Source organism: Anser brachyrhynchus, assembly GCF_964034855.1.
Source record: "Anser brachyrhynchus genome assembly, chromosome: 2".
NCBI lineage: Eukaryota > Metazoa > Chordata > Aves > Anseriformes > Anatidae > Anser > Anser brachyrhynchus.
Genome location: NC_137695.1, coordinates 33,041,314 through 33,113,402, shown reverse-complemented (window position 1 = coordinate 33,113,402; position 72,089 = coordinate 33,041,314). Strand labels below are relative to the sequence as shown.

General features: G+C 38.1%; 1 long non-coding RNA gene across 1 annotated transcript; it reads left to right on the top strand.

The window, feature by feature from the left end:
• Nucleotides 1-20,010: 20,010 nt before the first annotated feature.
• Nucleotides 20,011-50,983, top strand: LOC308190404. Its single transcript, XR_013947157.1, has 3 exons — nt 20,011-20,052; nt 22,240-22,429; nt 50,503-50,983. It is a non-coding gene; the product is annotated as an uncharacterized lncRNA (long non-coding RNA).
• The last annotated feature ends 21,106 nt before the right edge of the window (nt 50,984-72,089 follow it).

Below are 72,089 nucleotides of genomic sequence, written 5' to 3'. Positions count from 1 at the left end.
AAGTAGGGCACACAGGTTCATGTGTCTATTCTACTTCATTTAAGGTGCAGGTTTTTGGCTTCCCTCATCCTCATTGAGAAAATTGAAAGATTTTTTTTTCCTGGGTACACTGCAAAGAGCAACACTGCATAGTTGTCCAGCTATACGATATGAGTGTGGCAGCTGCGTGTGCTTCTCTTTATCTCCTGGCTGAAAACCAACCAGCATTTCTGACGAAGTCTCTCCTCAGACATGAAATGTTTCTGCAAAAAGTTTTGATTTCTACAAAACATATTTTGCCAAGGTTAGATTTAATCAAATCTGTTTTGACTGATTGCATTTAGCATTCTAAAGAAGTGCCGAGCACCTTGCCGTGTCTACTGCAGGTTTTTCTGTGATTAAAGTGTATAAGGGCCCCTGGAAGAACTGGGCAAAGCTTCCTCTGGAATATCTGATTTCAAATATAGGAAGTCCAGATTGTACTATTGATGTGTGGAAAGTAAGGTTCAATATTTTAGTGCACAACATTTTTACATCAGCTTGGCTTTGAGCAGGGTGGTTAATACAAGGTGTTTTTTGTTGTTGCAGTTGTTGTTTTTTTCCTTAATGTGCAAATACATATGTTTGATTCTATCTTAAAAATTTAGAAAACTAAACTAAAATATGTTTTCTGATCTGAGTGGTAAAAATTTGCTCCATCTTTTTTCTCAAAGTGGATGGATAACATAAAATTCATTTTGTGCCTTGGCCATTGAGTCAGCCAACTATTAAGATTTTTAATATGAGAAGATTATTATATGGTCATCCACATGGCTCTATGTTCCTTCATCTATCTTGAAGTACACACTTCAAATCCTAATTCTTTAAAAGCTTATGTGTATGAATAGTCCCACTGAGGTTAACAGAGTTGATTTGTATGATGTTAACTGAGTACATAGAATTCTTTGCAGACTCATTGCTTTAGTCAGTGTTGCATAGGGAACATAACTCTTAAGTAATCAGAGACTGAAAGAAAAAGTAGTGTGATCTAGACACATATATTAAAATACTTCTAGGGCCTTTGAATGAAAGAATACTATTCCTGTCTGTATTTTCACTGTATTTTCACAACAGATGAACTTTACATAGCAAGCCCATTGGAAACACTTTGTAACTGACCTTCATCTTCAGTGGTTTTTGTAGAAAGTGAAGAATCAGAGAACTGGAATTGCAGGGGTGGTGCAGCAGAAGTGGAAATAAATAAATAAATAAATAAATAAATAAATAAATAAAAATTGCTAGAAATGCTGAGAATGGCATGTTGATTTTTTTTTATTTTTTTTTTTTTCTGGACATGTCTAAGCATAATATTACAGCACATTTCACAGCCAAGCAGTGATTGCATGCACTAGTGGTAGTCTCTGGGCAGGGACTACTCATTTCATACATCATTTAGAATTAATTGTAGTGATTCTGCAAAGTCAGTGCATACCCTGTATGCAAGATTAGGAGAAACTGTTTTTGTTTCAAAGTCATTTGATGTTTCTGTTTTGAAGTAATTCATTTTTCCTTAGACAGCACCCAGATTGGCCAACGATATGCAATACACTCTCTTCTCTTTTGGAAAACAGAACTTCATCAAATGGAATTAAATCTTTGACAGTCTCATGACAATACACACACATGCCTATCCCCTTCATACTGGAAAGTTAAATGAAGTTCAAGGTTTGTAGGCATCATTAAGTCAGACTTGTAGAGGACGGCAAGCATTTACATTTGAAATATGAGAGTCTATATTCAGAACACACAGAAATACAACAGCCACTTACTTTTAGAGGGGTTACATATATGTATGTGTGTCCTCACAGAGCAGTTCTTCTGCTCTCCTGGGTAGTGAGAAACACTGAATATTCCTTGATGATAAAATAGTAATTGAAAGTCTTCTGTGCATCCCTCTCAAGGTGAGCATGCCATGCTCATACCATGCAATCCCACAGGGGACTAGCATGGTGTTAGGGTCTGGTGTCTGGGTGCTCAGAATATAGCTAAAAAGTGAAGTTCTGATACTATTTACAGTATTTTGGAGGAGTTGTAGCATGAGTTGTAGCATACTATTGTAGAGAAATTATATTGCTTGTAGGTCAACTTTGACTAACTGCTTGTGACTATTCAAAACATTTATGAGTAAGCAAATGTTATTTTCAATAAAATTATCAGTATTATGATTCAGAGTCATTAAGTTATTTTTTATTATTGTGTGTTCATAGTCATGGTATTTCAGTACAGGGGAAAGGTTTTTAAAGTGTTTCATCAGGATTTAGCTGAACTAAATTAATCCTGTGCTTTCTATTTGCCTCTCAACACTTTTCAGACTTTTGGTAATTCCATATCACATTAAACTGTTCATTAAAAACTCTAATATAATTTTGAAGGATCTGATTACAATAATTTTCCATTTGTTTCTGGCATGCTCTGGGCTCATACTTGGAAATGCTAACAGATGGATAGTCCTTAAAATGTGGTTTATGCTTCATAGTTCATGATTTATTAAGTGTACCAGCCAGAATATTTTGATAACATTCATTTGTCAAGGCTAGTGGAAAATCACAGTAGAAAATTTTGAAATTTAGCAAAAATGTTATTTAAATTACAGAGAGTTTTCTCAGTTTGTGTATGAATTTCTTTTGTTACTTTGTTTACATCGTTGTCATGTGTTTAAACAGTCCATCAATTAATACCATTGTTGCTTAAAACCACATCATTTCAGCCTTCCTTTCTGTATTTAGTTCATTAAAGCCAGACATGGTTATGTGACATTTAAAGTATCTTCTCCTATTATGAGTATGTATAAGGAGCTATGAAGGCAGTATATTACTGTCCTCCAGTAAGAAATGGGAAAACTAAGGCAATGAGAAATGAAACTACATGTTCAGAAACATCCATCAGACTGAGGGAAGAACTAGCAGTGGACCTTAGGCCTCTTGCACATGCTCACATCAGTGCTGTGGCACTAGACTAAACTCTCGGCACTTTAGTATGCTGGGCAGTGCATGTAAAGCCTTTGTCAAATAATAATAATGATGATGGCGATGATGGTGATGATGATGATGATAATGATAATGATAAAAGAAAAAAAAGAAAAAAAAAGTCTACTGTCAAAAGTCTCTGGGCTATGAAGAAATGGACCAAGTATGAGCATACACTGTGACACCCACCAGAGTTAAAGGGTGAGCTTGACTACACACTTCTCAAGTTACATTTAGGTCTATTCTACCTTTATCAGTGAGGTTGGGACTCAGAAAGAGACAAATGTCAATACTTTAATTGATGACCCCTAGGCCCCACTTTCATCATTTTTATGTATGTGATGGGAAATTTTCTTCTAAGGTACAATTATTCCTTTTGCATTAAAACCATTCTCTTCGCACTACAGAATACGAATGGTGTTCAGGAAACCAGTCATTGGCTTTCTGATTAATACAGATCCTTGCAAGACCTTCCTTTCTGTCTTGTGAAGGTGAAAATGAAGCAGTTGATTAAAGGAAAGTGCCAACGGAAGCAGATCGATATGTCTTTTAGTAGCTGCAAGGGTAAGATGCAAGCAGGAGTGAAGGAAGGATCTTTTTTCTCTGCATCTGATGTGAAAAGACAACATGTGTGGGTTGCTGATGGAAAATTTGGAGAAGACTGCTGGGTGTACAGGTAATGTAGGGTTATTTGAGCATAATGTGAAGTGCAAGGGAGATTACCAGTGCACAGAATTTAACTCAGCCTAGCAATTCATGGCAATTCATGCAGTAGCAGACGGCAGGCTCCAACTCCAAAACCAGCACTGCCAAATTTCAAAGACCAGATGTAAATTACTGAAACGTGGGAATACTTTAAAATTTGACTAGATCCTTCCTCATTACCTATGTTCATATAGCGATCCAGCTAAAACCTTCCAGCCTTCAAAGGAATCCTAGTGTGTAATCTGAGGTCCTGCCTTATGGGCAGTATTTAATTGTTGTGTTTGCACTCAGTGCATATTCCACTGAAGATAGAGAACTTCTTTCTTTGTTTTGTGTGCCATATTTCCATTGTGATTGCAATAGCAGATATTTCTGAAGGGTTTTTCTAAATTTACTTCTCCTAGGATCTTAAGCTTCAGCATCTTTTGCTATTAATATGAGGGAGGGAGATACAAAAGGTAAAAATTTGTGTGTGTGTGAGCAGGGAGGATGAGATAAACTTTACTGACAGTTAACAAGGAAAACGGATATAGTAATCTGTACTTACTAGTTTCTGGCTATATCTGTCCTTATGGCTTATTAAAACATATATCTTTCAAACTTTGGCATACACTTTTCTATGTGATAACTGTTGGAAGGACTGGATAAAAATGTCAAATATGTTTTGTGTGATTCCTGTAGTAGCTGTACAGGCAGGTACCTGAGCCACAAACAAAATCTGTGAGAAAATCCTGATGAATATGCTTTGTCTCCTCTTACATCCTTCATTTGTCAACCACTTTTGACCACTGTGAAAGACTGGACAGTGAACTAAATGGACCTGTAGTCTCATCAAATATTATTGGTCTTGTATTCTTATGAACACATGGCAAAAGAGCTTGAAGTTTCTGTTTAAAGGTTTTGAAGTGTACTGCCCATAAATGACAAACAGCCCAAGAACTGTGTAAATTGTTCAGCAAAAAGCTCCCAACAACCACATTAAGAAATCTGTGATCTGCTCACACAGACAATTTGTGGGAATCTAGATAAAGTGTTATCCAAAATGTAAATTATTTACTATAAATTGTACACTTAAGCTACGCATTTTACATCTTGAGAACAGTGTAAGAAATTGTCGAGCTCCTTGCAAACCAATCATACTCTGAAGAGCAAAGAAGTTGTTCTTTGATCTTCTATTGTCATAAGTTTGCTGCAAAATATGAAAGACAGCTTGCTTTCTGTTTCTAATAGTTGTACAATGAATATCAAAAGTAGATTAAAAAGAAACATGAGAAATGCTACTTATAATTCTCTTAACTACATATATTATCTAATAGAGGACCACCAAACTCTTGAAGAGAGGAGAGGTAATATCAATTTAATTTTATCAAAGCAAACCTCTCTTCCAAGACCACCCAGCAAGCCAGTGGCAGATCTGACACAGTCTGTGTTGGCTCCTAGCTGTGTTCAGGCTAAGGTGTTTGACTTCCCTTTACCCCAGCAGTGGCAGGACATCACTGTCCCAGTCACAAAGAGCTATCCCATCTTCTCTACAGGATTCCAGTGTATTTTTCTCACCTTTGGCACTACAGCAACAAACAGATTTGTTAAAATGAACACAGCAAAGTTCAACGGCGAACAGAGTTCCTGGCAGAAGATCACAATGTAAGCTTTTGATTTATAAATAGCTGAGAAAGTTTATCTCTTTGGATTTACAAAAACATGCTGTCATGAAAACAGATTGCTGCTATTGTAAATATCATGGAGCACAACATACGTGAAGCTAAAGCTGAATTTGTCTTGTGATTATCTATCTGCTTGCAGGCTCCCCTCTCCAAAGCCTCTGTGTCTGAACAGCACCCAGGATTTATAAAACAAAATATCAAAAGGTCCTGAGAACAATTGTGCAGAGATGCACTGTAGGCATTCACTAGCCCCAGTGGAGTAACAAACATCTGCATTCTGCTTTATTGTCATGAATCCTTTGGTATCTATTTTCCTTCCCCTCTGGCTGTTGCATGCAATTAGTTCATCTGAAAATGCATGCCAAAAGGCCTTGTTTAATGGCTTGCAGTATATAATCTTGGTCTGGCTTTGAAATTTCTCCTTCACATATGCAGTATAGGGTGATGAAGACTGTATTATTCTTTGTCATCTGATAAATCTCTGAGTCTCTATCTAAGAATTTTTAAGTCATAAACATAACTCTATTTAGAGAAATGCAATCTAAAAGCTGTCTTTCAGTTTTCCTATGCAGAAAACATACATTTTCTTTAAGGAATCACTAGCTACATTAACAAGAGTTCGTTTTCCTGGTATCCAGCTGTTCACCTTTAATTAACAGGACAAAGAGGACTGAGAATTTGCACTCTCATTTCCAACAAGCTAAGAAACATGGAGATTATTAAATCCAGTCTGTTGAATGTTTTTTTTTTTTTCCAAATATTCCAGACAAAATGACCATGTGACAAAAATCAAAATGCTGAATGACAAAGGAAAAGAGAACAGTGGCACTTTCCCCTGCTCCCTTTCCCCTGCTACATGCCATTTCTGTTCCCCAAAATTTTCAGTCCCAAATTCTGATATGCCTTGGCTCAGATATAAGGTAAGAACTTCGTGCCATATTTTAAAACTCAGACTTCTTTATTGTTTCAGAAGGACTCAGGAAAACTGTCTAATATCTTTTTTTCTTTGATCACTGCCATGCCCAGGAAAAAGACAAGACCAGAAGGTTTTCTCTTCTTCTTGAGCCCAAGGCAAGAGCAAATAGTTATGCTGTACTAGTAACAGATATTCTGATTGGACAGCTATTTCAGGACTTCACATCTTTTTGTTAGTTTATTTGCTGATTAAAGAGTTTTAGAATGTGGTTTAGTCTCTTCTGTTATCTAACAGGTGCTGGCTAGAATTCAAATTTTAAAAAAGCAAAAATTACTGAGAGCCTTTGGCCAAAATCAGAGCTTAATCAGAACCAGAATCCCTTCTGACTTCTCCACTGCTGATTCATACAGTAGTAAAGGATACTGCCTTCAATTAACTGCAATCATCATTTATATCGTATCATTTACAATTGAGTTAACTCATTAGAAGTAATGGATTACAGCATGAACTTCACAACAGGATAAATATCTCATCACATGTGAAAATGCAGAGGTGCAGTCATAGCCTTCAGTTCAACAATGCAGATGCCAAACTACTAACTGTGTTTGGAAGAGATGTGTGCCACATATGCCCACTCATGGTCTCTGTGAAACTTGTTTCTCTAGGAGTGATTATAGCATGGTGATGCCCGAGAGGATGTCTTTTTGTAACTGTGGCACCTTGTGTGTCTCTGCTTTCCATGTTGCCCAACATCATCTCAGGGAAGGAAGTTGCCTGAACTTTTTTCAGTCTGTTGATTGAGCTGTTTATTTCCTAAACATTATCAGATTTTGGAAGATTTGTTTTGGCAAATAATGACTTTTCCTGTTTTCCTATTGAGTAAAATTACACTGGCTCAAATTACTCGTCAAAGATTTATTTTTCAGTAGACGGTAACTATCAAGTGCTTTTTTCTTCTTTCTTTCACTAGGCATGCAAGAAAATCAGCTGACACTGAAGGTTTACACCAGTTCTGTGCACTGAAGTATCATGTTTCTAATTTATTTTCAAAACTGCTTTAGGCAGGTCTTACTGAAGAATAGAGACACTCTTCTTTGGAACAGGCATCCTGGCAGGCAGCACTCAATCCCCTTCCCTGGAGTAAGCCCACCCCAGTACCTAGCTTCAACCTCCATCTGACCTTCCCTCTGCGTCCTTCCATTCTTCTTCCTGCAGACCAGACCTTCCAGGGGTAAGGCTTGCAAGGGCTTCTGTGACTTGTGTGGATTAGGTAGGATGCAAAATCACCAGCTTTGGTAGTTTGGCTAACTTTTGGTGAAGACATACAACGACAGACTTTCAGAACATGTGCAAACATAATTTTTTACTGCTAAATTTAAGCCATGGCCTCTTTACACTGTCCTGGTAGAAAGCTGCATCTCACTTGTACCAAACGGTGCTTCCCATAAAGCTCTGACTTCCCACTGGTGCAGGGATGCAGCGCTGGCTGCCTCTGCTCTGTGTGTGGAACTAGAGAGTGAGACCACAGCCCTGAGGGACTCTGGGCCAGAAGAGACCTGAAGTTGTGCTTGCCTCAATATTGGCACCCATTGCACATGGGATGGATAGAGCCCTGAAGTGCCACAGATGAGTGTGGTCTGCAGAGCTTAAGGTGGTCCCTCAGCCAGCAGCAAGGGCACTTTTACAGAACAAGAACTGCAACTCTTTTAGCTTCAGGTTTTCAGAATTATCCTGCCACATCCAGTGGCACAGATAATGGATAGTCACTTTTATTTATTTTTTTCTCCCTAATTCTTTTTTTTAAATGATCCTGATACACATCTTCTACTAAATGAATGTAGATGAGTTTGGTGGTCATGAAGAAATCCGTCATGTGAATTTAGCCCTTCAAAAATAAAATGCATTGTTTAACAGTGAATGTGTTTACTCCTACAGTTTATAATCCTTACTCTGTCTCACTAACAAATCATTCCCATCTTAACTCAGCAGCTGTTAGCTTGGCACTTGTATTTTAGGGAATATTAACACTACGAAACTCTGGCCACATGACTCAAGAAGTTCAAGACACGAGAAATGTTTTGACAGGATTTACCAGGGAGTTTTGACAGGCAGTGTTTGCCAACCTTAGAAAGTGCTTGAACCACTAAATATGTTTGTGAGATTAATGCACAACCTTTCTCTTTACATTTACTAAGTTTACTAACTTGACTAGTTGAGCTAGGTTGTAGCTAAAAGCCATATCATGAAATCTTTCACCATGCCTTAGTCTGTGCTGTTGATGATGTTAAGTGAGTGAATCATAGAGGTAAATACCAGGATGGCTGTGCCCAAAGGAAGAACCTCGCAGCAGGGAGGGATTTCACTGTGATACCGGGATAAGAACAGGAAAGCATAGGCTGCCCAGAGACTTCTAGAAGTATGGCAATAGTCTAGACTGAGAGGGCCAATGGAACAGAGCCAATAGATTACTTAACCGAGTCATCTAAGCAGTTAAAGGATAATCAGATAACTCCACAAGCCACAGTGTTTCTTCTGAAGATAGGGACAAACAGAATTATAGTGTAGCTGCTGTCCCACCACACATTCTAGGGGGTGATGATTGTGATGAGCATTGCAATAATCAGATATGTTTCACCTCTTTCAGACCTATCTGTAGGGGGAGGAAGAAGCTACTTTATTTTTCCTTGGTTACATCATATTGTGTGATCTTGTTTGAACTGCACTAGTGTTGACTGTTGGAAGCACTGCAGTGATGATCATTGTCCTGGTACATTGCTTCTTAGAAGTTCTTGCTCATTAGATGGAGAGTGTATAGCAAGAAACATATCTACTGTTGAATACAATGACTTTTCACATCTATGTCATGCTAAGTGATATTGAGTTTACTATCAGTTCCTAGAAGTACTGGAAGCATGTGTTTGTTTCCACCTGAGACTGGGAGACATTTCAGGGACTCCTAAACAAACAATTCAACAACTGTAAGCTAATAAGCACTATTTGATACTAATTTTCTATTTCTAATTTTTATCTGAATGAAGCATCAGATTCTCCATTTACATTAGCTTCTCAAGCATATGTACCAGAGAAGAGGGTTATGAAATAAGAAGTTTTCTTATTTTGTAGTTATTAGTCACTTCTAATCTATGTGACTTGATAAAAATCCAAAGGATGGATTCTATAACTGCATCTTGTGCCAGCAATGGTGGTAGAGAAAGCAATACTCTTCCAAAGTCCAGGCAGTTGAATTCCAAAAAACAGACTTAGTGAGAAATGAAAAACAGCATAGCTGACATATTTATTCTGGGATCATGAAGTTAAATTTGTCCACTTATAGGAAAAAGAAACAACAGGCAGTGTATTTACATAAAATAACAAAAACCTGTGTGCAATTAACATTTGTTTCTGTGTGTGCATTTGAGCAAAGTATGTACAAGTCTGTAACTGTACAAGAACACAAACTAGAGACCACTTCCTTAATCCGTTTTTTTAAATGTATTATTTCTCTATGGCCACCGCTATTGTCCAATGCTATCTGAAGCACATGCTGAGTGGTCCCCGATTCATTAATCTGAGGGAATTAGTCACCGTGTTCCACTGAGGTTGTGTATGGTTAGCATGTCAGTCGTCTCTCTTCAATTCAGCATACCTTTCTGAAAAGGCATTTCCTAATCCCCAGGCTATAATCTCATTAGCACTGCCTGATTCTAACCAAATAAATAGAAGTAAAGACTGATTGCCTGGTCAAAGCACTGTAGCTCAACTCATAAGCCAAGGGTTTCAGTTATTAATTTACCTCAGTGTAACTGTACTGATTTACATCAGCTGGAAGCAGGTTGCGGAAGCTGTCATTATCTGAGGTCCATATTACATTACACCAGAACTGGCTCGAATACCAGTCAGTAGCAGCGGAACACAGCATGGGCTAATTTTATGCAGGAAAAGCCAGGTCTGATAATTAAGGGGCACCAAGTTCTGTTTATGTACCCAAGCAAGCTCATTAAAATTAGCTCATGTACTTTGGTGCAACTCTGCAGTGAAGTATAAAGTCCAATTTTACTTTGGTAAGTGTGAATATAGTCCTCCTGAAAGCAAGAAGTTAATCACACTGGCAGGAGAACCATGTAATACCCAACCTCCCTAACATCTAGACTTCCTGTCTGAATCTCAAGTACACTGAGGCACCTTTGTGCTTCTCTGTACTCGCAGAGCCATGCTAATTCCTGCTTGGCAAGCCACTGGAAGAGTGGGTAGAGGAATCCTCAATTTTTAAATCATTATGGAAGAAGCCGTTCCAAATGCTACACTGCTACTGTTCTCATGATGTAATAGAGTGGTTTTAAAGCTACCCCTTGCAACCGAAGCACAATGTGCTGAGGTATTCTCGTGCACAACTCTTCCCTGGGATCTGGCTTGCAGACTTAGATCTGTTGATCCCTGTGAGTATTTTAAGTTGCCAAGGGACAAATCTGAAGAGTGGTCTCCAAAGTATAAGCGGAAGGTGAGTACAAACTTGACTTAAATCTGCCTTTGTGCCTTGCAGCTAGAACAGCAGAGTGCTTCTGGGCTATTGCCAATTATCTGGCCCTCAAATCAGTACTGATATGTAATATGCCTAACAGTCTCAAAAGCAGAACTGCTCATTTTGTTGAGCTGTGTAGTGGCTTTGTGAGGAATCCTTTTTCATTTATTTATTTATTTATTTATTTATTTACTTATCCTTCAGGGATTGTGATTGGGCCACCAGACTTATTTATACTTGTAATCTATTCAACACTGGAAGTTGTGTCACTGGAACTGAATAGCTTTCACGCTATGTTTGCTGTATGATGAAACTGTAGTAAACAAACAAAGAAATTGTGTGAAGATCAGGGAAATGAGTTAATTTCTTTTGTAAAGAATACATATTGCAGCATATCTTGGATCAGATCCTCATTCACCCTCTTACATCACTCTAACAACATGAAACAATCTTTATACAAAGGATTCTAGTGCCATTACAGATGTATTTGCCCTCACTATGAGACTCTATTACAAGTTTTTTGTTTACGATAAAATATGGAACCACATTTTTTACCATATCTCCTCTTTAAGTTGCCTGTTTTCTCCCAAAGTTCTTCATCTGAAGCTGTATCACCAATTCCACTACAATGACCCATTGTAAATAGAGAAATTTACACAAACCAAACCTTTCTATTAATAAGAATTTAAAATAAAATGTAAATTTGTGTCTCTGTACTTGTTTTTGATAAGGGCATTCTAAAACCCACCAGCACAGAGTGTTTTTGTAATAATTATTTAAAATAGGAAGCAGTTAAACGAATGTAATCCACCCCTTCCAGTTAACATTATACCATTTCATTTATTAAACAGGCCAGGTTTGTTATATTTATTCTCCATTACTACATGGAAGTTGTGGTTTTAACATTTACACATTTCAGAATATTATTTTTTAATGTTTAAACATGTCAAGTGATTTTGACCAGACCAAAATCCCAAATTCTCTAACAGGTACAGATTTGCATTTTCTGGATGCTTAAACTAAGTGTTGAAAAGAGCAGGTAATCAATGGTACAGAGTGCTGATGTTTTATTCTAGCATTTTATTGCAGAATTAGGTAATAAATCTCTCAAAAGTGGATATTTCCATTACTTAAAGCTAACCTGAGGCAAACCAAGGTCTGCATTTAACAGAATGGTCTCCACTGAAAGAGTGGTAGGAGATGCATACTAGTCATCAGTATATTCTTCATCTAATGCTATGTTTCCTTTAGGAGTACCTGTGTGTCCTCCATTGCTTCCTCTGCTTCTACACAAAGATGATAGATGGAATTTCTCAAACATCCCCTAGAGAGAACTCAACACAGTACTAGTTAATTGCTGTACAAGGAGAACAGACTGCCTGGAAAGTTGCAAGCATTACCCTTGTACATGAGTATAGTTGAGAAGTAAGTCCACTGCAGCCATCAGTGGAGTAGAAGTACGCAACAGAAAGATTAATCACATCCTGAGGGTGCGCCCTTAGTCAGAGACTGTGCCTCCAAAGGTGTGAAGATCTAAACCTGAAAGCACAGACTGTCTACTCTACCAGGGCACAGGACAGTGAAAGTTCAGTACATTTCTTTTTTCTTCCTTCTCTCCTATTTTGCTTCTTTACTTCCTTCTTTCCTAGTGATTCTGCGACCTCTAAGTGCCTATTTTTTAAGTGTCATCTTTTTAGCATCTGCAGTTCTATTAGAAATGTTGACATTGACTTCCTTTTTTATTTTTTTTTAAACTTGGGAACTATTTGATCTATTAATTAATAGGTCTTTAACCAAACACTGTAGAAAAGGGAACAATTGGACTAGCTTTTGCATTTGGCAGGAATCTTTAAGACTCACTTTGAACAGCTGGACTCTTTACAGTCCTTGTGATGCAGATTAAATGAAAATAATACATGGCAGAAAACGGCTAAATCATTTGAACTTCGCAAGTTATAGCCTAGAGCCATTTCACTACAGCTCATTAGGGAGTTTATGTTTATAGTGTAATGCCTTTAAATAGATTTGATTTTTCTAAACAGGGTTTTGTAAATTAGAACTTTCCCAGGGGGCTAACACAATGCAAGCTGTTCCAGTTGTGGGGCACATCCTGACTGAAGAGGCAGGACTACAGCAGAAACAGCTTGCTTAAAAATGTAGTCCTGTGCTTTGTAATTACATGAGGGTTTAGCAATGTCACAGTCATCTGATGTATGAATAATGCCCATCACTTCTGGGACACATTTACAGGGTTGCCAACCTCTCCTACTTGGAAACAAGAATTGTGCTCCCCTCAGAACTGAGATGGTTTTAAAAATCATGAGATATTAAGGATAAATACGGTATTGTTGTAATTTGCTTTTCAGCCAGGAAGTCATTAGTTGTTATGCTTTTCAGTCTTTTATTTTGGTAATAAGAAAAGTTTGTAATTTTTTTTCCTCATAATAAAGACTAGAGATTTCCCTGTATTCTCCTGAATCCAATTAGCAGGGCCTAAAGAAACAGTGAAGTTTTAACTATGATAAAATTGCAGGAGTTGGTTACATGGTGTTAACACTGAAACCACTGTAAAATAAATTAATAAAAATGATCATTTGTTCAATACTCCTTAATAAAAGTCAGGAGTTGAGCTTTTGGAAACAGGAGCTGAATTTGATGTGAAATGTCAATATTAGAAACATAGGAGTTGTTTCAGTCTTCCCTCTACTTAGATTCTAGGAACACGTTTCAGAAACTTATTCTATACTGATTTTGATGTAATCACAGACTTTTCCTAGTGTTATTTTTTTCTTTCTTTTAACTAACTTTCTTTTATTCCTTCCTTCCTTCCTTCCTTCCTTCCTTCCTTCCTTCCTTCCTTCCTTCCTTCCTTCCTTCCTTCCTTCCTTCCTTCCTTCCTTCCTTCCTTCCTTCCTTCCTTCCTTCCTTCCTTCCTTCCTTCCTTCCTTCCTCATATATACTTCAAGCTGTGAACAAAACACAGGTCCAGCCCTGTTCCCCTTCAGTATCAATTGATATTGAAGAATATGTATCATTTTTGGAATATTTTCACAGTACTTGATGCACATTACAGTATTTGCATTGCTTTCACTGATAATTAGTTTTCCTGGATTTTTTTTCTGTTTCATCAGCTGTAGCTAGATAGGTCTTTATTTTTCTTTGTTGATAATTTCATGTTAAGTTTTAGCAAATAAAAAATATGTCTTTAATACAAAATTACACAAAAATAAAGTGAGAAAGACACCACCAACACCAACAATGAACTTCACACCTGGGGAGATCCATGTCCAGGATCCTGTACCTGTTTCCTTTTATATAGTGAAGTATGGCCTTGATGAGCAGTTCCTTCCAATACCTTTCCAAGATTTTGAAAGAGAAACCCATGCAAGCACAGAAAATGAAGCTAATTCACTCTGAAAGGAGATGGACAGAGTGACCCACAGAGCAACAGCTCTTCTGTCTCATGATCAGAAGCATTCCCAAAGGGACTTCCACATTCTACTGACTTTATTCCCAAAGCACTTTTCTAGGAAAGTCAGCTACAGAATAGAGCAAAATACTAGGTTTCCCTATGCAAAAGATCTTCGTCTGCTGCATCAAGAATGTTTGAAGTTTTAAAATGGGTAAATTGTGGGCTCGTACTACATGCACATTTTATACAGCCCCCTAAATTATACCCCTCTCTGAGACCTATTGCATCACAGGTAAGGCTTTTTACATCCAGATTCTGCAGAAATCAGACAGGTTCTGAAGTACTTGATAAATATGCCATACTTAGAGATGCGATGAAAAGGATACTTTCAGCTGTTAAAATCTCCACAGGCAAATTGCTAAGCAGAAAACTTTTTAAATGCACTTCTTGAAGAACTGCAATTGTCTTCTATATCATAGGAGTTTTATCTCTTCTTTCTGCCCCTTTGGCATCCACGGCTTCTCTTAGGAGAAGCAACATCATTGTTGGAAAGTCATTGTGGAGTCTGCTGGAGCACAGAATGCTGAATACATACGTGGCAACTTACTCTCTGTATCTCACCACTGCCCAAGATGCTGCTCACAAGCCCTTGCACCAAGTTAAAGTTAGTACTATACACTATCATTCAAACTTGTTTAGACTTTTTCTTTTGATTCATGCCGTTGCTGTATTTTGTACATCCTCCTGACCACTCTTAGCAGCTGTAACAACACTTGTGGTATTACCAGTAATTTGCAACTTATCAAACATGATTGAACCTTGTTCTTTTGTGTAAACGAAACAGAACTCTCTGGTTAGCTTTCTTTATACTTTGGAAATAGTGCAAAGGAAACCAAGTCTATATTTGCATGCCAGACAATGAAACATAACACACAGTGTATACATGCCTTTGACACTGTAATTACTAGCTGTTGTTTAGATTCCATGTATGGTCACTGGCTTTGGCTGTGTTGGAATCAGCTGTATCAACATTTAATCAAAGTCTTATAGATTTTGGTTGTATATTTTTCTAATGTCAAAATGGAAATGCTGAGACTAAAAAATAAGTTCTTGAGGAAGAAAATGCATGCCCGCTGCACTGCAAAAATAATGAACCTTTGTGGCACAATGAACAAAGCCCATTGGAGGTTTTGTCTACAATGAAGCACAACAGAACAGGCAATTTTCAATTTGATTTACTTCTTTAGGATTTCAGCAACTTTTGATGAATGCTTCTGGAAGTTGTACTTCCAATACTGCTCTCTTGTTTATCAGGCTTAGCTTGCTTATCTCTTCTTAGAATTGAATCCCGCTACAGCCCATCGAACTCCTGCCACACCTTGATCTGAACCATATTGGTAACTGAAAAATATGTTGGTAATGCAGACTCAGCATCCACCACCTCGGATTGCCATACAGAGTCTCAGTAAAGGGCACAGAGCATGAATGAATCATAAAACTATTGCTTGTGCTACACAGTACTCACAAACAACATAGCTGAACTCTGGGAGCCAAGTAACCAGCAGTGAACCCCTCTGAGAATATTCCCTGTGTGGTCCATGCAGCTCTGTACCATGCTCAGTAAGGTGAAAGAACACACTGTGCACTTAAGAGGAACAGTTAAAGTGAAAATCATAAAAAAGAATGTGCATTTTGAGTAAGTCCTTGCTATGTTAGACTTACAGTCCAGCTTGCTTTGAAAAACGTTTGAATTAAATGAAGCAGTAGATGCTTTGCCAAACACATTTCAGTTAAATTCAAGGTCCCACTGAAATGCTCTCTCTGTGAAACAGTCTCCTTAAAGGTGTCAGTATCCTATCTGATTTTCTGATTTTTATGTAGAAATAATTCCTTTTGAAATCCAGTGAGGGTGTGTGTGTGTGTGTGTGTGTGTTTTTTCCTTTTTATTCTTTTGTGTGTGTGTGTGTGTCTTTATTGTTGTTGTTTTTATTTCTGTTTTTGTTTTGTTTTACTTTTTTATTTTTTTGTGATCACTGTAGGACTGGAAAAGCAGTGGGAATTACTGCATGTCAAGGATGTGGTGGAAAAAAGGATTCTCAGTTAATATTTCTTAAGCAAATACTTTATTTAAATCCAAATCAGCAGATATAAAGTCTTTTTTTCCAAATTTTTCAATACATCCAACACCACAGTAGAAAAATGAGAAATCTCTCAGTTGTTAGCTGTTAGAGAAGTTTTTCATCATTCCCAAGGAAAAGAGAGCATAGGAGTCATGAAACAACAAAGATGAAAAAGCAAGCAGAAAATGTTTTATGAAAAAGTGAAGGTGCTGGTAGAAATAAAATAATGAGTAAATACAAACTGTTCCAGGCCTTCAGGCCATATAAGTGGGTAAACTTTTTATTGCTCACAGTAGAAGTGGTAAACTCTTAACCTGCCTTTCCGCTTAAATTTACCAGTGAAAAATTTACCTTTTTTTCAAAGGGAAAGGAAGGGGAAGGGGAAGGGGAAGGGGAAGGGGAAGGGGAAGGGGAAGGGGAAGGGGAAGGGGAAGGGGAAGGGGAAGGGGAAGGGGAAGGGGAAGGGGAAGGGGAAGGGGAAGGGGAAGGGGAAGGGGAAGGGGAAGGGGAAGGAGAAGGGAAATCCTGATTTGATCCAGCTAGCCCTAGCTTCTGTTGAATGAGATGAATTGCTGTGAGCATGTAGGATGAGAAAGTAGTCAGCCACAAAAACACAGAAGAGCTTTGGGGAAAGAGCAGCATTTTATCAGTATAAAAACACTGCAATGTAATTAAAGGAATAGTGACTACAATCAACATAATAAAGGTAATAAATCCATTCATAAATGTCTAAACAGTAACAAGAGAAAAAACTCTTGTGATAGATTGGTGTTAAATGTTGAAAGATCCTTCACCTATCCCTCCTGGAGAGTTTTCTGTAGTCTCTGGCTTTCATGTGGCTGATATCAATACAATAATTCTGGATTCAAAACTTCATGACTGAGAGCAACATTTGGCCTGATAGCATGTAGAGAGAACAAACGAAAAAGTAAAAAGTTTAAATAAACAACCAAAAACATTTCTAAGACATTTCCTTGTGGGCAGATTTAATTATACAAAACCAGTTGGGGGTAAAAGAAATCTCAGTAAAATGAGATTTTCTCTTAGCTAAAACATTTTTATGTTTGAACATTGTTAAGTACTCCTTAAGGATTTTATTAGGGGAGCAACGTAAGTAACAGCTGCTGCTATTGTTATTTACAAAATTATTTCCATTATAAAATACTATTTTCCCATGGAAAAAAATTGCTAGAAATTCACTCTTTGGACTACAGTGTTCTATTCTGACTATCTATAAGTCTGGATGCATATGATTTGGGCATTTTTGTATATGAGAAATCCGTATTAGAAAAGAACTTGTGCAATTTTTTCCCCTGCAGACTAACTAGCTCCTGAATGGCTGTAGATTGTGCTTTTCAACTGGAATTGCTTCTCATTGAGAGGCCCTGTGCAACTTTGCTCCGAATAAAGCAGAGTTTGGGTTGGGCAAGTTTTAAGCATTCAGAAATTGAAATATGAGTAGATGAGAAGAAAAGACTTTTCCTCTGACTGTTAAGGGGCTAGTCAAAAACCCATTTGAGAAAATACAAAGCCTTTAGCTGATTTTGGTAGACATTGGCTTGAGGTTTAAAAGCTCCACTCAGAAATAACAAGCAGTGTGTGAGTTTAACAGGGACCTAGGTAATCCTTAGAAAAACTCCAAGTTGTTATAAGCAACTAAGGTGCTGGGGAGAAAAGCCCATCCTTTCCTGGCTCTAATACTTTTCTCTCCAAAGCAATCAATTCCTAAACCCAAAATATAATGCAAAAAAGCCTGAGGTCTTCATTTTTCTACACAAGTTTTCCACTAACTGTCCTTAGCTGCTTTCTCATCATAATCCATGAGTAGCTGAAACAGTTGAAGTTGGAAACCTGTAATATAAGGTATTTGTTAATGGCCAAACCCATTCCCATAAAGGGTTTTCTTACAGAAAAATTAATGGCCTGTTGAATGAAGGGGAAGTCCAGGATTTGGAGAGGAGCACCATTTTGTGGGGGTTCCTCACATACCAGAACACAGGATGTAGTTAGGGCTACGTTTTTGTGGGAGGATCAGCCACCCACAGAAGCTCCGCATTTTGCCTGAGAGAAAGATGTGCTAAAAATAAGCTGAAAGAAGCAGCTCCCTGGAACAGCTATGCAGCTGGACTCAGGAAGTTTCACCTACACAGCTCCCATCTCTGTATGCCCATTCAGTGCCCTGCCCAACTTTTTATTTTGGACAGTATTTACCTGAGACAGGCTGTGTTGCATATGGGCTTGTACATTTATGTGAATGGTGAACTTCCCAGTGCCCCCAGATAGCAGATATATTCGGAAAATATTCTGAAACATTTTTGAAATACTTTGAGAGCTTAAGGGTATGGTAAAATGCCACTTCTGCTCTGAAAGCCACAGGATTATAGCAGCTTCTACTAAGGAACAGGACCTCCAGATGGTGTCTGGACAATTAGTTCCAGATTGTGGAACTTGCACGTTTTTATCTGGAAGAGGGCCGGGAGGGTGTTTCAGTCCAAAAGAGCTTCAAAGACTGAGCTTCAAAATAAAATAAGACAATTACATGTAAAAAATGTTCAGTAATGCACTCAAGCCCTCAAAAGTGAGGGAATAACCTGATTACAGTTAACATATAATTTAATAGTCATATACCTGATTTTGAGCTACATTGCAAAGAGTAACTTGCAGCTATAAATGATTCCCTTGGTCTTTTAGACACGTGTATCATATTTAAGGCTAAAAAAGACAGATTCCATGAGTGTCATTGATATGAGTAGAGGCAACAAAAGCTCTACTTAGGCAACATGCTATAGCTCTAACAGAGGAAGGAAAAATAACAAAAATGTTGGTTTAGTCAAGAATTTAAAATTGTTTCCTTCAATAATTATTGATGTAACACTTATGTTTAATTATTATTTTTTTAATAAGATTTAGTAATGTTACTAATTAATACAGTTGAAAATTTCATACTTGTACACATACATGGCATTACAGCAGCATATGGAAAGTATCAATTTTCAATATATTCCTGTTGTGAAAATTTAGAAAACTAATGACAATACACTATTAAGTTACCTTAAAACACAGAACAAAACTGTGATAAAAAAATAAAAATATTTTTTATTGCTATTCAACTTCCTCCAAAGTATATTTAAGTAGAAACAAGGAAGGATAAAATATTATATGTATGTCCATCTTTTGAGGTCCCCAAAAAACTTGACTGTTCTATACATTAGATGGGTGTGTTTGGCATCTGTATGTTTATGTATATAAAGTAAGAATATAAAGCTTGATTCTTTGAGATGCTGGCAAAAAAATCCTGGAAAAAGTAATTAAATACATACTTGAGTGGCGTGTTTAAAGTAAAGCTGTAGACTTGCTTTTAAACAGTTTTGGCTATATTTTTCAGTACTCCAAGCCAAATTATTCAACACTTCGTGTGATCCAGGTTTATTGAGCAAAACTATATCACACACACACACAAACATACGTAATATATATATATATAATTTTGTTCTGAATTGTCCTTTTTTTTATTTTTTTTCCTTAACGTTTTCATTTAAACACCACTCTGAAATGTGGACAATTTAATTCTACCAGAAAAACATAGCTGTTAGTGGGAAGCCTTGTTCCCATGGGAACTGTTGATTTGTCATCTGGCTGTAGCCAAATTCGTCCTGGGCTTTGAATATCAGTATAGTATCATTGATCTGGACATTGTATTCAGCAGGGAAGCCAGTGAATGGAGGGGGCAGGGTAAGCCACCTGTGTTACTAAGCTCTTGACATGCTGCATTTTCAAATATCTAAAGGTGCTGTTGTTTTTTTTTTTTTCCAGTTTGACTGACTTTCTGAATGTATTAATATATAGAACAGCTGTATATAAAAAAAAAAAAAAAAAGAGTACTTATGAATGAATGAGGATGTCTAGATCAGTCCTGTGTTCATTTAAATAGGATAGATATTCCAGTAGAAATAAATGAGAAATTTAGCCCAAGTGCTATTTAGGCTAAAGAGACATGAAAGTTGTTCCTCTTAAAATGTCCCCCAAAGCAGAGAGATTTTAAGTGACGAAGATCACAACACAAAGGACCTCAGTCTTTCTACTGGTATTCGTCTTTATTCTTGTACACTTCTAAGTGAGGAGTCAATGGTTTGCACTAGACACAATGGAAATCTAAACCAAGATATGTGAGCACTATCTCTTGTGAACAAGCTTGTGCTTATTCAATATTTTGCCCATGGTTTGTGTGGCCTAAAAGGTATATCTATTACAGAGTTTTTTGGAATGTGTTTCAATACTTCCTTTACTCTAAACAGACACTTTATATCTAGAAATATAATATATACCCTGGTTGCCAGCAAATTCAGCTTAATGTCTATGAATTTTGTTAATTAGTAAAGAAATTGGGAAGTAGCCTATGTAAAACTAAAGAGAATAAGGTGCAGCATATTTTGCAGGCTTTCTATCTCTGCCTATTACTCCAGTGGCTGTTAGGAGATGAAGACCAAAAGTTGCTAGAAAATTAAATGTTATAGAACTTGTACATAGTGATAGTTTTAGTTAGGGTTGAAAATACTAGAAAACTTGACAAAAATATTTCATATCTACCAATATTGAAAAGTAATGTTCAAAGTAATTGAACTTTTATAGGCTTTACTTCTTTCCCACAAATAAATCAAGAATAAGTGAAATCTGATTTGCAGGAGTCGCAGCTAGTATAAATATGAGGAGAACCAGTTGCTCAGAATGAAAAATAAAATTGAATGTAATGCATCTGGCTTAATGATCGAATCTGGTATGGACGACAATATTGTCAGTGCCAATGATCATAGAAAAGTGGGTTTCTCTGAAAAAAATTGTGAATAATCCATTGAAAAATTTTGCTGTGTGAAATACCTGTACACCAAGTACTCAGAACTGTGTATAAGGCATCTCTTAGACGTGGCAGAATGATGGGTCAATCCATCAGCATAAAACAGTTTTGCTCTTTCTTGTTGCTTTTCTTATATTTTTTTTTCTTTTCATTTTCTCTCCCCCACCTTCCCCAACCCCCAATATCCCACTGAATTCAATTAAGATTCAGAAACATGCCAAACTTTATAATTTCTTTTTTTTTAAATAAAGAAGTTTTCTGGCCTGGCAGCTCTTCCTAAGCTTGCCCCTTTCTGCTATACTTTTAGTTCTGTCTTTCAGCAAATCAAACGGTTGACATGAAAAGACATCAATCACAGATATTTCTTGGGATGTATAAAATATGTACATTCCAAGCCTCTTGAACAGCATTAAGCAGCTGTGGTTAATGTTTAAACTACAAATATGTTAAATATATTTTGAATTTTGCAACATTTGCTATTCCAGTCATTAAATGAACTTTGCAGGTGTTCAAATACACAGTAATCCTGGATTTTTTACCAAGACTGTTAACAATATTAAACTGAAACTCTGAAACCCAGGAACACTAAATAAGCTAAAAAAAATAAGTGTTGATAAGTGAGTTGAGTTATGCTACAACTGGAATATTTGCTGAAGAGGGAAAAATAAAGTTGCTTAAAAAAAATCTCAGCAGCTTCATTTTAAGCATGGTACCAGATTCAACCTCTTTATATGCCTTCCTGTTTCCCTTTCATGTAAAAACATTTCTTAAAGAAACAAGTCCCTGAATGTTTCTAATCACCATGCTTTGTATTGAAGCTGTTTTTATTAATGTTTATCTCTAAACTTGTCATTGTCATAATCTATGTGCAATGGAAAAGTGACAGGGGAAAGTGTTGGATCCCATCAATGGAAATGCCAGGGTTTCATTCATCATCAGGAGTATGTGACAGAATCATTCTCAATGCTAAAAATGGTCTGCACTTACACATGCAATTCTCCCATGGAATTCCCTTGTTTCTGGTTTGTTTGCTCAGGCTTGTGCTGCTGTCTCTGTCTGTGTAATAGGTAGAGAACTGGTGTCAGAGCAGGGGGATTGCACCCATCCCAGGAAGGCACATCCACCCAATGGAAAGCACAAGAAGAAAGGGAGAAATTTAGCAGCCAGATGGACAAGAAATCCCCTTGTACCAGGCCAACCCAGCCAAACAACCACTGCTATCCATGGTAGATTCCTTCTGCCTTCTCCGGTTAGATGGTAAGATCCCTGTTCCTGGGATTATTTGTCCATCCTACAGTGGGTTGCCGGGTCTTTTCTAAAGTTCTTGTTTACCACTGTGGTGCAATTGGGCACTAGAGCACATATGAGCGTGAAGGTTTTGCATTGCGATTTTGCTCCATCACATTAGCCTCTTCAAGTTCTGGCGTGACCCAGACATTGCTTATCTTGTGAGTGCATATCATTTCTTTTAAATATGTTTTTAAATGATTTTAAAAATCACTTAAAAGAAAAGTTAGAGGAGTGTTAAAATGTATGGAAACATCCTTTTAACCAATCCAGTGTTAAAGGCATAATTTTGTACCCAGAACAGCCTTCCTAGATTTTTTTCTCTTTTTAGTGCAAAGAACAGAACAGTACTACAATAAATTTAAGATTTATAGCTGTTCCTCTAAAACCAGCCTTTAAGTACCATTTTTGTTTATGCTTTTAATAAGGTCATCTAGTTGAAAAAGAAGTTCAAGCTTGTATGCAGTAGCCATGTGACTTGTTTAGTCAATCACAGCACAGGATATTTTAAACCCATTTTACAATGGTGTATAAAAGCTTGTCTCAATAACCATCTGGAGAATATTGAGTTTCATAACTGGTAGGAATTATTCAATATCCTTCTCCCCACAGGAATAACAATTTCAAAATCTTCAAAGACTGATATCTAACTGGAGAAAAGGTATTTAATGTTGTTAAAACTGGAAATTGTGTAGAACTAAATAACTCTTTTTGATCTACCTGAAAAATGACTTTGTAGGCCAGGGAAATAGTTTCCCCTACTGTCAAGTTTTATATATAATCAACATTTCTTTCCCTTTTCATCATTGAATTATTTATTCCACAGTGAACCCAAAAATGTTCTTTTCTGACTGGGGCTTAGGATACCAAGCTGATTAAATTAAGGGGAAAGCTTTTGTTTTCCTTTTCATAACTCGTAAAAACTATTTACCTTTTTTGTTCTTAAATTTGGGACTAGCTTCCTGGCATGTTCACAGGATCACAGTGGTGAAAAAAAAAAAAAAAAAAAAAAAAAGCCTTCCTCCTAATGCTAAGGACCACTGCAGAGTCAGGAGGTAGAACTGTGTTTTTGAAGTCAGGAGGTGCAGTGCTAGTAAAGTCAGTGAAGTTGTCTGGATCCCCACCAAAGGATGCTGCAGGCAGCTAGAAGTTAGGGCAGCAGCCACAGATACCCCAGTACTGGTGGATGTCTCCTCTTCCAGCACCAGTGAGGGCTACAAGTTTTGGACTACTGAATCCTGCACTGCCCTGTGTGTAGAAATGGTTTCTCTGTGCTCCTCAAAAACAACAGAAATCACTATTTTGTACATACAAAAGAGGCCTTTTCTGTCTACTGGTGCATGGCCACGTGCAAACACGCCCATAGTTTATTCCTTTACCGCCTTGCTTGGTGCAGAGTAACCACAAAGTCCTGTTGTGCTGAACTCAGCTGGTAAAGCATCACATAGAAGTCTGTGTTTCTGAAACAACAACAACAAATAAATAAATAAATAAATAAATAAAATAAAACCTGCTACAACAAACAATGCAATAGAGAGGTAAATGACATTTTCCCCACCTATGATGGGTAACAGAATATTAAAATTTCAAAAAAAAATAACCAACCCTTAAAAAGAGAGATTCCTGAAACAGAATATGATGCAAAGATTACACCTTGAAGAGGGGTTTAAAAATGACATGACGTGTTAGTAGCTGGGCCACACAAAAAAAAAGCCTAAGATTTGCACACCTCACTGCAACCCCCTCTCTTTCTCAAACCAATTACCAGTTACTTGGCATCTAGAGCAAAACCAATGTCATTGAAAACACACTAGTGCATGAACTTTTTTTTTATTAATTTGAATGAGGACTTTTTATCAATATGAAAGGATGGTTACCCCCAGAGTAAACACTTATCTGTAAAATAGAGATTATGCGCTTAATAACATTTAATATTTTGGCATCTCAAACCTCCTGTGTAGATCAGTCTGGGAGAGTGGTGTTTATTTTCTTGCTACATGTGAAAGTTCATTCCCAGTATCAAGTTTGTTTGGTCCACTAACTTTGTTAACCTTTGCATTTACTTCTGTATTTGATGGCCTTTCATGAGCAGCCACTTTAGTAGCTAGGATAGAAACAGTTACATCAGGGTTAGAGGTCATAGCCATTATGGGATTTCAACTTAAAACAGTCACTGCTTTAGGGGGATCACAGTGTGTTTGTGATTAATTATTTTCTTTGAGAGAGTTTCTATGAACAAGATTATTATAGTAATATATAAACCATCTGGGTAACCTTTAATATCTACCTACTTTCTTGATGAAATAATAATCAAGACTTTGTGAAAAATACCTCCCTACCTAACCAGAAGCTACCAGAGCAACAGTGCTTTCCTCTGCCTCTTTCAAGGAATTCCAAGGAAGGATAATTGGGCAAAAATCCACACCAAGTGCAAGTATGTTTTTTGACAGAATACAGTTCCTTACATTTTGATGCAAATTTAAGAGCTTTATAATTTTTTTAGTGGCATACTTTTAGCCTTTTACATATTTTACAAACACACGTGTGGGTGAAAATGTCTGCATAAGCTTATTTTTATACACCACTCCAGAATGTCTTTACTGAAGTCAAAACACCAAATAACATTTTCAAAAACTAATAAAATTATATTTATATCTTTAAGAAATACATTCCCAATCACATAGTTCAGATTCACAGTGCTCCAGAGACACTGAAATCATTGCTTAGAAACAGTATTTGCTGACTTCACCAGGGTAACAGTTTAATCCTTAAAGTAATCAACTTTCGCCCTCTTCTTGGGTCTTTCAACTTTTAAGTTCTCGCTGGTCTTTTTGAGAAAAACAGCACTAGGAGACAGCTATTATTCTCCTCCATGGGATAGTCCACTTCATTCCAACAAGTAATATCATCTTCTGTTTACACTCATCTGAAACAAGTGCACAGGGTCACCCTCTACACTCTGATGTTTTAGCAAAGCAAAAGGAAAGACTCTGCAGCAGGACATAACAGAACTCTGAAACACGAATAACCTGGCAAGCAGACTTTGCATGCTTATTTATTTCTTGCATTTGCTTGTCTTGGGAAAATAAATAAATAAATCCCGATATCATTATTTCTAACAGGCTGAAGCACTGTAATAGAGAAGTCAGCTTTGGACAGTATTTCCTTTTGTCTGTTTTTATGTCAGGGACCAGATATTCAGCTGCTGCAAACTCCATTGACCTCAGCTTATCCTTTCACTTGAGGAGGTGAACGTCATATTTAGCAAGTAGGTATTAACATTTTCAGGAAGAAAAATTACTGAAGCAGTTTAGATGGAAAAAAAAAATACACAATGTTTTTCTTAGCATAGTCCTAGCAGAATGGCAACCAAATTATAGGAATAAACCACAATACATACACAAACAGAAGTCCACCACAATTAAATCACTAGCTCTAAGATCTACTAGCTAAACAGTAAGGAAACCAAGAAAGCTACACAAATTATTCTGACTGGGTCTGAAGCAATAATTCTTTTTGCAGTCTGCAACTCAGGGAAAAAAACAAACAAACAAACAAAAAAAACTATGAAAACTCCTTATTATGCCCTGCTGCTTTCTAAAGTCTGCCTTTGCCTTTGGTGAAAAAGCATCTATGCAAAGAATTGCTTGAGCTCCCATAACTCTCCAGGCCCAAAATAGCAGTAGTACTCCAATGTTTTGTAACAACTAAAATCCTCTGCCTTAGAGGAAGAAATGTACATTTTGATTCGTTGTAACCCACTCACTAACTGACTTGTCTGCTCTCTTCAGCCTCTGCTGAGTGATGCGGTCATTTGAAATAAGCAGGGAGCTGGCTGCTGGGGCCAGCAGCCCGAAAGGAAACCTCTGAAAGCAAGAAAGAGAATCACAATTTGGTTACAAACCCCTAGGCACATGGCTAACCCTGAAAGATATATTGAGGAGCACATACTGCAAAACAAAAGCCCGCAGTAATTTAATCACTGGACCTAAATCTGCTGGCTACACAGTAGATGACCAAAAAGTTTCCAAAATAGTGTGTCTAGAGGATCATCTTACCGGTCACTCACCCCGACTACAACCAATAAGGCTATTAAAAGATTTTAGCTGTATGATGTCACATCACCTTCCCTTTTTGTTGATTCTTTACAGAAAACCTTGAAAATACGTGTAGAGAGCTTTTCTTTTTGATAACTGTAAATCCTTCTTGGACATCAATATGATATTTGTGGACACATTTCCACAAAGTAGCTACTCCAGATAGTTTGCTATGTTGAAAGAGAGCACAGCTTCTTCACCCAGCTAGGCAGGTGCCTTTTGCTAACCTACTTAAGACTCCTCTCCTTGGCTGGATAGTGCAAAAGCTGCCTATGTGACTGTGCTCTGACTCATGCATGGGCTACGTCCAACAGCTCCCAGAATCATTCTGCAGCTTCTAGAACAACACCCAGAGGGAAGCACCCCCCTTTTTTCTTCCAAAGTCATGTTTGAATTAGGATTGCTGTTAATCACTGCTTCTCTAAATTGGTTTTAAATATTTGAATTCATTCAAATGCAGGCGTCAAATCCCCAGCTGCGAGTTTCCTCTATGTGATGTGGCGGTATTTTCCTAAACTCCTTTGATGTGGTAATTTAACCATAGGAACTGTCCGCTCATTGGTTTGGGTGCTTTAGTAGCACACTGCAGTCTGGCTACTCAATCTAAACTGTATATTGTTTGGTAGCTCTGAGTTTGCCTTAAATACTTGGTAGGGATGTATATCACTGATTTACATCACTGCATCACTGATTTAGCATTCTTGCTCAGTTTCTCTCTCTCTCTTTTTTTTTTTTTTCCTTTCTTAGATTGCCTTTTAATGTATTTAGAGCAAATAAAGTTTTGAGCAGGGGTGCAATGTTAGGAATAAGATATCTGCCCTGAGTGTACTCATCACAGTCTCAACACAAGCACTGGCACAGTGCTGTTGGGTCACAGTTAATGTACTTTTTCCCTGGAGTCTTCTCTTTAGGCATGCTCTGTGGTGACCAGCATCATCTCTGCCATCACTCCTCTGGTTGCTGCATGCCAGTCTGGCATGGAGATATCAAAATTGAGGGCAGAGTAGTTCTCCTGATCATTTCTACAAAAATGGTGTCTATACTTGAGGTGTAGATGTGGAAGAAAAAAGTAACTTTCTTCTTGTGAAGACAGGTGTCACCATTCTTTTCTTACCTCTGATGGGTAAATTGAGACAGCTTAGCTAGAATCAGTGAGATTCCAACCACCTGCACCAGCTGAAGGTTTTTCTCAGCCTGTGAGGGGTCTCCATCCTATTTGTCTGGTTCTAAATTAAAGGATGAAGCTTGGGAATCACACTTTTTGTTTGTAATGAGATTTGCCAGGGGCAGGGGAGGCTGTGTTCCTCCTCCGCAAGAGGAGTCCTTCCTCCTGCAGGAAGCCATGGGACAGGGGAGGCACAAAACTGCATTCAGGTCTTGCATCCCCCAGGGAGTGCAGCCAGGAGTCACATCACCCTTCTGAACATGTCTTAAAACTGCCACACAACTAGCTGCTTGGCACAGGAGTGAAATTTACTTCTGTGCCTTACACAGGACTGGGCACATTACAGGGAATTAAAACATAATCTATTACTATGATAATACATTCATACAAATCCAGCAGCAGTATCAGAAGACCTCCTAAACAAACACCCCTCAAAGTGCTACTTTAAATACTGCTGCTCTGCATCAAGTGCTCATGGTTTTTCTCTTCCTACTCCTCTACAGAGCCTTCTACCTCACCGCCCCACACCTCTCCAGTCACATCCACCCTCTTGCTCATATCCCGGTTGTGAGGCACTCTACCTTGTTTCTGCAAAGCTTATTTTAGAAATCCTGTCACATCTTGCCCACTCTATTTTTTATCCAGTAGAGGAAGACTTGACACTCCAGTTTCTAGTAAAGCAGCGGGGGAGACCATTTGTTTCTTACCACTATATTTATTATGTTCTGTCTGCCAAGGGAGGGAAGAGGAATGAGCAAAAGCAATATTTGTGCCCATTTCCAAGCAATGTCAACTGCTTCTACTTGGCAGCTGCTAAGACATCTTCTCCACTGGATATTAAAATATTCTGCCACTTTTCTGCTCTCTTAGAAACCCCGATGAGGACTTTAAAAGGTGAACATGTGTTCCTGCCCTGAAGTCAGACAGTTTCTTGTGGTGGCAACACTAATATGAACCTCAAAGAAACTTTCCCAGATGTAAAACGAGAGCTGTGTTCAGAGGTTTCCCCAGAGGTCGAGCCAGTCACCTCCTAACACAAAGCAGGCCCAACCACGCTGGGTTGTCACCAGAGAAATAGCTTCTCAGGCGGTGCAAATTTGATAGATCTCTGCTGACTTGGCTGCGACAAGGCTGACAATATACACCAGATGAGGACCTGCCCTGAAGCCTCTTAAGACACAGCCCAAAAGCATATCCTGGAAAACCTCAACTGCTGGGAGAGCTCCTCCTGTGCTGGGTGATGGTGAGGTAGCTTCCTTTCTCCACTGCTGTTTGAAGGAAACAGTGAATCTGCAAGCCCAAATGCAGTCACACCTCATAAAAAGGCAGGAACAGCAGGGCCTGTGGGCAGGTAGGAGGGAACAGTGCTCTCCATTGGCACCCAGATGGAAAGATCCACTTCCCAGAGATAAGGAACCCCATCCTGATGCTGCCACATCAATTTGGCCCAGGGTTGGGCTTGTGCTGTTTCATGGGGTGCTGTACAAGGTGCAGAGCCAGCCCTCTGGCAACCCAAGAATGATCCATTGCTTTTCTGGCTCAGATGACAAGAGATGGTTCTTGCTGGGTACTGGTAGAATAACCTGATGGGGTGAGCCAGGTATTTATTTGGCATTTTTCTCTTCCATCACAGAAAATGGACAATTCTCTGTCTCTCTGCTCTCCACAGAAACTAATAGAAGCAACCTGTTTCCTTGCCCATAAATTCACCTCTTGCTGGACAAAAAATGCTGTGTCCAAAAGAACTCAACTCTCTTGACTTTGTTCTAATTAAATGTTCATTGCTGCTTCCTTTGCCTGTTTCTGGCTTTCTGCACCTTACAAATATACACATATCCTTCAACCAGGTACAGTTTATAGTCCACCTGTTGTGTACCTTGTGCTTTGGATGGAGACTTCCCATTGTTTCTTGGCTACTACACAGGTATTTAACTGGAGTTTCAAAACTACCTGGAAGTAGACTGGAAATTGACATTGCTTCACTTTAGCAATGTTTGTCTGCAAACCTGGGTCCTGAAGCATGACATAGCACTATGCTTTTTCATCTGGAGCAAACTGGGAGAAGAGGCTGCTTTTGTTTCTTTCAGTTTCTTCTGTTTGCATAATATAAATTAACTACAACCATCAAGAAAAAAAAAAAAAAGGAACAAGCGAGGAGAAAGATCTCCTAGATTTTTATTGATCATGGAGTGGAGATTAATTTGCATGTTGAAACTGATTTGACAGCATTTTTATATGAGAAATAAAAGACTTACATTTTTCAATTATCAAAGCACTTCCTAGGTACTGATAGATGTCTATTTTAATTTTTGCACTCTATCAGTCATTCTTCAATAATTTCTTTTCTAAAAAAGGGGGTTTATTCTGCTTCAGATTTTCAAAGTGGTTTCTCTTGCTTGCAGAGATAAAATAATGTTTTTTTCTGTTGTGAACCTGAACATCCTGAACTTCCTTCTGTTATGAATTCTTGCCCTACAGCTTTTTCCATTGTAGTAAAAGTGATCTAATTGACTCCACTGCAGCTCGTCTGATCTTTCAGCTCTATGTTTTCTTTTTAAGTTCTGTATTTCAGTAAGAGTTAACATATAGCCTAGGAAGATATTTACTTGATGATCAACAAGGGCTCCCTGTTTATTCTTTATGGGTCAGATAGTCTTACTATTCATACTCTGAATTGTTTAAGGAGACTCCATGGCCTGAGAAGGTGTGTTACCTGCTCTGAGACAGACAAGGTATCTGTATCATAAATAGGTGGTGCTCCAGAAAGAAAATTCTACAATGCACCATAGATTAAATGACATAATAAATTATCTATTAGAAAAGTATCATAGTTTGAAGGGTTTTTTTTGTTTGTTTGTTTTTTAAGAGTTCTTAAACATATATATCTGCTCCAGCAGATTGTGCTATGAAACGTGCAAATAGAAATGTAGGCTCTGTTCTTCCAAGACTGTGGGTTAAGGGACGTTCAAGATATATTAATTAATGTTAAAACCAGCTGCCTGATAACTTTACTCTCACTTAGGCTACTAACCACAGCAGCAACCAGCAGGGAGTGGCAGCTTTCCAGGCACTGACTAGAGGCAGCTAAAGTACACAGCAGCAATGTTAGGTTTCTCTTGCTCAAGAACTAGAAAACTTCATAAAGGATGCATTCATTCTACTAAACCACAGTTTATGATCATTTGCTTGTCAAAATCTGTAGCATCTTTCACTTGAATAAATAACAAAAAAAGAAAACATTGAAAAAAAAAAGAGAAAGAAATGGTTCTAAAAAATGCTAAGATTACTTCTTCAGGCTGGCTTTGTATTGTTCTAAAAAATAAATAAGTTAATGAATATCTAATCTAAAAAAGTAGAGCATGGGGATAACAAGATCTGTCATCTCATTCAATATTGTATGTTCACAGTAATGAAACTGCCTACCCAAGATATATAATATGTATCGAATTCCTCTAGACTTTTTTTGTTGTTTTGTTTTGTTTTGTTTTCTGTCCCATTTAGAAACACATCTAATGTTTCTCTCAGAAGCCACTTACACCTTTGTCAGAGTTCAGCCCATTAGGCTGAAATTCTCTGTGCCAGGACTCTGCCTCAGGTTGAATTTATTTTGAAGGTTTCTGCTAAAATGGGTTGGTGGTTTGTTTGAACAAGCTTATTGAAAATATAACTCAGTCAGGAGGCAGGGTAATGATCCAACTCTTTCCTCTCCCTGCCCGCAGAGGCTGACAAATGGTGAGTGGAAGCTGGCGGAAGGGCTTGGACCACAGCTCAATAGCATTCAGTTTCCCCAGGATAGTGCACCACTCCACTGCTCCTCCCAAATGAGGAAAATTAAAGTTACCATCGAGTTTGTACACCATAAAGTATGCATCCATATATTTATTTATTTAATGCAAAATGCACTTGGAGTTTTGCTTGGAAACATGGTTAATTCTAATGGCCATTCTAGAGCAAGATCTGGTCATAGGCCTCATGAAAAAGCAAAATGTATCACAGGTTTCTGGATTAGCTAAACAATAGTTCATGAAAAATGTGCAGTTATAGGAGCTGTTAGTGTGGAAACAGACAGGCTGGAGCAAGACACCAAAGTTTGTTAGCATCAGTCTTTACAGATGGAGAACTGGACAAAATCTGACAAGGTAACGAAAATTGTATAAATGTTAGTGTAATTTATAAAATCTTTTGTATTATGTTCACATCTTGTTTTTATACTTTTTCTATATAAGCACATTTTACAAGCTCAATATGTGTAATTTATCCCTTGCAAGTAGATATAAAATCTATAAAATGTAAAAGTTTCTAAAATATAACATGAAGCTAATCTAAAATTTAGCTTTTGTATTCATTTATATTAGTAAACCAGTAAAAGTTCAATTTTTTCTATGTAAAACAAAGAAAAGTATCATGTACCAGACCAATATAGATAATGGCAAATGGAACCATAAAGTGAAAGAAATCTACAAAATCTTTAGTGGACACAGGTAAATATGCATATATATTTAATAGTAATATTGCTATAAAAGCAAATGCTATCTTATTATTAAATTATTACAATGTATTTACAGATGAATGTTAGGTATGTTAATTATTATCTGATGGCTTTTTATAACAAGTCATAATAAGCTTCTTAATGAATTTAATCTAAGTCTAGCCATACTAGTCAAACATAACAAATAACATAAAGAATGGAAAGAAATGGTCACCATTCATAAAACTATAACCATTGTAGTAATTTTTCTTCCTACTCAGAAGTGCCTGACATTTAGCACAAAAAGTATTAAGTAGAAGACTTTTGTTTTGAAAATTCCAAATATAAAAAGCAATATGACTCTTGTGGTCTATCTGTTTAAAGCAAAATTGCAATGTGATTATCATGGTATGTCCAAAATTACAAAGTAAAATCCTGACATTTCTCCAGACTTTTTCCCTGTGAATCAATTTTGGATCTTGTATTTACCCAGTATAACCTTTCAACCCATTAGTTCAGCTGCAAAAGTCACATAAGAGCTAATTGAATTCCAGCACAGTCTCTAACAGGTGCATTTTATAACATGTCAGATCCCACAGTTAAATGATTAAAGGACAGCTCTCCACTGGGTTTCCAAGTAATAAACACCTATTTTCAATGCAGAAAGCATAGAGAGGCTATACCAGCTGAAACAACCTACAACCCAACTCTACTTATGCCTACATATCTCAGTGGAAAGTGCACAAAAAAACCTGTTCACCTCTTCCTACTGGTAGGATTTCAGTGAAAAGGAGACCAAAAGCCTCTTTTCTAAGGTGTTACACCAAAAACGTGAAAGAATGGTCTGCAAATCAGATTAGTCTATTGTCAAGACAAAAAGTAGCTTATGCAGTCTTCCACACCTTTGAAACATTATCTCTCACTGTGTTATGGCTAAACTGCTGTAATCTGTTGTGGGCAAAGCTATGATCAATATATATTTGACCCTTTTATTTCCATGTTTATTGAATGCCCTTTCTTAAAAGTAAAACAGGTGGAAGTACAAGCTCTTTCACAATGATCTCATCAGATACTACAATCACAAAGGTTTGTTCAATGCTAAATAGAAACATTAAACAAAGACCAATAATAAACACAGAGTGAAATTATACTGATTTTCCAAGGATTAAGAAAACTTTGTGGAAGAAAAACAAACAAACAAACAACAAACACAAAACAGCCTCGTAAAATATAAGCAACTGTATCTTATCTTGACCAGTTTTCTTGTATTTCTGCTTGTCTGAAATTTTGCTCTTTTTATGACTGTATCTGATCTGACCTTCCTTTACTAGCAATGCCAACTCAGCATCCTCATCACTTACTTAGCTTGGGAAGAACTTTAATTTTCCCCATAAAATATGTTTTGCTTACCTAGATTTATCATTACATTTTGTCTCTTATTCTGTAGTCTACCCTTATTTGTTCCATTTTTTCCAACAGCATTGTCCAGAAATACATTCATATTTACTTGAACTCCTTCTCAGATGTGAAGTAATTACATGTATATATTATCCTGCCAATGGAAAAATAATTTTAGGAAAACGAGAAATACATGAAAGCTGTCTCTGAGTTAGGGCACTGGCAACTAATTCTAGTTTAATTATACTAGTTTAAGGTGGTACTGTTGCCCGCTGTCCAACCCAGTATCAATCAGCATATAGTTATACAAATGTAAACACATAGATCTGTGCTTTAGCTTTTCCTAGTACCTTAATCTTAACTGATAGTGAAGGTGGAGTTATTCTGAGACACTAGACTGATCTGGAGCAACAGTGACCCATCTATGTCCACCCAGTAGCTGTCCTGTGTCACCACAGAGGTGCAACCTCTGACAGTAAGGCAAGATAGACATGTGGATGAGAAAGAACATCCTGAATAGAGCAGCATTATTTACCAGGCCTGGTTGGTACATTTTGTGAAACTGGGAGAAGTGACTGCTCTCTTTTGGGTTCAGTACCACTTGCGGGGAAGAAAAAAAAATCTTTAAGAAAAGCACTGCTACAAAGTACACAGAGATGATAGGTAATAAAGAGGTAAATAGGAAATACACAGGGATAATCTGACTGATTTCAAGACAGACTGAGCACTCAGATTGAATTGAGATCTCACAGGATTGCTGAAAGTCCCGGGTATTTTATCCTAATGCACCTACTGATGACATTCTGGCCATCTTCATGTCCATAACAGGAGTCAGCACAGTCACAGCCACAGCTACGCTCGCAGTGCATTTGCATTTTTATTTTCACACTGCTAACTAGATTGTAGTGATGTTTCTTCTCTGAATTTAGTAGGTGACACCTGTAGATTTTATAAAAACATCGCAGCTTAAGACAAGGAATACAAAATTTCCCATGTGTGAGCAGTGTGACCAAGAATTTTCTCTATAAATGCCATGAATCATGTCTCAAAGTATCCAACAGATTGTATGGGTACACATGTCCACAACTGGAACTCACTCGTTGTGCTAGGGTGTCCTGACAGAATGATCCTCCTACATCCCTCACAGTACAGGGATCTGACTTTCACATTTGCCTTCTACAGCATTCAGGACAGGCATTTGCATTGATGAAAGGAAGGTAGGAACTAATATCTTTTCACAGTGCAATTGATTTCTACTAAGGTATATTGGTGTATGGCTCACTAAAGCTATTTCAAGTCCTATTCATTCTTCATTGAGAATAATGTTTCTTCATTGTTTGCCCCAGTCTGATGGTTTCTATCCTGGTTTCTCTCAGGTGCCTGCCATTGTCCTCCATCCCATGTTTTAATAAAGAATATGCACCTAATCAAGCCAATATGCCCAAGGAGTTATAAACCACAAACAAATACTATATTAAGAAAAAAGTATATTGCAGTCATTCCTGGGCTGATCAGATTCCAGAAAAACTGCTTATTAATTGGGGTGTACGCAGCATGAATTTTTATAGCTCCTGATCCTGTAGTATATCATGAAGCCTCCTTGTGTGCCAGGCTTTTGGTGTGACTCATAGCCCAGTCCTCCATGGTCTTTCTGATTTGCAATAAAAATCACACGTTTTACAGGGAAAAAAAGCACACACACACACAAAAAAAAAAACCTCCTTTCTCTCTGTTGAAGGTATACAATGAGTTCCTTTGAAGAAAAAGAAAGAACTTATCCTCATTGAATTTGGGGGCGGTTTGATGCTGTGGTTAGGAAATTAAATAATGAAAATTATGGTTACTGTTGCCAGAAATATAAGACACCCCCCCCCCTTTTTTTTTTTTAATACTGGAAAAAATCAGCTTTTTGCATGAAAGAATGGGAAAGCCTATATTTCTTTGTCAAGCAGGGCAGCTTTTTTTACTTTTTCTCTCTCCCCCCTACATCCTTTGAGGTTCTTCCAGCAAGTTTGCTGTTATCCTTCACACAAAACAGCATCAAAAGTAACATTCAAAGAAAGGAAGCGGCAAAAGATAAATTGCTGAAAATAAAGCCTGTTACTGGAAAATGTTCTTTCAAAGTTTCTGCAAGGGTGTAAAGTCTATTTTTCTCCAGTGATGCTAGATTGTGAGAAAAATGGTATGGACAAACCTGTTAATCTTTTTCAAAGCTATTGCATACAAAGGTATTTTAAAGTAAGTGTCATGCATTCTTAAAAAGGCAATCCTTTTAGAATCACTATGTATCTGAGAATGGAATATTCTTAATTAATATTTCTTTGCAATATCATATATATATATGAGTATTCAATTAATTTGATCATTAAAAATTGTCCTAATTTTATTTATTTCCTTCAAAAAATAATATATTTTTTTTTCCCACAGGAACAGCAATACTCCATGAACTCCTTTCTTCTTCCTTTTTTTTTTTTTCCTCCTCTTTTGTATGGTACAGTATCCTTGAATTTCATTCTGATGTTAATTTTTTCTTTATGAATACTGAAATGGCACTGCCACCCTTGCACTCTTTGTATACACCCTGTCACTACTAATAAGGCACATCTGGAAGTATCACTGTGTTCCAGCAGAATTACACTGTCATTTAAGGTGGATGGTGATACCATTTATGTTGCAAACACTGTCTGTGGATATGAAGGAACAGGGATCTGAGCCTGATATTTTCCGCAGAGGAAACCAAATTAACAATAGATTTTCAAACAATCATATTTTCTCTTTGGGAATATGCTTTGTGTGTGTGTGTTTGTTTTGTTTTGTTGCTTTTAAAAAAAGGACAAAGACTGAAAATCAACTTCCTCCTCATGTCAGCTAAAGTGTCTGTATTTTTTACTTAAATCTCATGGTTGAACTGAAGGAAAAGTGCTTGCATCATCCGAAGGTTTTGTCCCAGCACTTTGTCTGGTGCAGCGTTAATTGCACTGTTTGGCAGGCTGTGTTTGCAGGGTCCACTGCATCTGTGTTTACACATCGCCTGCAATCCGCCGGGGGCCTGAGCTGGGGCCTTTCAGCCCCTTTCAAAACCTGTCCTCGAGGAGTTTAACCAAACCCCGTGCTGCTGAGATCAGTTACTCCCAGGAGCCGATCCTGCTAAATATCTGCCTTCCACCGACATTTTGACATAAATAGGCAGGCAACCATTCACTGGTCTGGAGATACGATGGCTGAAAGAAGTGTGAATTCAAACGGCTGTTGATAAATTACTCTATGAGGCCTTCACTATTAATTTCTGTCAGTAGACAGTAAAATGGCAATGGCTGCTCTATGTTGTTCCAAAAACAACACTTCCTGGTAGAGGATAGACCACACTACACTGACAGATTGGGATTGGTCTTGCTCAATTGGCTATTGAGTGCTATCTGAAGTTATACAGCTGGTGTTGAACAGGGTTATTGTTCTCACTCCACGTTACGAAGCTAAGCCCCACATAAATAACAAAGAGGGGATCATGCCCACATATCAGCTCACCAGAGCAGATGGGCTTTTGTAGCCTGCCTGTGACAGAATTTGTCTTTTGTGAAAGAATTTCCATACATTTCCTTCTCTCAGCCCTTCCCATTGGTTTCGGCTCTCGGAGTGGGTGACGTGACCTATAGATCTGATTTTGTAGTTGAGATTGACTTCAAAGCTGACAAATAGAGGCAGCTGGAAATGCTTTTAGGATACAAGTGCCAAATTATTTTCATAATTTTCTGCTGTCTTTGGATTCTCAAAAAGATGTTATATGAGGTATGGCCTGAGGACAGAAAATAGCTTGGTTTGGAAAGCAACGGACAGAGGCCATTCCCATAGCTGGTCGATGCAGACAAGCTGTCATCCTTCACACCACATATATTAAACAGAAAACAAGATAATGTAGAAAATATTGTAGTCTTCCTAGTCAAGTTTTATGTAGAGAGAAGAGCCACCTTGCAAACTGACAAACAGAGATGACTGGCAGTATTTTCTGGATACATACTGAAAAGTTCAAGATTAATGTTGTATAGCTGCAATAAGATCTAATTCACTGAACTACTAAAGTAGTGCTTATCATCAAAATACTTATTAAATAGACAGGATAACAACAGTTAAGGACCAAAGTAAAAGTGATCAAAAGCTCACTTTGTAAGTTCAAGGAAGACTACCAGACAAAATGTCTACTTTTATCTGCAACGTGGCACTTTAGCTTGGGATCATGAAGAAATCCACTAAGTGTCCAAATTAAGCTACCTGTACATTAATTAGAGTAAGGTAGTGTAATCCGTCATTAGTGTTTGCAAAATAAGCCTTCGGAATGAATGTGGTAGATACTAGTGACTATCAAATATAACATTAATTCACACCCTTCTTTCACTGGGGTTGCTTAAAGTCTATGAATAAGGGCCAAGATGTCTGTGAAGCTCTAGGTGCCAGAAACAGCCCCACCACACAAGTGTTGTACTCTGCCTCGGGAAATCCACCCTGCTGAGGAGTCATGTGTTAACACAACATCTCAGCAGGATTAATCCCTTGATTAACTTGGGAGCAGCAGTCCTATGTTGACTTCTTTGGGTCTATTCTGCAGCATGTTTATAGGCTTACCTGCTCATGTGACACTAGATTGAGGAGCTCTCTCTTGTGCTGCACTTGATGGTGTAGACACTCTCTTAGTAATCTGCATCTAAGGATAAGTTAGCATCATGCATCATTTTAAAGCAATAGGCTGTGAATTAGATCATTATTTTGGACTCTTACCCATCCAGACTATGAAACTGGGTGTTTTATAAAGGCTTGTTCTTTCTAAAATTCCAGCAGTCAGTAACAGGTTGCTAATCATAAACGAAGCAAAAGACCTTCCCTCTCAGAGTAAGAGTTTAAGATTGCTTTGTGGGAGTGTAAAAGGAAAAAAGAATTTGTGCCAGAGATGGTGAAAGTACAATCAGTCAATTAAACAGACTGCTTTCTGTGAAGCAGCTGGCTTACCCTTGGTGATGGCCAAAGCCAGGTGATGCAAGTGAAGAAATACAATGGCTGGAAATTTTTGGTAAATTAAAACATCAGATTAATAGTTGGAAAATGGAACTGACATTCACATGCCTTCCTTTTAAAATATATGTTTTTTTAACAGGTATTCTTGCAAAGGCTATTTCATGCTGATTCCTGCAGCAGTGCCATTTGCCAATTGCTGCATAAAAAATGTTGTGACACTATGTGAAAATCTTCCAATAGCATTCCTGGGAGACATAATTTTGTTTCTTTTCCATATACCTCTCCCAACTTGTTTCAGCGTTAGAGACATTTGTATGGAAACAAGACTTACTCCCTAGGGCTCTATTTTCTTAAACATTTTGCCCCACAATCAAGTGGGGAAAATTTAAAAATGCAGAGGCCACTATCACACATGCAAATAAGATGACTTCACATGCAAATAGCTAGGCCAATTGCCAGCATGTACAATTAGGTAAGTTGCACCTACAATTGTAGTGATTATACAGCTCAGATGGGCATATAATTGTTCACATACAGTGAACAGGCAAACGCATACCTGAGTGATATAGGATTCTCCCTTTAGATTTGATCTTTTCCTGCTGCTTATTGTGCATATAAATTAGTACAGGTATACTTAGGTGAAAAAAAAAATGTGGTGACTACTTCTATCCTCATGGTCATTTCTTATAAAAATTATGAAGTGGTTAAAAATCATATATGAGCCAAACTTATCATATCTGGCATCGTCTGAGTTCTGTGATTTCACATGAAAACCAACTATTGGTAATTTAGAAACTCAAATAATAATTACCTTAACTTCATATATGAGGAACGGGAAGGGAAGGGAAGGGAAGGGAAGGGAAGGGAAGGGAAGGGAAGGGAAGGGAAGGGAAGGGAAGGGAAGGGAAGGGAAGGGAAGGGAAGGGAAGGGAAGGGAAGGGAAGGGAAGGGAAGGGAAGGGAAGGGAAGGGAAGGGAAGGGAAGGGAAGGGAAGGGAAGGGAAGGGAAGGGAAGGGAAGGGAAGGGAAGGGAAGGGAAGGGAAGGGAAGGGAAGGGAAGGGAAGGGAAGGGAAGGGAAGGGAAGGGAAGGGAAGGGAAGGGAAGGGAAGGGAAGGGAAGGGAAGGGAAGGGAAGGGAAGGGAAGGGAAGGGAAGGGAAGGGAAGGGAAGGGAAGGGAAGGGAAGGGAAGGGAAGGGAAGGGAAGGGAAGGGAAGGGAAGGGAAGGGAAGGGAAGGGAAGGGAAGGGAAGGGAAGGGAAGGGAAGGGAAGGGAAGGGAAGGGAAGGGAAGGGAAGGGAAGGGAAGGGAAGGGAAGGGAAGGGAAGGGAAGGGAAGGGAAGGGAAGGGAAGGGAAGGGAAGGGAAGGGAAGGGAAAAAATATACCAATGTTTTTCTTTTTTTTTTAAATCACACTGTAGGCCAAACTCAAGCTTTGGGATCCTTAGCTAGAAATTCTTATGTTACAAGTTGACTAGACAGAATATGAATTAGATGCAAGAAACTGAAAAGAGCTTAGTTTGAAGTCATAAAGAGATTCAGTCTTGCAGTTTATTCCTGCTTCTGAAAGACAGAGCAGAATGATAGCATGGCAGTTTCTCATTCTCTCTGTAAATAAAAGTATGATGTTACCTTTGGATCTAAGAATTAGAGTGGATATGCTGAGATCTTTAAATATCCAGTCTGAATTTGTACCTCTGTAGTATATAAAGACATCCATGTGAGCAGATGAAATTTCTGCAAACTTTTGAAAGGAAATTGAATAAAAAAATGGTCATTGTGCCCATAATATAGCTAGCTCATTTCTTTAGTTCAGAAATGTTAAAAGAAGAAAATAAAGCTAAGACCAATAAATCACCAAGATCCACTCTTGTGTAGATTGACATGTATTCACATCATCTGTCCAGAAGTTTGGTCCTAACTTGCAGCTCCCGGTTAAAAATTCTTGGTTTTAATTAACTCTCAGGAAGACAGTTACCTTGCTGGACCTGGAGACTGACATTGTATTTTGCTTATTGTGTAAATTTTCTCACTATATTGCTCCTCTCAACCTTTCTGGAGGATGTGGAACCACTCAGTTTTGCTGATGTCTGCTTTTTCTTCTGCAGTACTCTCTGTGAGATACGAAATAAAAAGAGTTTCTGCCCTAAAAAACAATCTCATAGGAGAAAAGAATATGTGGACAGCCAACAAGACCATGCATTCTTAATTCAAGTTTTTGATTGCTGTGCTCTTAGTAATTCTTAATGGTATGCGAAGCTGTGTTACTTTCCCCTTCTAAAGATATGTATGTCCCTTCAGAGCACCCATGTTCATTGTGAAATTTGCCCGAGGGACTGCACTGAGTTAGGTCTTACTTTTGAAACATCTCCGTCCAAAGCCAATAGTCACAATACCTGAATACAAATTGATGTTCAGTTGATGAGTGGTGTTCTGCAAGGGTCAATATTGGGACCAAAACTATTTAACATCTTTTTTAGTGATATGGACAGTGAGATTGAGTGCACCCTCAATAAGTCTGCCAATGACACCAAGCTGTGTGGTGCAGAAGAGAAGGGATGCCATCCAGAGAGTCACTAAAAGGCTTGAAAGTCGGGCTTATGTGGACCTAATAAAGTTCAACAAGAGAAGTGCAAGGTACTGCATGTGGGTTGGGGCAATCCCAAGCTCAAATACAGGTTGGGGGGAGAATAGATTGAAAGCAGCCTTGAGGAGAAGAACCTGGGGGTGTTCGTTGATGAAAAATGCAACATGAGCCAGCATGGTGTGCATGCAGCCCAGAAAGCCAGCTGCATCCTGAGTTGCACCAAAAGAATTGTGGCCAGCAGGTCAAGGGAGGTGATTCCCCCCTGTACTCTGCTGTCATGAGACCCCACCTGGAGTACTGCGTTCAGCTCTATGGCCCCCAGCACAAGAAGGGCATGGATGTATTAGAATGAGTCCCGGGCAGGGCCACAAAGATGGTCATGGGAGGGAGCACCTGTCCTATGAAGACAGGCTGAGGGAGTTGGGGTTGTTCAGCCTGTAGAAGAGAAGGCTCTGGGGAGACCTTATAGTGCCCTTCCAGTACCTAAAGGGGACCTACAGAAAAGTTGGAGAGAGTCTCTTTATCAGGGGGTAGAGTGATAGGACAAGGAGTAATGGCGTTAAACTAAAAAAATGGTAGGTTTAGATTAGATATTCTGAAGAAATTCTTCACAATGAGGGTGGTGAGGCACTGGAACAGGTTGCCCACAGAAGCTGTGGACGCCCCATCCCTGGAAGTGTTTAAGGCCAGGCTGGATGGGGCTTTGAGCAACCTGATCTAGTGGAAGTCCCTGCCCATGGCAGGGGGCTTAGGACTAGATGATTTTAAGGTCCCTTCCAACCCAAAATATTCTATGAATTTCTAACAGTAATTCTTTCACAGCTATTTCAGGACTTAATCTCTTCCTATAGAAAACAAACAAACAAAAAACAACAACCAGACAAAAATCATCATGTCTAATATCCTATTGCATGTCCTCCAAGCAAAATATTCAATAGCTTTTGCTATGAACGCTAACGTGTCTGGTAACAAGAGGTGCACTGTGTCATATCATTCATAGCTGTCTAACCTCCTATCCATCTCCAAGATAAATAACAACCCAAGAGTGACTGAAGACTTTAGAACCAATATGGGCTAGGTCCAACAAGCAAAAAGAGGACTTGGACATTATATACTGTTAAAAAATCATCAGATTTGCCACCATTATTAGAACTGAAACTTCAGTTTGTGCAATGAGATGTTGCACTCAGTAAGAAAACTATAATGGACAAATTGGCACATGTCTCTGTTAACTGCTTTAATTAGGCCACTCACAATAAATTCTTGCAGGGTGTCTTTCTGCCTAAAAAAGCCATTACATTGGACCCTCTACTGACTCTTAAGATTTTCATCATGATTAAAGAAGGCTAGACTGGAAACAGACTACTTTGACAGCAGTGCTGCTTTCAAGGATCTGGAGGATGAGGAGGAAGAGAGTCAACTGTGCACCTACAAAAACTGCTGAATGACAAATTCTCCTTCAACTGTTTTGCACATTTTAATTCTAATGAAAATGAAAAGATAGCTAATTCATGGTGCTTTTTGAAAATATTTTGAATTATTATTCTACATTACCTTGCATAGATATATTTACTTATATATAAAACCATTAAAAATAAATATATATAAAAATCTATTATGAAATAGTGACTCGTATTCTGTTTTATGTTCATAAATTTAAAAAATAGGCTTAGGTAAACATTCATAAAAATAGCTATGCTTTACCCACTGCAAATTCTTAGAATTTTCTCATCATTTCCTGTCACTGCTCATTATATACTCACAAACTATAATTTTACAGTTTTTAAAACAAAAGTTAAAACCTAAACCTAACTGAATTTTACGTATGGGTGTGACAAAAAATATTTCTTACAGTTCTAGTTCTTCATTAGTAGAATTGAAAGTTGCTGCACATCATTGCTCAGTGTGAGATAGTTTTCTGGACTATGGTAAATGGTTATAAACCCCACAAACTAATCTTGCATCAAGGTGTTTCAAATATTGCATTATTATTATACATGAGTGTCTTTACGTTAATTTAATTTAATTTTATTTTAGCAACCAAACTGACAAACTCCTTTGCTATTTTAGTGTTTGTAGGGTTTTCCAAGTATATTCAGAGGCACAGAACATAGAAGAAAAACTTATTAATAAGGCTCCAACACAGGAAAAGTTATTCAATTTAACTCCCACTCCCAGTGGAGAAGCTTCATCTTCAGCAGACCTCCTTGCTGGGAGTTGCCTCTTCCAGTGGAGGTTACAGTGCAGAGCAAAGTAAGGTTTGGTGATCCCTTGATCTGTTAAAATCACATCCAGGACTTTTGGTGGTGCTTTTTTTATTTCCTATCTTTTTCCTCTCTCCTGTTTTCAGATGAATTCTTTCCTTCTTCTCCCACTCCCTTCTTTCCTTTTGTCATCTGTTTATCTGAGCACCAATAGCTATTGCTGGAAAATCTGTTTTCGGTACATATAGGGAGATATCTCTTGTCTCCCAGGGGGAATAACTGCTACATCACAAAGCTTCAGTAAGAATTTGCTTCTGTTTTTTTGTTTGTTTGTTTGTTTGTTTGTTTTGTTTTGTTTTTTAATACCCGCTTCTTTTGTGTCTCTTTGATTAGATTTTCTAATATTCCTAAATTATGCCTGCCAATCACCAAACCCTGTTCCCCAGTATGACATATTTTCAGTGGCCTTTTTGGATCAAGGTGTAGATGACAATGGATTAACAGGAATAGGTTTGAAAGCTACATTGGTAGTGAGAAGCACAGAAGAATACAAGGTGAATGAGCCCCAAGTGAAGCACTTTCCCTCTTAAAAAGAGGAAAGAAAGATTGAACACATTTTTTATCTAGTTGTTGCCAACATGAGAATAGTATCACTTACTAATTATAAAGGTTTTCCGGAGTTCTCTATGAATCTTGAAACCTCACAAATGCCAGATATAAACCTTAAAGGTTGTTGTTCTTGTTTTATCTACTAGGATTGATAACAACCTCATTGTGTGGTTTGTAATGTGTTCTTTAACTTACAAAAATGTGAGTTGATACCATCTAGTTGTACTGGACAGATCTACAAAATGATATATTCCTGTACTTGGGTGACCTAAAGGCAAAAGCTAACTCACTGTATTATCCACTGTTCTTCAGTAATGTTATCCCCAAGATAGCAGCATGACAAAAGGGTTATTATTCAGTCTCAACAAATTTTCCCTTCAGAAGCCAAATATCTCCAATCCTACTAGAAGCCTGTAATTGGAGATGACCTATGAAGACTGTATGTGTAGCTCCATAGGAGTGTGAGGAAAACAAGCAGATTATAATTAAGACTTTCAGTTGTGCTCTGAGAGCTATTAACATGTTTGCAGGTGTATTTTATTATGTGTTGCAAGCAGATGGAAGCTTCCTGACAAGATAGCTTATAATTTCCTTATAATTTCCTTATAATCAGTATAAACATGAGTTTGGTGAAAAAATATCGCATACTTGGATTCTCTTATATTTTTAAACTCAACATGGACAAAAGAATTAATTAGGTGGCAGGTAGCATATTTACATGGTTCTAATTCCTGTGTTTATAATATTTTAATCTTTGTTATTCAGGTAAGTGAGGCAGGTCTAAAACGCAGTGGTATATGGAAAATGAATAAAAGGAAATGAAACTTCTCTGGCCTAAGTAAATTATGGACTAAGCTTCTAGAGTTCTTCAGAAATACACGTAGCTTTTAGTTTTGCATTGTTGGGAATACTTTTTCTTAGTTGCATGCACAGCACATCGTGGATTTTGCATGCATGGCAAGAGGAGGCTTCAAACACGTTCATCTTTTCCCAGACACATTTGTGTTTAATCCATGTTCACTTACTTGTTCTATTCCAGATGTTTGCAATACTCCCTCTCGCTAGCAATTTCCTACAAATTCTTGCACTTAAATGTCTATCTTCATATGTTTTGATTAATATGGGAGGTGGATCTTCTGTAACACTGGAGAGATTTGTATTATACCCACGTCCTTTTTCTGTTTTGCAGTCTAACAAACCAAACAAATGGAAAGTCAAACAAAAACTCCTTCAGCTCTCCCACAGATCTTTTCCAAATGTATCTCAGGGGAAGGGCTTGAGTTTTCCAGTCCCTCACCCCTTTCCTGTACTGTCTGCTTATAATCTAACTTTCTTCATTAACTCAAAAAGATTAGCTTCTTCAGTTATTCATACTTTCAGCACTGAACACAGTTTATCTTACTTCCTTAGTGAAAATATATAGAATTCAACAATCTATACTGCTGTTTGAATATTAGTCCCCCCTCATTTTATCCTGAGCTTTGGCAATGCAAGTCTTATTGTCTTATCTCTGCCATGTCTCTGCACTTACTCCCAGGATCTAGAGACTCACTGCTAAGTCCAGAAGCAGGAGTGTGCAAACAGAGATCTCCTGAAGGTTTCTTATGCATATGTCAGTGGAAATAAGCAGTTCGTGTAGTCACCTGCTAAGTATAACCTTTGATTCAGTATGGCATGAAGCATTTGTTTCCAGTCCCCCATGGCCTAAAGCAATGGCACTGTGTGTTGACAAAACTTTTTAACTCAGGAAGTTAACTGTAAAAGGAAGAAGTTTCAGCCACTGAAACTGGGCAGGAATCTTGAAAATATGAACCTGAAAAGGTACCTAAAGCCAAAAGGTAACTTCTCTCCCCACTGCCACTCCCACCAAAAAAGAAAAAAGAAAAAAAAAAAAAAAAACAGAAGAACTAACATGCATTTTCTTACTTCAGGCTTCTGAGTCAATCTCAAGATTTTCAAAAGTTTCCGTATAGCAGTAGTATAGATGATTGCCTGGAAGAATACTGTGTTTGGAGATTTCTTAACCTTAATTACATTTCTTAGTGCCGTGTTTCTAATACTTCCCAGGGATTTCTCACATGCAAAACTTTAATGTGGTTATTCTTGCATATCCATGTCTCCTCTGTCTGCTTTCACTTTGTTTCAGCTGGCAAGCATCTTACCTGATGTGTAAAGAGTGGGTTAATCTGAGAAAACGTAACTAAAACAGGAGATAAGAACACCCCAGGAAAGATATGGCAACTGAGATCTTCTATTTCTCTTTTTAAAATGTGCCAGATTTACCCATGCAGTTCTGAGTGCTGCAACAGAACCTGAAGCCTCACTTTCTTTCTAATCAGAAAAACCAATGTGATTTTTGAAACAGGGACATGATTTTTAATCCTCTACCTGTGAGTTCAAAATCTATCTTCAAAATGATTGGTGAGTTCTCTTTTTTAAGCAGGTGTCAATGGAAACAACTCATAAGGTCTCTGTTTTCACGTTTCTGGAGTTATGAAATGAAAATAAATAAATAAAATAGGAGTGAGGATCAGAAGAGTAAAAACTTAAATGTATTTGCCTCTGCAGGCTGTCTGTGACAGAATCTGTCCATCCCCTGCTCCCACTCCCTCTGCTTGAATTTCTGCCCTCAGAGTCAGCCTGAACGTGGATGTGCGTCGCTACTTAGCTCACCGCAGAGTGGAGGCCTAAATGCCTGAGAGACAAAAGGAAAAAAACTTGGCAGATTGCTAACATATCGAGTGTTAATGAATACAGCTCTCTAATTAGAAATGTCTGCAAGAACTGAGTAATAGGATCCTTTGAAAATGTGACAGTTTTTAATTTCTTGTGTTAGTAGAGTTTATACTTTTCTGAATTAGATCTTTTATCAAATTGGCATCAGACTTTAGGAATGACAATAATACTTGAAATACAAATAGAGTTTCTTTTGAAATCACTAGCTAAGTTACTATTTTATTGAAATCCTGAGTTCTGGACTTTATTAGGTTAATTGATATAATTTAAGAACCTTTTTTTTCCCTTGTTTTCTTTTGCTGTTTTTTTTTTTGTTGTTGTTGTTGTTTTATTTTTTTAATCCTAATTACGGTAAGATTGACTGGAATTTGCTAGCTAATTTTCAGAAACATCTTGACTTTTTTTTAATATTATTATTATTATTTAATTTCAAATGTAATACCTCCCCAGATGGCAAACTTTGTAATTCATGGCACCAGTTCAAAAACGTATATTAACCACCTCTAAACTGCTCAGCATCAAGCATTTATGGGACTTAATTTTGAATTGCCTTAATACTAATTAAAACAACTCCCTTCCTCGCTGTGAAGTTTCAGGAGATGTAGATGTTTTTATTTCTGGGAGTGCCCACCTCTATTTTATACTAAACCCCCAAACCAGAACAAAACACTGAAGACCCAGAATGTATGTCCCTTGAAGTCCTCTAAAAGAGCACAAAAGGGATGGTTTCTTTCATTCTTGGCCAGACAGTAACAGACAAACAGGTAAAAAGGCAAGGAGAAAAATACCCTTTACTCACTGTAGCAGCAGGAAATCAAGCAAAGAAAATAAACAGGGTTTGAATTCTAGGCCTTTAACCTGCTAGTCAGACAGTTTTCTACAGTTTCATTCTGTGCACATTTGTGTGCTGGTAAATGATGAAGGGGAGGTAGAGGAACTGAAGGCTTGTGGGATCCCTGGGACTCCCACAGCTATGAGCACAGCTGTACAAACACACGCAAGCTTTGTTAAGGTAGGGTGGGCAATAGGCTGAAATTGCTGAGCTGATCTGACCTATAAATCCCTTGTAAAAGCTCTGCCTGAGAGAAAGCCAGAAGTTATGTGTAAATGTTTTATCCAGCCAACTGTTATTGGTCCTCTTCCGTATGAACACAAAACCTCTTACATCCTCCTCAATAGATAATTTTGTAAGTAGGTGCTTCGAGTGTCTTGGCCAATTGCTGATTACCTGGGGCAGAGGGAGTGAAGGGGAGGGAGCAGTGGGTGGGTAGAGGAACTAATAACTCAGGAACTCATTCAAATGAATGCAGAGTTTTAAAGGATACATGATATATTGCATAAGCTGACGTAGGGCTAATGGCTACAGGAAGCCTATAAAAAAGAGAATGTGACATCCAGCAGCTTGTTTGGAGGAGAAGGATGATATGAATTGGTCAGATTAGTAACAGGAAGATTACATTAATTATTCTGCTTTGGACTGATAGAGTCTCTCTCTTCCCGTCCTCCCTGCAGCCTCCCCCAGTCGATCTTCCTACACCACTCTTGCAAATGCTCGTTGGCAGATATGATCTCATGCAAGGACACAGCACTGCAACCCTGCACTGTCCTGAGTGCGTATGGACAAGCCAAGCCAGAGCTAGGCCCCAGTAACACTTACTGTGCAAATCGCAGAACTATCAGCACCCTCTGTGGAGAAAAGAAAAGAAAAATAGGGGGTCTCTCTCAGGCTTTCTTTTTTTCCTCTTTCCCAAACATTTCTGAACTCTGTGTGACCTCTTTTACAACTGGATCCCAGCACCTCTAACTATGTAGCAAAGATAGACAGCAGAAAGCAGGGTAACACATCACAAATTGAAGGAAGTTACAGAAAGCAATGGAGGTGAAACAAACAAAGCTGAAGATGAAAATTACCCACCCTAAGCCAGAAAAAGTTGAAATAAAACACATGGATTGGAGTACTAAATGTAGTGTGGACTGTGCAATCTGCTCCCCACTTTCTTCCTCTTCACCATCCTTCCCACCACCTAAAAAGCATTTAAACTGCAGGGGGATAATATCACACTTGGGATTTATGAAATAAAATCAATGAGAGCAATGGGAGCAACGTCACTCCTGTAAATGATCAAAATTCACCAATTACAAGGAGGTGTTAATCCTCATCAGACCTGTTTGCTGCCGTGGCAGCATTTGAAGTAAAGCTGCTCTGGGAGTGTTAGGGAACCAGCTACTCTCACAGTGTTTGGAGGAGTGAAGGTATTTCCCCTCAACCTTCTCCAAAAATAGTTTGAGGAGGAGGAGAGAAAGCAAAGACTAGGACCAAGAAGGGTGTCAAACAACATGTGTGGGTTCATTTGTTAGGTGGGAATAAAAAAATCTAACAAATGTTGGGTGATGGGCCCAAAGTTCTCTGGCTGAGTTCTGGTACTTAAAGTGCTGGAGTTTTTCTCACACCATTTTCAATATATCTAGACCTGCTCGGTGATCTGATAGCTCAGTAACTGGAAGTGGCTGCCTTTTATGCTATATATTCTTATGCTTTTTATCAGAGGAACTTTGAGCTAAAATATTGCTAGACCTATATTAGCTTTAACTTATAACTGAATTGCATTGCTAGATGAGTAGAGATCCATATCTTCTAAGCTGGTGTTTCCAGGAGGAAAGTCTCTAGGATCAAGTCCCAAAGAAAAGAAACAAATCGAAACAAAACAAACAAAAAAAAAACAGTAGTGAACCAACAAGTGAGGTGTTTGAGGGTAATTTTGGTTTGCTCTTTCTCTTTTCTATTTCTAGAAATGCAATTTGAGCTGGTAAATATGCATAAAATAACTGAGGTAGTCATAATATTTCTGCTTAGGGTGAAGCCAATTAGACTAATTATGCAGTGAATCATAAGTAGAGATTCTACATAGAATAGGTATTTTGGTCATTCAGATTTTTTTTTTCTCTCTCTGTGTTTTAAAGCAACAGACCCAAAGCCTAAAGCTTCTCAGAAGCCAGTTTTTCTTCCCTTGAGGTGGACTGTTTTCTGCTATGACCTGCTATGGACAGAGGCAAAAGGGGAGTTGGGAATGAGCAGGGCTTACCCTGCCAGGGCTGACAGCAGCACTTGTCAGGCCAGCTGCCCAAGCTCCTGCTTAGGCCAAGTAGGCAGCAAGGTTGTGGTCATCTTCCACCCTTTTCTGCTTCTGGCTAAAGGCAAGAGGCTGTGCCCTGGCCTAGTGTGGTAGAGACCAATGTCCTCTAGAAACCTGTACAGGTACACAAGAGGTGAAGAGCTATGTTGTCTCTGCTGAAACTACAGAAATGTAGGGAGTTGCTGCAGAGCAAAGGGACTCCTGTCTGTTGCAGGTTCAACACAAACTAACAGGGTGCCCAGAGGGGCTGTGGAACCTCCATCCTTGGAGCTACTCAAAGCCTGCAGCTGGGTCACTCTTTCTCACTGACATGGCAAGGTTTCTCTCTGCACTACTCTTCCACATCATCAGGCAGCCCATCCAGCAAGCAAATGGCCCTGCCCGGCATCACTCTTTGCCTGCTGGCAGGAACTCCTCATGCCAGCATCTGTCATCTGCAGGGTCAGGCCAAAAAGGCAGGGCCGAGGGGTCCTGAGAGATCACCAGCTATGAAGTGATCTTCTGCTTGCTTGCTTGTTTGTTTTCCTGTAGGGTAAAGCACAGCAAAATGTAGTGTTAGCAATACTTAAATATTTTGGTTTGGCTTGTTTTTGTTGGTTGTTTCTTTTGTTTGTTTTTTCACTAATTTTCTTTTTGGTCACACAGAAATCTTCCTCTCCACAAGAACAAACAATGGAAATTTTTAAAGCATGAAGAGTGAATCACAAAGTGCCAACTGTCCTCAGACTCTGATCATACAAGAAATTGCGTTTTATTGAAAAACCTTCTGACTTTGGGCTCTCACCTGTGAGCACTTCAGCAGATGGCAGATGGGCAATTACAGCTGAACCTCTCCAATGTAACCAGTAAATATTGCTAATTCTTTCAAAATGTGCCAGGGCACAGGAGGCAAGAAATGAATGATGTGTTGCAAATTTTCAGCATAATCATTTTATGCTATGTGTAATGTTTTACTGAAGTCTTTGCTTCTTACTGTGCTAACAAAGCGAAAATACCTGAGGACATGTAACCTCATGATTATATTAGAATATAGTCTCCTCTCCATTGGGTCAGTATAAAATTGTGAGTTGAAATTTCAGTTTCAGGCTTATAACAGTGCTCCATACTACCATGACTTCCATTCATCTCTGAAAAGTGTTACCAAATGCTGCCTGACAAAGAGAAGTTACTTACTGATGGAAATCGGTACTTATTGATAATATCAAATTAAAAAAAAAAAAAAAAAGTCAACTGAAAGTGGATTATATTCTTTCCCTGTGTATCTTTCTCTGTTTCACTGGATGTTCAAGAAGTCTATTTATTATCCAAAACATTTTACAGCTGGTGGATTTGACGGTGTTCTTCATGCAATGATTTTCATCCAATGAGCTTCCAGAAGATAAAATCTCTTTTCTAAGTCAGAGAAAACAAGGACAGAAGGAGTCTGTCCGCCACTTTTTGGTCCACCAAAAGCAAATACAAAACTCTGACTACTCTGGAGCTAGGATTTCATCCAATAGACAGCTGTAGCTCTGTTTTAAACAATTATCAATAGGGATGCAAGGGTTTTACTTGTAGCCACTGAATATCCTCCCAATATGATGAATACATTACTTACATATTTCATAGTCTTCATAAAGAATACTTAGCTTGCAACTTGTCGTGTGTAGTTCACGCCCAGTGGAAACTACGTTAGGTTGAGGAATCAGAGGTTTTCTCCAGAAAAAATACACACGTTGGTTCCAAATATGGACTCTGAGAGCTAAGGTGGAAAATTTGTGTTGTGTAGCCATTAATAACGTTGTGCAATGATCAGTTCTTCCCATTTGAGAGCTTCCTTGTGGAGGAAGAAGCAGTCATGAATATTTGTAGCAAACCTAACTGAAACAGATTTGGTAAATACTATTGAAGAAAAGACTTGTTGTTTTATATCAAATAAATACAGGAAAATATGGTTTTAACAGTTTGGTTTTATCCAGTTCTCATGAAAAGCCAATTTTTTATTATTTTTTTTTCTCAGCCTGAAGCAAGCTATAGTATTATAAATCTAACTGATAAGGAATTGTAAATAGACATTTTTCTTTCTAAATCCTGAAAGTATTTCTTATAAATGAACAATTAATTTATTTTTTTTTTGTAACATGTCCTTGAGTAGGGATTTTCTTCTGTTTTTTAATGTTCTTCCTTTGCTGCTCCTGCCACAATCAGATCTATCAGCTGGCACTCTTCATTCTTAAACAATTGACTGAAGACAGGAAGTCACTTTGTTTATAGAAATGATGAGTTAGACTTCTAAAAGTGCTATAAAACAACAGATAGGGAGGTGATCATGTTAAAAATATTTTAACACTTTTCAAGGGTCAAGTTTCATATAAGAAGTGGTGCTTTCCTTGGGGAACTTTAGCTGGACCAAATCACTCAAATTGTTTGAAGTTCTCCCTGAGATCCATGTGCTTGTCTACACTGTTAATCTCCTGTCTACTTTGATGTTTCACCATGACTAAGCTATATGAGGTCCCCAAGCATTTTTAGATCAGTCTGAATGCTAATAAAAGATGAGAATGTAAAATGATGCTTTCAACTGGTAACTTGTTCAGAAAATGTGCTGACAAGGAACACAATGTACAGTATTAGTGCATTTATATGTCTTACCAAAGGCTGCTTTTTTCCAAGCCAGAGGCATGAGAAATGTGTTTAATTCTTCTGTATGTCCACATGTTTTTTGTCCATGTTATTTTATAAATATTTCCTCAAGACATTAAAAGAGAAATTCAGAATATTTTTGTTTAACTGCTAAAGCTTATGGACTGTATAATGCAGGTCTAAATGGAACAGAATAGAAATGGAAGGGATGTCATTTTTATGCTTTTGCTCAGAGACTGTCCTGGACCGATTTTGAGAGCACAGAGCTGTCTGCTGAGGTAAAAAATAGAGGAAGTTGTATTTCAGACCACTCTTCACCAGTTTATCATGTCCATATCTCTGCAGGGAAAAAATTGGCAAAACCAGGTGAAATGTTAAAAGCTTCATCCGCTTCACAGGGGCTCACAGAGGGAAGTTACAAAGAAGTCGGTGAAGCTCTGTTGGCTTAATATTGTGAACAGATGAGGGAGAGGTGAGATCTCCTGTTTCCATGTAAAGGGGCCACGACTGACTGCCTTTTCATAGCTCTGACTGGTCAGAAAGATGGCACTTGTGCAGGCTTAACGCTGAAATCTGCTACTAGGACTGCTACCTGCCTGATAGGTGCTCATTCTGCCATTTGCAGCTCTGAAGAAAGCATCTTTACAAAGCTGATTTTCTGGACTGTTAGAAATAGTGACAGGGAACGCAGAGGCCTTTCTGAAGGCTTGACAGCTAGGGAATTTTTAAAAGATGGTGCATCAACTTAGCAGAACACAAAAACCTACACTGAAATATACCATTCACCCACCAGCAGAACAAGATAGCCAAACTGTGTCACTTGAAAACTTCAAGTATGCCAAGTTTATATTTGGAATAAAACAAATACTTCCTGAAGGACAACACAGATGTTATGAATTATCACTTATATCACTATAGCACTGAATAATTCCAGCCATCAGTCAGGACCTCCCTACTCTGCACAGGGCAGATCCCATGCCCAGGCTCCAGCCAGCTTGTAATCCACACATTTTAAAAAAATAATAATAATAATGAAATAAATAAATAAAGAGAGAGAGAGAGAAGAAGAAAATAAATAGAAAAACATGTGAAAACATTTCATGATTAGTTCCCACTTTGTCTCTTATGACAGAAGTCCTGGACAGACACTTACTTCACAGGGATGGTGTTAGTTTGAGTACCCTTGGTTATGACACCAGGGTTAGTCCAAAGTAAAATGGGGATACTCCAATTCATTGCAGTATTTCTGATTGACTGTTAACGGTGAAATTAGTAAGCTCAGAATGATTTCTGAAAAGCAACCTTTGACCAACTGGCTCACAGTATTTCCAAGTGCTGCTCCAAGATATTTTTAATTGGCTTTTCCACTGCATTTCAAAGTGTTAAGCTATCTGTTACGATTTATTGGCAGCTTTTAAAAGTACTCCACATACATAGGCAAAGCTTACAACATAAGATAATATTTCTTATGCATTTATTCTGCTGTCTAAATGGCACAATCTTTATGTCAGCCAGACTATTTATGAAGTACTTTTCTCAAAATGGTTTAAGTATAATAACTTATATTCTTATATCATGAATTAAAGTCTTGAAAACTGTAGCAGCAGCTAGTCTCTCCAGTTTTTAGACTGCAGACATGATGAGCTCATGAGCTTCCCCATGAAGCAGAAGATTGTGAATATCTGGATAAGAAATAAAATATTTGAAAAGCTGAACTAAGCATAGGGGAAGGAATCAGGAAGATAATGTATAAATTTAACATCTGGACACCTCATTTGGAATGATGCTTTCTGATGCAGCAGTGGATAGAGTAATCTTTCCTGGAACTGCTGGTAGCACAAGTGCCAAGAGGCAATTCCCCTGTGTTTAATTTTTTAAAGCATCCATTCATTATTAAAAAACACAAGCTGATCAATTGCCTAAAATTAAGTGTGAAGACTCAGACCCAGAGCATCTAAGCAGGAGCACTCATTTAACATTGGAGACTTGCAAAACTGCTGTTAGGGCAGTGGGGTCCTCCTGGGACTCAGCACACACGTGGCTACACAGTCTGGACCACGCCAATCAGACTCTTACTCTGGACTGCCCTAGCTGTAGCTGCGGTGGCTCACCATTAGAGTTCAGCTGATAGTAAGGTTGGCCCCAGCTGCAGATTTGTGCATGCATTCCTGGATTTAACATTTCTTTGCTCAAATTCTAATCTGATTTTGTTTTCTGGTGGTGGTGGATTTTATTTTTTTGGGGGGGAGGGAGTAAGAGAGGGAGGGGGAGGATGAGATGGATATTAGGTTGAAATGGGCTGAAGAGAAGACACAGGTCTCCTCTACTTTGCTGACATAATCCTTCCATCATCTGAGGATTCTATAAAGAAGCATAGTGGATTCATCTTTTTGATAATGACTACAATTTATAATTGCTCAGTGGTGCCGTCATATAAGAAAACTAAAGCTTTCTAACATCAGCATCAGATGATAGAGATATAAAAAGCAATGCATATAGCATGTATTGTCTCTTTCAGGAAATAAAAAGCACTGTAATATTAATTTTCACCAGGGTCTCCCTGAATCTTTTTAACCCTCTACTTATTTCAGATATTTAACCAAGATGAATGGAATTAAGGATTTACAGGTGATTTAAATAATTATTTTTACACAACATTAATTATAATGGAGAGATGTTTTGTAGCATTCTGTTGACAATTAAGACAAGAAAAAGTACATTTTCCCCCCTGTAATAAAGACTCTTGGAATTTATGGAGACCAATGAATGTAGCCCTGCAAGGTAAGAACATATTATAGCATTATAAAGACATCAGTTTAGCTTTTATCTACCTTGGCTCAGTGTATTTCTGTTTTCAAACACTTGGACTTCGATTGCATACAGTGTACTTATAGATTAGTCCTTTTATCAAACTTTTTTTTTCAGTTATATTAAACTTAATGTCATTTGCAACTTTTCAAAAAATGTCCGCATAGTGTGTGTTTTTAAATTAGACATGCTTCCAGTCAACTTTCCAAGCTTCAGCATGTTGCTGATAAATGTTTTAAGAAAAATATCACTAACAGTTTGATTTGGATTACACAAACACTTCACTTGTTTAGATTTTACAACATTTTATAAAGTGTTTTCCTGCCTAAAATATTGAGCTCTTTCATTCTTCCAGCTTGTGGCCATCTCTGTTCGATTACTTTTAAACAAATTACATTTCTGAATGAGGCTTCATTTGTTTTGTCATTGCATTATTCTGCCTGAAGCTTAAACTAAGCAAAGGGATCTCTACTTTTACCATGCACATTTTACCTCTGACTCCTTCATACAGTCATGTTAAGATTTTCTGGAAGTCTTCCATAATTACAGTTTCAAAATATGCCAAGAGTAGTAATAAACTGTCTGTAGGCTGTTGAAACACCTCTTAAACTCTTTGAAACTGATACATTTGTGATTCTTCATCTCTGTTTATCTGGAGGGAAGAAATAGGACATAAATTCCCATTTAGTGCAATGGGTTTCCCTTATGTGCTTGTGGCTGTGTCTGCATGCAGCACAACACACTCATGAGTATGGGTGACCTGTGCCTGCTTTTGAGTGCCTGCAAAGTTACATTGTACATAGTCAACCATGCATATGTAAAATCACGATGGCACTTCACAATGTTAAGCAAAACAGGACAAAATAAGTGGATAAATATGATGGTAAAGTGTCTGAGGTAGCTGCATAGTTCATTTATCATCTTAGTATGTATCTGCTGCCAAAGAGTGATACACTAAGAGACATACTGTCAGCCTTGCTGACAGTGGTCTGCATCAACCGCTTTAGAGAGCATCTCTGTGTCCCTTGTATAAGAGGATGGTGGCACAAAGAGACAGCATTCAGTCAAATAGTCCAGAGATTCCATAAATAAGTCAGTGCCAAGACTGAAGCTGATACAGTGAAAATAGCAATCATAACAATAACACAGTAATAGTTATTTATGTGTGTTTCTATAGTTCACACAAACTTTCCACTTATTAAAGAAAGACCTCAATCATGTTATATGACCATATTCATCATCTTTTTTTTTTTTTTTCAATAGATCGTTTGCTTCAGATCCAATTGCCAAAAAAAAATCTGAAGGCATATAGCAGAACTGTTGCTGTTTCAAATCTCCTGTATTTTTTCAACTGCTAAATGTAAGGCTTTATGCTTTAGATTTTCATACAGAAAATATACAAGAGCTTCATGGAAAAAGTGTCGGGCATGTAGTAAAGTATGCTATGCCAAAAGTATGGTATGTTTCTTCAGATAGTCTTCCTTAGGGATTTTATTTGCATTGGTTCTAGTCTATATTAACATGGTTTTGTTAAAATATTTCCTTTTCCACTGTCACTGGACCATTGGTAGAAATCTTATTGGCTAACATCTTTTTTATTATCACTTTCACTTGAAGGTCCCATTCCAGCTAACATAATAATAGGATATAGTGTCAGGAGATTCATAAACCATAAGACCACTACTTCTAACACACTGCAGGCAAGTTATATGTATTGCAACATAAAACAGAATGACGTGCAGTATTACAAAAGGTGTCACAGAACTGGGGAACACGTATATCATGCTATTCACTAATTTTCCAGCTATGACAAAAATCATCCTGGGAAATGTATATACAGCATGAAAAATAAGCTTAAAGCACCATCAGAAGAAAATCCTGGCCTCAGTGCAATTGTTTTATTTAACATTCTGAAGATGTGATATCATTTTTACCTAACTGTAAAAGAGTGAGCTTTGAAGTAAGACTTCAGAAAATACTGAGTCATTTCCTGATTCAAATATAAATTGACTTCCAAAGTTGTCATTGCCTAAATCAGCTCTGGGGTGCCACTAATCCACAAGAGAAATTCCTTATTTTAATAGATTCACAGTAGAAACAGATACAGCTATAAGAACAAAGTATTTATTTTCCATAATAATATTTTTCAAGATCTTTGACATCAAAGCTAGCATTAATGATTTTTTGGTTGAGTTGCCTTAACACAGTGCAAATTTCTTCACACTGCCTTAATCATTCGGAGTAGCATAGATGATTACAACAATAATAATACTTCTTTGCCTTCTTATAAAACCTTTTGCTTAATAAACACAAGTTACTTTACACACACAATATGTACAAACACCAAATACTTTTGTCCTGTGGCTTGGTATCTTCTCCATTGTAAAGGAGGAAAAGTTAGACAAGTAAAAGTAGCTCTACAACACTATCTCCTGAAGAAGTGTTATGCTAACTACCAAAATTGTACAAGATATCAACAGAAGAGTAAGACAAAAACCTTCTTGCACTCTGTCATTCACAAAGAACTTGATTAATCTTAACGGAAGGCAGTAGGAAGAACATGTCAAAGCTGTGACAGTCTGGAAAACTGTTCTTGAATGCAACACTTATTGATACAATATTTTTGTGGATGTAATAACAGCCTGTGCATTAATTCTGCCAAGCTTATGATAATGTGGCTAAAGCAAACAATCACACTATTTAATTAGCATTCCTTACTTAGTTAAATAAGTGCAATGGACTCTATTTCTCTTTCCTTCTTATTTTTTACACTTACTTTTCTGGAATATACATTGCATTAACATACAAAGATACAAACTCAAGCCTAGGAAGTCCACAAAGGCTGGAGGCTGGAAGAGTAAGCCAGGGAAGATGCAGGGCATACCCGTTCTGCCTTTATACCCTTCCCTACATTGGCTGCTGTCAGCAGCAAGATACTAGTTTGGATGGACCTTTGGTCTGCCCCCAGATGGCCATTTTTAAGAACTGCTGTTTTACTAAGCTGGCAGTATTCTTAATTCACTGTGCCTATCTCTACGCTATTTAGTATCTGAAGGTAAACATATGTACAATTATTTTCAGAGAAGTGTGGACAGCTTTTGTGACTTTTTCTTTAGTCTCATAAAATGTGGTGCTTACACTAACCCCAGTATCTTGAGTCAGATTATGTGAGAGTTTTGGCCTGAAATCGAAAGAAGGAAAGAAAACTTCTAGCTCGCAGAGCCATGAAGGAAATCTTGAAAGTAGGGGTCCACAGAGTTCAAAAAAGGTGGTCAAGTCACAAGAATAGCCTGCTTTTATTATTATTTTTCATATTCTTCTGTGTTTTAAGTCAGTCTCATATCTGGTAATTTCATTTATTGGACCGCTTTTATAAAAAATAAAAATAAATATATATTTTTTTAAAATTCAAAATACTCTCCGGAGCTCCAGATGGCAGATTTGAATTTTCATTGAACTAGTTGGCATTTGCTCATATTGGGAGGACCTTTGGATCAGTGGTTCCCAAACCACAGGGGTTTGTGGGCCACAGCAAGTGATCTGGTGTTAACTCTCAGCAAAAGGTTAGGCAGAGTTTTCAATGAAATGCTTGACAATAGATGGTCTCGCTATGACTTGACAAAACAAGCACTGTGAGAACTAGCACTTTAGATATTTTAAGCCAGCCTTTATATTTGCTGTTGACATCAACTGGCAGAAGGATTACAATATTATCCTAAAACATTGCTACATTCTATGCTATAATCTCTTTTAAGGGTTTGTTCTAACATCTATCATCATACTAAAATCCCTGATTCCTGCCTCTAGTAGTTTGCCAGGTTATATATAAATAGTATCTTCCCATAGAGATCAGGAACTTACAGCATTGTGCTTTGTCTTATCTCCTAGGATAGCAAAATGAAAAGGGGGAAAAGGCAGGAAATAAAAACCCAATTATATGCTGATTTGCTAATGTTATTTTTCAGATTAAATGCCACTTTCTGTTACAAAAACTGCAGCAGTTGAGGCTGTCAGTTTTCTGAATGCTTTCACATGAAGCCCTGTCATAGCAAACAGAACGTTGGATAGTCAGGCTCCGTAGGGGGCCAGCAAAACTTTGACAGAGGTTTAACAGCCCTTGAAATTATATCCCCAAACCTTGAAAAGCCTGCTGGTTCAGTGGGAAAAGACATAAGCTGAGCAAGTTATAAATAAACTCTTTTATCACAGGCAATGGTGTCTTGGTGACTTCAAAGGCCAAGTAAGAAGACTGATTTCTCTGAAGTCCCGTAGACAGTAAGAACTTTATTGTGCTGGACAGGCGAATCCTAGTCCAGACCTGCAATTTGATAATACTAAACTTTTTCCTTTATTTCCCTCCTCTTGTCCTGTTTTGATATCATCATTTGAATTTCTGATAAACTGAGATCAGAAGACTTTCAATCTACATTTGATGTCAAATCTAGATGTGTGTAGTTAACACTTCGATTTCCTGTGCAGATTTTCTCTAACCTTGGAGCCAGCGATATAAACATATTAAATGTAATGAAAAACAAATCTACAATTACATACACAGCTACTCACTGTCACCACTCCTTCTGTAGGTGAAAATGAAATGATGTTCCTGAGCATATTGCAAGCGTTGTCTTTTTCCATATGTTCCATGTATGTAGATCAGTGTGATATAACTACATATATATATATGTATATATATAAATATATACAGTATATTATATATATAGTGTATATATATATAGTATATGTATAGTATATAAGTATATATATAAAAGGTTAAAGTATATTTTAACAACAACATTAGGAAAAAAAAATAAAAAAAAAGGTTCTGAAAACATGAGATAGTCTTTGAAACTATCCTGGACTTCTTATTCTAAATATTACAGATGTGACCCAAGCAGGGTGAAAACTAGAATGCTTTAGGGTGACAAAATATCAGAAGATCCCAAAACACATTACTATTTTCCAAATCTTAGCCCTACTAACAGTGGAACTAAAAGTATGCCACTGTGAACAACTGCCTTTTTAAAGGCCTAAATATGCACTTGTTTTTTTCTTTCCAGGAAGACTCTACTACTAGTCATAAGGAACCTGTTCATAAGAATGAAAAAAAGTCCATCCAGTTTCAATATGTGTATACCTTGCCTTGTCTGGAAGGGAACTGGTGCCTGGTGAATAGCTGGAGAAAGGAGACTGGATATGGACAGATAAAGTAGGACAAACAAGACAGCATCAGCATTTGAAGTGATTTGCATTGCGGTTAATGATGCACTTGTGTTTCTGACATAGGCATCTAAACAAAAAAGGAGAGTCTCAGCCTTCTTCCTCCCATCTTCCTCCAGTAGAGTGATTGGGATAAGGGAAGGTCCATATTTGTACCAGCCCATTTCAGAGTAAATTTTATACTTAGACTAATTTGTGGACACCTTCTCACTATTACATATGGCAATTTTTTTCTGTGTAAAGTGTGCAGGCAATTTGCTTTAATTGCAGTATTCAAATCAGAATACTGTATACTTCTCTCTGTATGCAAGGAAAATCATGTCAGACACAGATACACAAAGGAAATACTGAAACACAGAATATTGTCATTGGCAAAGCCAAGGAAAGAAGTTGACCTGCTGCCAATATTTGTGGAGAACCAGCGGAAGGGGCAATACTCCAAAGGACACATGCCTTAAAGTTCAGAGATGCAGCAATCTTTCATGTCAGAAAAAGACGAAGAAGAAATGTTCCACCTGTTTCACGTGCCAAAGAAGCAGCCTCAATTTTATTTTTGTTTTGTGTCTTGATGGTAGATAAGCATTAAAAGGGCTAGACAGTATGATTTTCTTTAGTAAACAACCCTGCCAGTAGAGAGAAAAAAAAAAAAAAAAGAGAAAAAAAAGAAAAAAAAAAAAAAGACTAGACGATTAGAAGTCTTCTAGCGGAAGGTAACTCAGTGAAAGCCTTCCATGTAATATTTAACACTAAACAATAATATCTCTACTTTTTTTTATTTAAAGCTGCCTTTACTACCTGATCTCTCAGTCTGTTCCTGAAATTCAATTTTCTGCATATGGCACCATAATGTGTCATAAGGGAAGGATTGCACTAACTTGGGATGTCACAGCTTAATTGTGTCATTGGTACCACAGAATTCTGTGACAGAATTTGTTTAAATACTAAGCTGCCAAACAGTTGAAAAGCAAACAGTGACTTTAAATGTGGTAGGCTTTTTGAGAACTACCAAGTACTTCTGACAATCAGAATCGAATAGATTGAACTAGAAAATGGTGTTCAGAGAATCTCTCACTAGTGGTAACACGTACAGTTGAGTCTTGCATCTGTAAGATATATTTGTGACAAGTTATTCACAGTACAAACCATGGGACTGATAAATTATGTGCTTTAATAAATATATCTATATTTTGAATAGTTGTGCATGTGTGTGTGCAGCTTTTGAATGGAACAGAAAAGAAATCCATCATGAGTTTCTTTGAATACTTTTCTTGTGCTTTTCTTAACAAGGAGATCCCATTATTGTCCTTCTGCCATTCCATCACCATCTTGACAGCTCCTGAGCCACAGTGTACCTTTGTTCTTTTCATCACCCTGCTAACTTTATGTTTTCCTTCAAGATACAGTGACTTATTTTTCCTCACATCCCCTCAAAGATCACACAAGCCAAAGTCTGGGATCAGTTTATTACATTCTCAGCCTGATAATGTAGATGAACACAGTCGATCTGTGTGTGACCATGTTCAGGATATGGACTCTGACCATGCATCATCCATCATATGTTCTTGCTGTTGAACATGATATTCCCTGGTTAGAGCATAGACATTAAATTACTCAAAGATAGCTCAAGGACAGTACATAAGAGGTTATTTCATGGAGTCACTCAACAGCTGGTAATAGCCTAAATTTGATCACTACAAAACTAAAACAAAAATATTTTTAGAGGGTATTTCAGGAGTATCCCTTTTATTCAAAGATTTTCATGTTGAATTCCAGTTCTAAATTCTAAGCCTGTAACCAGTACTATGCTAATTTCTTGTTATGCTACTCTAACATGCTTTGAAGATTACTTTGGTCACCATAACACTAACTATTTTACCGTTTTAATATTATTATAACCCCAGCCTAGCCTTCTGCACTGATCCTCCTTTACCTTTCACAACTGATCAGTTTGATATACATGTATATTTAAACAAACACATAGATAACTTTTATTTTCTTCTAAAATATATAGTCATGACAATAACATTTCATTATTTAGTTGGTATTCCTTAATTTTATCCTCAGTTAATCTCAATATAAGCACAGAGTAAGTAATAAAATATAAAACAAAAATCACACAGTGTCTCCCAAAATATTCTGAATTACCATGCTAAAGTTTCCAATTCTACTTCTCAGATTATAAATTCTCCTGCAGCACTAAAAAAGAGGTTACGTATAAAGGTGCGTTTTTGCTATTTCAAGCCCTTATGCTGATCTCCTGCTGACTACCTCTTGTCCCTCTGGATTCAATGTATATTAACAAAGCAGAAAAAAAAAGAAACAAAGTACCTTTAGAATTCAGCTGTCCACCTTTCACCTTTTCTTTTAGTGAAAATGATAGTTTGCTGTCTTATCTCTTTTCCATCTAATTCTATATTCTGCCTAATCATCTCATATCAGACCATTATTTCTGTTCTAACATTTTCTGTTTGTCTTCAACATAGAAGATAGCACATATCTTTAATGCTATTAATATCATCAGTATCTCCTTATATCATCATCTTGCAAAACCTGAAAATGCAATCAAATGTTCATCATTTCTAATTTTAAAAGCCTATTCTGAGATATCGATGTATGTAGATATCTTCAAATATGGAAAACGCCGTAGTTTGAGATTATAGAATCATACAATCATAGAACAGGTTGGAAGGGACCTCAGGAAATCATCAGGTCCAATTTTTCATGGGAAAAGGGAGCCTAGGTGATATGATTGAATGTGTGCTCTAGAGAGAAGATGAAGGGTGGGAGGGGAGGAGCAGGAGAAGTGGTGTAGTGGTGACATCAGAAGCTCTAGGAAGAGGTCACCTGTTCTGAATCTGCCTGTGGCATCATGTACCAGCACTATCCTATGTCAACTACTGGATTTCCTACTCTCAGATTATTTTTTATGCGACTTCTGCTTGAAAATCATGAAATTAGTGTTGAATAGACAATTTGGATAATGTCATCAAGGATGGTAAGGAGCAAACTGACTGAAAAGTGCTATGGAAGTGCTGCAGTAATATTTTTATTAGTTGGGAATTTTAAAAACAAAAAAAAGAAGGAAAAAAAAAGCACAGATTTAGCTACTTAACCTACTGACATGCATTTGGCAAGAGACTTTGCCATGTGCTCTAGCAAAGGTATTGCTGAGACCCACAATCTTAATTTGTATTTAGATCCTGGTCCAGACCATGTAGATCCTTTATCTTACTTCCACAGCCTCTGAACTACACTGTTGATTGTATTAGTATAAAACTGTATTGTAACCAGATTTTTCCTGTTTTTTAAGGAATATTTTGCCCTTAAGTTTACCTGTAGTTATCTCATTACTAAAGAATATCACATTGTAATGCATAAGCACATTATAACAAATCATTTTTAAGCCTAGCACGGAGAAGAAAGACCACAGAGGAGGCTACAGTCAGGTTTTTGATGAAGTACCCATACAGTTGCAGTTTTCCACCTTCCTCTTTCAATTATATTTCAGTACTTCAGTTGCCAGCACTATCACCAACGTGGTCACAGATGGAAGGACATTTCCAGAACCAGGAAATTCAGAACTCAAAATACACTAGAGGGTTAATTCCAAATACAGCAATTGGCCCTCACTTTTCCTTTGGTAACTACTTGGTCGTCAGCACAAAGTGCCTGGAGGTTGTTAGCACTGCCTATTGGGAATGATCCCTGGCTCACGTTAACTTCCAGACTGGAGCCTGGGACGTGTTCACGTTGGCTTTCTAGCAGCATGCATCTCACTTGGACTGAAATGGTGGTTCTGTTTTCCTGGCAAATCCTGAAAGAGAAAGCAGGTGTTGATATGTCCCAAAATGGAAGATTTCACCCTGGCACACAGAGATCCTTCTTTATCGTGGTAGCTTGAGCCAGAATGTATACAGCTTGGTTCTGTCACTACTCGGTGACAAATCAATAGCAATGAATAGCATAGAGTCTTATGACTTGGGCAGGCCTTGGAGAGACAGAGACCAGCCTTGCCTCTGATCTGCTGAGTGATCTTGGGAAAGTCACTTTGTTGCTACATGTATCAGTTCTTGTTTTTCAACTATGTGTTATAAGCCTATAGCACCCTGCTTAGAAGGTGCCTGAAGATTTATTTGTAAGAGTGCTGCAGAACAGCAACGTGTTATTCATTAACTCTGATTCATTGTCGTATAAATTAGACTACACTGTATTTATGGTTATTCTATTTTATTATCTCCCCAGTGCTAGACAAGTGTACCAAAGCAGGGTATAAAATACTAATACATATTTAATACAATACATGAACCTTTGGTCCATATACATAAAGAGAGGAGGAGGAAAAGGCAAAAGTCCTAAAACTGAATTGACGTGGCATGTATCAAGATATGCCCTCACTGAAGTTTTCTGGGTGTGACATGACTGCTTAAGTGTCCACACTTGTAACATGCCTCTCTGGTAATTCAGCAAATGTTATTATTCCTATTTTAGAGTTTGGAGACTTGAGGAGGAGAAGGGAAGAGATTTGCCAAAGAACACTGGGTAATGCAGCAGATAAGGCTGCTCGATGATCCACGCCTTCCTGTGAGCAGCCCTTGCGTGCTGGGCTGTACCCTCTGCCAAGAGCTGTGAAGAAATGAGGGACCAAGTTCAGAAAGACAGCTTTTGTTCCACAGGTTCCTGGCAGCAGTTGTTTTCTAGGCTTTGCTGGCCAATGGGTACTGCAGTCAGTCTTCTTTAGACAGTGTCTCTCTGTTGTGAGCTGGAAGTAGAAAGCCTAGCACACAGCATTCTCTCTCAAGCTATAGGTTGTCAAAGACACTGAGAATACCTTTTCACATCACAATTTCTATTTATCACAAATACCTGCCAGGTCTTCATCTTTCACGGGCCACAGCATTTACATGGGCAGATATTTACAGGACAAGGGGGAATGATTTTAAATTAAAAGAGGGGAGATATAGATTAGCTGTTAGGAGGAGATTCCTTACCCAGAGGGTGGTGACGAATTGGAACAGGCTGCCCAGAGAAGTTGTGGATGCCCCATCCCTGGAGGTGTTCAAGACCAGGTTAGATAGGGCCCTGGGCAACAGGACCTTAGAATCTAGTGGGAGGTGTCCCTGTCCATGGCGGGGGGGCTGGAATTAGATGATCTTTAAGGTCGCTTCCAACCCAAACCATTCTATGATTCTATAATTTTTATCTTCACTGTTCAGAAGCTACTTCTGTTGTAGTATAAGGGGGAGAACAGGGAGGCTTTAGGCCCAGAGAGTGGAAATTTGTGGACAAGTCACAAAACAGGTGTGGCAGAAGGTGATCTAAATGCAGGTCCTCTGATGGCAAAGCAAGGGAAATAGTCACAAGGTCTCCTAACTTCACCTCCTCCCCCTTTTGTTTTTTCTGTTGAATTTTCTTTTCCTTCATTTCCATTCCTTTTTTCACTTACATTTTGAATCTGTTTGGATGTTGCTTGTTTGTTTCTAGAAAACTACTTCATTGTTAAGGAAGTTCTTGTAACACTTCACTGCACACTTCCCTTCACCCCTCCCAGATTTTGCATGGTCATTTTGTCTCTCTGGTCTACTGGGAGATGGGGTGCACCAGCTGGGAAGGGGCCAAGGACCAAGGCAGGGGCCAGCTGGAGTGGGGGCACTCCTGGGCATGTATGTGACTCCACTTCACAGAACACTCTGCTTCTCAGGCAATTCCTTTGATGTTTGACAATATATTTTATTCAGGGGGTCACGTTTCACCTCTGATATATTTAAGTTTTGTCTGTGTTTCAAGAATCACCATTAGAGTTGTTGCTTTTTCAATGTTTTGGTCTTGGAGACCTAACAAATCTGCAGCCAATAAAAACTCATTTTTTCTGTTGTATGCCCAAAAAATATCATCATGTAACTAACAAATATCATATTTTGGTTACAATATCAGATGGGCAGAGCTTGTTACCTCCCAGCAGATTAACCTTTGAATCTTTACCGATTCATTAACTGTGCACATCAGTCACTAGATTTCAGTAAAATTTATTGCAATTAAGGATTGCAGTGCTGTGGAGGCTGAATAGGATTCTCCATTATCAGTACCATTAATGGCTTTCTGAACTGTTGCCAGTTCATTCACCCCACCCAGCTTTCAATAATAAAATAATTTTGACAGAGGGCCCATGTTTCAACATTTTTAATAAAAACAAAATAAAAAAAATATCAGTAACAGAGCAGTAAAGTTTTCCCTCTCTTTCCTCTTTGCCAAAACTAACAGAAAGGAAAATGTCAGCCTGGCTTGCCTCCAAAAAAGGAGGAAATTGAATGGTCTTAGTTCTCATTCTTTGACTAGTAGCATTGTGTACATAGAAGACTTGACTCTTGGGCTCATTTTGACGGATCTGAAACACAGATAAGAATGTAGAAGACTAGATTCTGTAATTTATAGCCAATGATTCTGTTTAAGATCTTTCAGTACCACATAACAAATCAATGTGATTTAGAAAATAACATGGTTTCTGCCATTGACATAAGCCATATGTGAACTGCTAAGCTACTATGTAAGCCACAGCTATAAATTTTAGTCAGTAGGAGGAGATTCTTTATGCTTTTCTGCTCAAAATAATTTAATCCATTATCAACATTTTGAATGAGTCCTTTCTAAATTGTAGTCTGGTAATTTGCTGGAATGTCTCTCTTACACTAAGGGAAGATAGAAGGCTGTCTTCCAAACAGTTTTCTATGTAACTCACTCAAATAAACTTTGTAAAATAGGATAAAAAATGTATCTTACAAGCCTGTTAATATGCTGCAGTCACATACTGATTAAAGATTAAAACCTGCCTGATTTTTTTGCATATGATCTGACTGAATAATAATAATAATGGTTAGTCAGAAACACTAAGCTCAGTGAGTAGAAGAGTTAAGTAGCTCTAACAAGATTGAAACAGCAAGTAGCCAGTCTTACCCAAAAATAGTTTAATGTTTCAAATTCAACTTGAACTTCTTTGCAAACTTCATGCTTGCTTGTGCTTTCCTTGTACATCTGAGATTTCTGATAGTTTGAAGGCATAAAAGTATAAATGTTCATATAAAAAGAAAAAAAAAAGTGTATAGGGCTTGTCCTGATCATTTGTGATTTTAAATACTGGTGGAGGTTCCATTCATCTCTAAGGCTCCTTTGAAGGAGCACAGTCCCATTCAAGACACTCTCCATCATATTTGAAAAATCATGGCAGTCAGGCAAAGTTTCTGGTGACTGGAAAAAGGGAAACATCACTCCCATTTTTAAAAAGGGTAGAAAGGAAGACCCAGGGAACTACAGACCGGTGAGCCTCACCTCTGTGCCTGGGAAGATCATTGAATGAATTCTCCCGGAGGCAACATTAAGTCACATGCAGGACAAAGAGGTGACATGTGACAGCTAGCATGGCTTCATCAAGGGCAAATCATGCCTGACCAATCTGGTGGTCTTCTATGATGGAGTAACTGCGTCAATAGAAAAGGGAAGATTGACAGATGTCATCTACTTGGACTTCTGTAAAGCCTTAGACATGGTCCCACATGATATCCTAATCTCTAAATTGGAAAGATATGGATTTGAAGGGTGGACCATTCGACCGACAAGGAATTGGCTTGATGTCCATACCCAGAGAGTGATGGTCAATGGTTCTATGTCCAGGTAGAGGCCGGCGACAAGTGGTGTCCCTCAGGAGTCTGTCTTGGGACTAGTGTTTTTCAATATCTTCATCAATGACATAAACAACGGGATTGAGTGCACCCTCAGCAAGTTTGCAGGTGACAGCAAGCTGAGTAGTGCGGTTGATACCAAAGAAGGAAGAGATGCCATTCAAAGGGACCTGGACAGGCTGTAGAAGTGGGTCCATGTGAACCACGTGAGGTTCAACAAGTCCAAGTGAAAGGTGCTGCACCTGGGGTGGGGCAATCCCAGAGAAGAGTATAGACTCACTGAGAGCAGTCCTGCGGAGAAGGACTTGGGGGTTCTGGTGGATGAAAGGCTTGGGTCAGCAGTGCACATTTCCAGCCCAGAAGGCCAACTGCGCCCTGGGCTTCATCAAAAGAGGTGTGACCAGCAGAGTGAGGGAGGTGATTGTCCCCCTCTAATCTGCCCTTGTGAGGCCCCACCTGGAGTACTGCATCTCCACAAGAAAGATATGGACCTGTGAGAGCTAGTCCAGAGGAGGGCTACAAAGATGATCAGAGGACTGGATCACCTCTCCTATGAAGAAAGGTTGAGAGGGATGGGGATGTTCAGGCTGGAAGAGAAAAGGCTCCAGGGAGACCTCATTGCGACCTTTCAGTATTTAAAGGGGTCTTATAAAAAAAAAAGATGGAGAAGGACTCTTTACTCGGGTAGATAATGATAGGACAAAGGGGAATGTTCTTAAACTAAAAGAGGATAGATTTAGACTAGAGATTAGGAGGAAATTTTTCACCATAAGGGTAGTGAGGCACTGGAACAAGTTGCCAAGAGAAGTTGTGGATGCCATATGTGGAGGTGTTCAAGGCAAGGCCAGATGGGGCCTTGGCCAACCTGATCTAGTGGGTAGCATCCCTGTCTATGGCAGGGGGGGTAGAGTTAGATGATCTTTAAGTTCCCTTCCAACCTGAGCCGTTCTATGATTCCATGATCTGACATGTATGAGGACAAATCTTGAAGTATGTGAGCACCTACCAAGAGACAAAATCCTGTACTTTCACACATTCTCATTTGCACATACAGATATGCAAACATCAGGCTCCACAGGCAGGTGAGGGCCTTTCTTTCACTAAGACCAAAGTATGAGGGAGCTCTGTGAGACTAGACGGAAAAGCGAGATACCATGGAATGATCTCCTACCCAATGTTAGACACTTGCTTGGGTTGCTCTATTTAACCTCTGCAGTTATTGATGAGAAATATGTACTCTCTGAGAGTGATTGGGGTCTTAATTTTCTTAATTACTCTCTGGAAGCACCTCTCAGAGCAAATAGTTTCCCTGCTGAAGCTGCCTCAGGTTAACTGTCTTCTGTGGAGTAGGATAAATCTGTGCCTACAAACCTCTGCACTGTTCCCCTAAACAGCAAGCACTTAAACAGTATAAGTAGTCAGGGTGGGAGGAAGGTTCATCTCCCCTACATGGAATGCTGTAGAACTGGTCTCTCCCAAGGGGCACCACTTACTTCCTACTGACTAGACAAAATTGCAAGTAAATCCTACCCAAAAACTTTGGAACCCAATACTCAGGAGATCCATGCCATTAAAATAGTGCCTGAGTGGGAAGTGGGTGGAATAATCAGTTTATTGGTCCCCAAGGAAATGAGTTCCTAGAGCTGTGATTGCTTTTTGACTCCTGCATTTCGCTGTACCTTCTCACTGCACTGAGTTTTCATACTTGGAGAAAAAGGAGGCACAAATTATTCCCCTTTCTACCATGTTCTAGTTTATAAAGAAAGAAACAAACAGCAGCAAAGATCCAAGCACATGAGCTGGAGGGAGCTATGACATGCTTTGCCCTGGTCCACTGTCTGGATGAATGGTGCTCACCGACTCTGCAGTTTAAAGGCAATCCATGCAGTTGAAATGCAAAGTTGATTGCCTTAACAGGGCCATGTGTTGCTTCTGATGCAGAATTACCAGAGCACCCTGTCTTGTAACATGAGAGCCCAAGGGATTTACAGTACAAACTAAGCCACAATTTCTCGAATCCTAGCTCAGCAGCCACTCAGCACAGTTACCACTGCACATGTACACATCCCTGGTGTAGCAAGCCAGATGCATGCAGTGCAGCTTTGAAAAGGTGATCTGCAAATCTCTTTGTGATGTGAATAAAATAAATAGCTAGCACAAACTCAGAGTATTTCTGGTGTGTACATTTATTTTGTTTATTAAAAAATCCTGTGCTCTTGTAACAAAACACAGCATTTGGAAGCAGTTCTGGTGTAAGGAAATGAGAACAGATTTTCTAAGGTGAAAGGATGCTAGGAGAGGACCTGTTTTAACTCTTAAACAAACAATACCAGAGGTTGAACATTTCTTTCTCATCGCTGGTCTATGAAATAGTTTTAGGAAATGTACTGATTAGGAAAGTATTTGGTTTGGCCATGTAGATGTGTTACTGACCCTGGCCGTTTGCAGAACACTGGCTTTTTCAGTGTGGATGTCACTTTGGCTATTAAAATATTGGTATGAGCAATTGAGTGTTAATGCCATGCAACTTCAATAGCTTGTGAAGATTAAAGGAAAATTAACATTTGTATCACTTCCATGATACAGACTTTCATGAGGAGCCATTCCGATCACATGGCATAATCAGCTCCTGGTTTTGCACCCCCCCCCCCAAAAAAAAAAAAAAAAAAAGAAAGAAAGAGATTTCAGTGGAATAATTAAGTGAAGAAAATATCAGTCTCTCAAAGCAATTAATTTCAGGACATAAAATGCCCTGTGAAAATGACTTACACACTTAGGAAAAGATATTAGGAGGCTTAAAGTTGAAAACAGGCATCTGGTGAGATTTTCAAAAATGTCTAGCCTAAGAACTTCTAAAAATCTCACTTGTCTATAGAAATCTAACTCCAATTAATTTCAGCAGAAGTTAGGTACTGACCAGACAAAGGTCCAAACCACAACAGACTTTTGGAATTATACCCAGAGGAAGAAGAAAAAAAATAAAAAGAAAAGACAGTGAAAAATATTTTTATGCATTGAAGGGTTTATGTATTGTTTACACTACAACACAAAGCTAAAGAAAAGAAAAAATCTGATGCTGATGCTTTGTTTTGACAATTTACCCCAACATGTCCTTTCAGCTTCTTCTCAAAATGGACACAGAAGCTGCTTATGAAGAAAGCAGAACTATAAACTCAACATCTCAGTCTTCGCTGGATAATCAGGAGGACAAAGATTAAGAGTTTTTCTTGTATTGTGAAACTATTCATTTTTAGTTGGTTTTTGACTAGAATATTGAAGATAGCGATAACATTAGTGATACATAAGCTTTTAAAGTAATAAAATCAGGCATTAGATTTTTAGAGATTTTTTTCTATTCTAGTATAACCTCCAAACATTCATGAAGCTACTGTAGAAGAGGAAGAGGAAACAGCACTTTGTTTCACTAGTGTGACATTGTGCACAGCTGAAACTGAAGAATGCTCTTCCCCTTTCTTTTACTGGTGGGTCTCTCTATAACACAGAAATAGTTTCTTACATCAAACTTTCTTAACATGTTTAAGCACTATTTATTCAGTTAGATACCTGAGTTGATTTTCAAACTAGCTCAACTGAAGTCAGACATTTTTCAAAGTCTTGTTCATTTCTGGATTTGTCATACCTAACTTTAAGCTATTACCTGAGACACTTAACTTTAATGCCCAGTCTCTTTTTATTTTCTTTACAGTCAATGAGCGTAGTAAGACACCTACAACTAAATTGTAGGAGAGCTCTCTTGCCCTTGCATGTTAAGATTACCTAAGGCAAATTAACTTTTTGTGGCCTAAGAGTATAAGCAATTAGTAATATAAATAACATAAAATAGAAATCATTCCTGCCTAGGAGTATGGGCAATGAATTGTGGTCTACAACTGTAAAAGAACCTTAACACCTTTC